Source organism: Nuphar pumila, chromosome 4 (genome assembly GCF_984573655.1).
Source record: "Nuphar pumila chromosome 4, dmNupPumi1.hap1.1, whole genome shotgun sequence".
In the NCBI taxonomy this organism is placed as follows: domain Eukaryota; kingdom Viridiplantae; phylum Streptophyta; class Magnoliopsida; order Nymphaeales; family Nymphaeaceae; genus Nuphar; species Nuphar pumila.
The window spans coordinates 13730386-13802474 of NC_143252.1; the positions used below are offsets into that span (position 1 = coordinate 13730386).

The 72089-nt window shown below is 37.9% G+C and overlaps 2 protein-coding genes across 2 annotated transcripts in view; both read right to left on the reverse strand.

Moving 5' to 3' along the window:
- LOC149839437 (uncharacterized) overlaps positions 1 to 6096 on the reverse strand; it is a 7756-nt gene extending 1660 nt beyond the window's left edge. Inside the window, exons 1-4 of the mRNA XM_090004868.1 lie at positions 5604 to 6096; positions 5287 to 5427; positions 4791 to 4919; positions 2494 to 2948 (exon numbers count right to left, since the gene is read on the reverse strand). Of these exons, the coding sequence (XP_089860994.1) occupies positions 2494 to 2948; positions 4791 to 4919; positions 5287 to 5427; positions 5604 to 6096 (1218 nt within the window). The remainder of the gene's footprint in view (positions 1 to 2493; positions 2949 to 4790; positions 4920 to 5286; positions 5428 to 5603) is intronic.
- A 15602-nt stretch (positions 6097 to 21698) lies between these two features.
- Positions 21699 to 47485, reverse strand: LOC149839438 (ubiquitin-activating enzyme E1 1-like). Its single transcript, XM_090002549.1, has 7 exons — positions 47272 to 47485; positions 46764 to 47041; positions 45200 to 45417; positions 24295 to 25092; positions 23059 to 23927; positions 22542 to 22980; positions 21699 to 22460 (listed from the first exon to the last, which is right to left on the reverse strand). The coding sequence occupies exons 2-7, from the start codon at positions 47026 to 47028 to the stop codon at positions 21867 to 21869; spliced, it is 3183 nt and encodes a 1060-aa protein (XP_089858675.1). The 5' UTR covers positions 47029 to 47041; positions 47272 to 47485; the 3' UTR covers positions 21699 to 21866.
- Between the last annotated feature and the right edge of the window lie 24604 nt (positions 47486 to 72089).

The following is a 72089-nucleotide window of genomic DNA, read 5'->3' on the forward strand; positions in this document are numbered from 1 at the left end:
GCATAAGGATTCCCTTAGAAAAAATTGTAATATTTTAAACTTTTTGATGTTTTTTGTTCATCTTGCCATGACCCTCCAAATGTGATCAAAATGTTTGGGGTCAGTCAAGAATGGTGTTTGCATCAAGTTATTCTAACCTGTACGTAAGCTTTTGTAGGGGTTGAAAAACTAATGGCTTATAATTTATCAAATTTTCAACCCTCATAAAATCATGTTTTTATGTTTAAAATATATCGATCCAGGAATAGATTGCTATTGTTTTAACCATGCTGAACACATCCATGGGTTCCCATTTGATCAAAACAAACAGCCACTATGAGTTTCAACTAAAGGGTTCCTTATCTACAAGGGTACTATATATATATATATATATATATATATATATATATATATATATATATATATATATATATATATATATATAAAGAGATATTTGTAATTCATCCTAACAGTTCTGACCAGCTTTATGAGGAGAGCATTTGCTACCATCTCGGTTGGTGGGTAAGGAAGCCCTAGTTAGAACTCATAGAGAATGATGGTTTTGAGTTTGCCTTATAAAGAGGGGATGATGATGGAAAAACTCTTATTTTAACCCAGGGCAAGCCACCTTGCTCTAGTGTCGCTACACGAGCCTCCATGTAAGAATTCCAATCTATCATCGCTACCTTTACGGGTTTCATAATGTGTTGGTAAATGTCTTACTGACAAAAGGCAAAAGGTATATCGCGGAAACATAAAAAACATAAAATCACTACTTTTTGGAAAAAGTTATCTCTTACCATTGGTTCAAAAAGCAAGTTTCAACTAGTGAACCGCCAAAATACAAGGCATGGTTAGGTGATAGGCTCCGCCCACACAAAACTTAGAAAATCACTAACACGTTGAGAACACAAACACCAAAAATTGTTTTGCGAGCAGCGATTTTTTATCCAAAACACAAAACACAAAAAATCACCATATCCACTTCGATTTTCTTTCTTTTGTGTGGCCCAATTAATTACTTTACAAAGTTGATGCAAATAGGTTGCCTGATTCCCAAGAATATATGCTATGGTTTACACCTATGCTACTTTAATCTATGCTAAACTAGGGTTCAATAAATAATAAACAGAAAATAAAAAATACTCATAATTCATTTCATCTTTGAATAAAAGCCATTAGAAAAAATAGCAAAACCCTAATCTAATTTAGATCTAAGATAGATATGAATCCTAACTAAAATCTAACAAAACATAAACAGAATTCATAAATGGATCTTGGATCCAGGTTCATCTTGCTTCTGTCCTACATAAAAAAATACTCGGGCCAGATCACTGGATCCACTCCACTAAACTACTGGCAAAGAAAGGTGAATAGATCCATTGATTGGGTTGTGTTCAGCACCAACCATTGGATGCCATTAAGAGAGTCAATAGGTCGGATCTGGTTCGGATATCGATCCAGGCAAGCCCAAACCGAGATCTGAGTTTGTGGTGCGGGTACCAGCTCCAGCCCCGGGTCTGGTCTGGGTCAAACCCGACCATTGACACCCCTAGATGCCATGTATGTCTGCCCCCAACTTTTAGGATAAGGGTCCCACATCTCCACCCCCTTTTGAAAAGGCCAGACACATTATATGTGTTCAGCCTGATCACAGAACCAAGCCTTTCAAAAGGGGCTTTTGTGTTTTTTTCCTCCCCTCTTAGGCGGCACTCATTTTATGCCCTGAAATTCCAAGTGGTATCAAAAATCCAGATTGGAGGGGTTCCTCATTTTAAACCCAATCAGACTTCACTAGAAAACAATCGGCATGCATACCAACTCATGGAATTTCTTGAAATTTTGGGAGTAGGACTGCAAACAAGATGAGCTGCTATCTTGGCAATGCTAGTGTTGGGGTCATAAAAAGCTAGTTTCAACTCTAAGCTCAGCAAGCCAAACACTAACAACGCACGAGCAATGCAAGTGTTTGGCTTGCAAGCAATAAGTTTAGAGTTCAGACCCTGTTGCCTTATACTGGTATGAGACAATATTTTTATTTTGTAAATTAACATGACAGTTTGAGTTTGGATCATTAAGGGAAGAGTCCAAATTCCGTTATTCTCATTTTTTAAAATGATATATATATATATATAGGGGAATGAAAACCTCCCTAGTGAAATCCGTCTCAAACCTACCAAATTATATATATATATATATATATTTATATATATATATATATATATATATATATATATATATATATATATATATATATATATATATATATATATATATATATATATATATATAACCAGCTCCAGTTGAGGCCCTAGGGAAAGACTCCAAATGTGGCCCACAAGAATGACATGAGCTTGAACAACACCTTATGTTTGGTTGAGAATGATAAAGAAGTTAAAGCATGGCTTTTGCTTGGGTTCTGTTAGTACCAGCACTGAATATCCTACATTAGTAATCATTTCAAGGAGAAGGAAAGTGCACATTAATAGAAAGATAAGGGGAACATTGTTTTACCTTGAACCACTCGTATTCCCAATGCATTGGGAAGTATGTGCCTGGCTTGTCCCAGTTTTGATCTTCGTTGAAACGTCCAGCATGGTGCAGAACGGTGTTCCCGCTCTTGTCCACTCTTGCTGCCAATCTTTGCATGAAGATGGGAGTATTTTTCAAGAGACGGAAGATGCCTTCTTGGCGATTCTTTATTGCTAGGTGCAGCAAGTTCTCTCCTAAATCATTCATATAGTCTATTTCACGAGGATACTTGAATAGTATTCTCTCCACAACTAATGCCATACCATGAGTTGTGGCCATTGACAATGGTGTTTCCATTTCTTCAATGACTTCACCAGTTGTGCCACTTTTTCTTCCAAGTCCTTTATACATATGATAATTGTCAACCAAAATATCCACCAGATGCTGTAAGGACCACAGTGGACTATGGCCAGTGAGCCTCCTATAAAATCCTTGTTCTGCAAATAATAATAATAATAATAATTAGGAAAAGAGGGAATTTTTTCATCCAAATGCCTTTAAAATTTCAGAGATAAAAATAATTTGTTGATTGTCGTTTATGGGGCTACACAGTAATACTCGTTTTGATGCAGCACTAACTCAAAGTTGAGATCTTCGAAGTTCCCACATATATATTTCAAGCATCACACCTTAATGAAATTCCATTAACCTAAGGATTCGTAAGTGGGGGTTCTTCATTAGGAGGATGTTCCAAGCATCAACAATTTGTAACCTAGAATTGTCCATTGGATTATGGCACGTGGCAATGTGTGTGCATGCATGCATATGCATGTTCTAGCTAAAATGGGTTAATATTACTAACAATGTCACATTCATTCCTACGGTCAACGTTCCTTGAAGTTATAATCTTATGTGGACATGACTTGGTGCCCTTAAAAATACTGTTTGATAATTAATATATATATATATATATGTAGAGAGAGAGAGAGAGAATGGGTAGCTGTCAAGCCTTTTTTCCCTACTGTTAGCCTATCGTGAGAGAAAGGGTGTTTTTAGATTGTTTTTCGCAACTCTGACCATGAAAATGACATTTGGATCATGTTTTTTATAAAAAAAGATGACTTTCTAAACCCTAAATATTTATAAAAAATTTAGACTGTTGATTCTTAAATCTTATAAAAACCTACCTAGCTACGTGTTTCAGAATCAGATGATCCAAGAGTCCATTCCTATAAAATAAAACATGTAAAACACATTTATGTAGTCAGATTTACGCAGGGGCGTAGCTAGGATTCATGTGAGGGGGGGGGGTAACAGGGGTGTAGCAAAAAAAAAATTTTTTTTGAGATAAAATAAAAAATGGCTACAATTATTAATAAAAATGTATTTGATATGGACAAATCAAACTATTTGCTGCAGTCAGGGCTGGGCTAGGACTGGGCTGGGTCAGGACTGGGCTACAAAAATGGATAAAAATCTATTTCACATGGAATCAGGGCTAGGCTAGGACGGCTTAAAAAAAAAATTAACTGGGCCGGGAGGCAGGACTGGGCCTTCCCCCGCTCCGCCTATGGATTTAAGGAAAACATAGAAAAAACTCTGGTAGGCTCAGAGTAAGCCACATAAGTATTAGGCAGCTACCACCATATATATATATATATATATATATATATATATATATATATATATATATATATATATATATAGAGAGAGAGAGAGAGAGAGAGAGAGAGGATGCTTTAGATATTCAAAATAATCATGAATGGAAGGTCATATTTAAATTGCAGTAGTACTGTTGTACTTAATTTGGTAGTGCACTGTGTAGTTTTATATATTAAAAAAATAAATAAATAAGGCTATTTGTGTGTAGGCATGCACAAGAGCCGAGCCAGGGCTGTTCAAAATGTTTACTCTTTGCAACATGAATTAAAAGATGGTAGCATCTACATGCTCAATGGAATTTCCCATCAGATGAAATGAACAATTTTGTTCTATAAATTACAAGAAATAAGGAATTAATGCAAAAGAAAGATAGCATAACCGAGGATTGTAAATTTCCTTCACAAAAAGAGGAAAAGGTAGCAGACAATCGAAAGATACTAATACGAATAATGCCTGGAGATTAAAAAATCAATATTGTGCCCAATAAATAAGTGTTTCGGACCAATATACATGAAGGGCAGCTAATGTATATCACTGCTCGCTGTTTTTTTTTTCAGACGCAGCAAGCGATATCTCATCACTTGCTGCAACCTTGTACTTCTCATTTCTTATATTTACGATATATAACTTCTTTTTCTCTAAAAAAAAAAAGCGTAGCGTATGTTTGATTAACGTACTCGTGTGTTCACATCCAAATCGAAAGATGCTGCTGTCTCTGGTCCTTGACCGCAAGCCACTTTCTGTGTCAACCTTGCTACAGCCATAATCTTGTAGCAGTTTTCTCCAACGAGAATGAGAACGAATACCTGAAGCATCCAACATAACAACACGCAATATTCATAAAAAGTGCTGCAACAATAGTCCTGCTGCCCCTACCTTTTTTTTCTTTTGTTTTTGAAGCAGAAGACCTTACTTTAGTCATGAAACTGAAAAGCAAAAAAGCAAAGACGAGAAGCACAATAGGGCCTCTGTAATAAATAAAAGCTTTGAAGGTCACCACCTAATACACCATGATTATGATATCCTCTACTTTAATCACATAATTAAGCTAAGATGTCATTTGTGTATTTAATATAACTAAATGCATTTACTAGTAGCAAGAAGAAACTTGTGGTGTTATATATATATATATATATATATATATATATATATATGGATTGTATTAGTATATACCCTTGGCCTCTGCTTGGTGGACAAGGGACTGTGTATCAGTCTTCGATGGTAAACTTGCAATCAGATGCAGTGCAGTCATTCCATTTTTGTCTTGGTAGTAGAGGATATGTGGATATAATTCAGCCACCTTCAGTGCAGTACCTGCGTTGAATCATGTAAGTTGTCTAGTGGTCAGCAAGGATATAGGTCCAGTGTAAGTGAGTCAAGGCATAACAACGACGACAATGATGATGATGATGATGATGATGATGATGGGAGGCTTAATTTTCAACTCATTAACAACTGCAATATATGTAAAAAAAGATTGTGTTTCAAACCGAAGAAGAGGCCATGGATGGACGCATGAAGGATTGTGTTGCCATCTTGTCGTTGCAGTAGCGTGCTACTACAAGAACTCTTGACATGAGAATGGAGAAAGGTGAGCATTTCTGTGTTTCCTAGTGCTGCTGCTGCATAGAGGGGAGTCTCTCCCAGACTGTTGCAATGTGTGATGAGGCTGTTTTTCTTCTCAATGATCATCTTTACCATGTCCTTCTTGCCACTCTGAACGGCTTCATGCAGGATGGTGTTGTCCATCTCACTGTTTCCTATCTCCAATATGCTCGCAGCAGTGTCTGGAGTCATGTCAAGCATCTCTGCCAACAATTTCTTCTGGCTGCTCCATACGGCTAAATGGAGCAGAGTGCCTCCTAACACGAAAGTTGGCTTTCTTCTCCACAAATCTTCCTCATACATTCTCTTAATTTGTAACCAGTCATGTGCCATCACGGCTATGAGTGCAGCATCATTGCTATGAGGAGCTGCTCTCATGGTTTAATATTGAAGTAATAACCAAGGGATCCTGCAGCTAGAACCACTCACAAACTAATTGGTGCACCTGCCATCCTTTTAATGATTTTGAAATGGAATTTCTTTGCATTCAAGGCTTACTTTGGTGACAAACGTGTGACCTTAGCCTACTGTTCCGACGTTGCTTTGAAAAATGGAAAGCATCAACCGCTGTGCAGACCTTTAATGGGCTCAATGTGGCCTAACTGAGAAGTCTTTGAAGGCGCAGTCTGCCGTGTGCAGCTCGGATATTTTCCCTTTATCATGGAATACATAATTGGTCTATGGAAAATGATTGGTTGGCTTAAAAGTCTTCGGCAGAAAACATTCTGCCGTACTCTTTCTTTTTAGTTTTCTATGCTACATACGCTTTACTTTTTCCGTTTTTTACTAACTTTTATCAGGTGTTCAATGGGCCATACACGCATGGCTGAAGTACGATGCCTTGATGGACGTGTATAATAATCAAGACTTGTCTTAATCGTATTATACTTCCAGTTGGCCCAAAATCTCTTCCTCTCTCAAGATTCTCTCACGTCACGTGTAGGGGTGTCAAGGGGGGAGGGTTTACCCTAACCAAACCCTATAGGGTCCGGTATGATGACAAATAAGAAGACTTGATTAAGACCCGGGTCCAGACCCGAAGCTTCGATTAATACATGGACTCGGGTATAGTTTGTAAAATGTTATACCAAATTTGGGCCGGACCCGAGTTTCAATTAAGACACGCTTTTCAATGTAAATATGATAAAAAAATATTATTTTGCCGGGTCTGGTTCATGTAGTTCTTATTGGGTCCAGGTATGCTTTCTCTTACGGTCAATTCCATTATACTCAGGTCTGGACCGATACCATTCCCAAAAATGTAGACCAGATCTGATTTCACTTTGGTCTGAACCAAACCTTGACACCTCTACTCATGTGCATACTAATTAGGGGTGGCAATCGGGTCGGGTTGGCGGGTCGACCCGGCAGGTTGGTGGGTCAGCATACCTAAACCTGAACCCGACCCGTTTATTAAGCGGGTCGGCTGTGGCAAACACGAACCTGACCCGTTTATTAAACGGGTAACCCAACACGACCCGCCAACCCGTGTAATAAACAGGTTGGGTCGGGTAAACGGGTTGGCGAGTTAGCAGGCGGGTTGGTGGGTTGGGTTGGCGAGTTGGCGGGTCGGGTTGGCGAGTTAACGGGCGGGTTGGCGGGTCCGCCTAACCCGTTTATTAAACGGGTCAGGCGGGTTGGCATACCCCTAACACAAACCCGACCCTTTTAATAAATGTGTTAGGTGGGTCAACCCGTTTATTAAACGGGTTAGTTTAAGCCCAATTTGAACCCGCCTAAGAGGCAGGTTGGCGGGTCGGGTCAGGTTTTGCCACCCCTAATACTAATCAAGACCATTAGGGCTCAAATCTCTCTCTCTCTCATTATCTTAGGGCACGATGGGAAGCAAGAAACATTTTCACTGAAAAAAAAATTACAAAATTTTTTATATGACAACTTTTGTAAATGAAAAATTTTCACTTGTTTGTGTAGCATGAGAAAAACAAAATAAAATAGGTTAGAAAGATGAATCAGCCCCTCAGAGAGAGAGAGAGAGAGGGTCGATCAACCATCTCAACTACGAATTATCTAGGAAAAACAGAAAATAAGTTTTAAAAATTACAATAAAAAAAGAAAAATTATATAAAAATGCTAAAAAATTGACTAGAAATAAGAAATAACTGAAATAAAATGTAAATAACACTTTCTTGAATCCGATTCAAGTCTCCTAAACCCCTAGATTTTCCCTCCATTTATAGATAGAAAAATTCTAATCTTGATAAACCCAACTTTCATTCTTGATAAAATCTATCTAAGGCAGTTTCCTAAATCTATTTAACTTCCTATTGAATATAGATCCAGCATTTGGATCTTCACCTCGATTCGATCGAGGAACAATCTTATTTGGTTTCAGATTTGACAAGCGAAACCCGGGGAGTGGTGTTGATCAAAAACATGGTTTACAACTCCTGGCAACAGTCTTCATCGTTGATCAGTAAAGTCATATGGTCGCCTGACAATTCATAGCATCAAACTGTAGCGACTAACTTACATCATCGTTGCTTGCCTACTTGCCTAGTAGACCAATTTGAGCAAAGGTTATTCTTAATTTGTAGCAGTCACCGCCGTTGGCAAGAGCATCATGTGGACAGAGTACCACTAGAAGACCGAAACTCGCAGGTCTGGCCAGTCAAACCCCCAGAGCTCTATCGATCATCTACCTAACACCTCCCCCCCAACCACCACCTACTCCACTATCATTCTCTCTCTCACCACCATTCGTCCCTCCTCTTTCCCCGTCTTCCTCGTTCCCTTTGTATCTAGCCACCCATCAGAAGGGTCAAGCCACCACCACCACCACCAACGTCGCTCTCTAGGTTTCGCTTGTCGAATCTGAAACCAAACAGAATCGTTCCTCGATTGAATCGAAGTGAAGATCTTGCTTTGATAGCAATTGATGTAAATTGAATGGCCGATTTACAAGAAAATTCTACCAAACTACGAATTATCTAGGAAAAACAGAAAATAAGTCTAGGAATTGCAAGAAATAAAGGAAAATTATAGAAAATTGACTAGAAATAAGAAATACTTGAAATAAAGTGTAAATAACACCTTTTCGAATCCAATTCAAGTATCCTAAACCCCTAGATTTTCTTTCGATTTATAGATGAAAATTTTGAATCTTGATAAATCCAAGTCTCAATCTTTTTTTTTTTTTGAAAGGCAAGCTGGGGTTAGGCATGACCCCTACGAGTTATACATCTATACCGTTGGGTTTTGAACCTCGTACGACCCAACACAAGGTGATGTGCACTAGCTGCTCCTACCAGACAATCAAAGCCCTCTGGGGTAAAGCCTATCTAAGACAATTTTCTAAATCTATTTAACTTTCTATTGAATATGGATCAATCATTTGGACCCAATATCCAAATACAAACTAGACAAAATCCAAATCTAAAATGGATCCTAATGGACCCTTGTGTACCGGATTCTTTTGCTCCACTCCTGGGATGAAATGTGTTGTAGGTGGATGGTTGCCCTAATAAAAAATCACACCTTCTAGAAAAACTTTTCTTTCAAAAATTTTCTCATTTAGAATGGTTGAAAAAAAGTTTCCATTTTTTCTTTCCTACTTGCATTTTTTCAAACATGCCCTTAGCATACACACTCGTATCTATTTTCAAGTGTATAGCGTCATGCGTGTTACTGCCAGAACCAATTATCTTGGCTTAGATAATGTAATCTTACACACTCGTATCTATTTTCAAGCATATGGAACCTCATGCATGTTATATAGTGTCACAAGAATAACAACTGGGACGTGGTCTATCATTCGAATATACATCTATATTTGCTTAAGATGAAGAGATATATTCCCAAGTAGTCAAATAGATATGGAAATAAATCTGCCTAAAGGGTAGTTCAATACTAGATATAACGAAATAGACAAGCTATGACGCAACAATGGATATATCGCGGATATATTGCTTTTTTTTAGAAGGCAACAATGGATATATCTCAAATCGCCTACATTAGACCCCCATGACAGCCACAGAGTGGTTTTATTTTATCTGCATCTAGAGTTCAATGGAACTTGATATTCCTATTTGCATCATATCAATATGTGAGATAGTCCATTCAATTCTAGTTCAGAATCAATTGGATCTCACGCAGTTCCATCACCCATTAATGAAATCCATTATTATGTAATGCATTAAGGTGGCGATTAACTTTCGCGTGACCTAACGTCTCTCTCTCTCTCTCTCTCTCTCTCTCTCTCTCTTTATATATATATAACGTTAAACTAGTTGTGATTAACATTACCTACATTCAACCATATTCAAGTGACTAAAACACCCTTAAAATGGTATTTTAAAAAATGGGTAAGAGGTTCCATTATATGGAAGGGTTGGACTTAAGTTTTGAATGGTTTCAATGATCAGTTTTAAATGAGATGGTTAAAATTAAAATCTGTTGCGAGTGGTCATACTCTTTTTTGGCAAGAGCCTTGGAATGAAAATCAAGGTTGTTAAATGTGATGAGGCGAAGCGAGGCGTTGAGCCTCCGCTTCGTACACCTCTCACAACATGAGACTCTCAAGTATCCGTGGTATTATCTAAAATATCATAAAAATATGTGGCATCACACTCAACGCCTCGCACTAGTGAAACATTTCATCATTATTATGGTGAACATGGCTGCTTCTAACCCAGAAATCCCAGATTTGGGTTAGAAACTTTTTATATTTACTTTAAGCGCATCACAGCAATGCCTTAGTACCTTGAGTGTGCGGCCTCACCTCTGAGGCATACGCTTCAGGTACTGAGGCGTACGCAACACTCATGAAAATTTCAACATAAGAGACTTGTACCCTCTTGTTTATGAGCTTTCTCGTGCCAAATATGGTAAGGTGCATGACTTTTGGTCAACCTCCACATGAACATGGAAAATAGTGTGGTGTAGAGATCCTTCAAAATCGATTTTTCAGTAATGGTGTGCTCTCATGGACTCCCTTCATGGATCTTCCTTTCACATCGGGCGATCTTTTGGTCTCTCTCTTGGCTTCTCAAGCATGCTTTGTGAGAAGTTGACCTTCCACCTAGGGCCTCTCTCATGGGTTGGATGATCACCCAAGACGCATTTAACACGGATGTTAGACTCACGAGACAGGGCTTTGTGCGCAGAAGAGTCCACAATCCACCTATTTTGGAGTTGTTTCTTTCGTACTTTATTGTACTGCTCTTGGAATGATCTCTTTAGGGATTGAGATGGCTTAACATTCCTTAGAAAGGTTGTCATAGCATCCCACGTCAAATCAAAGGGTGCTCGCTGGACGTTTCTTTAACGTGCATGGGTTCTCACGGCTTGGTAGGTGATTTGGTTAGAGAGAAATAAATGTATATTTCGTGGAAAAGTGATTGATTTTGAGGGCATTTTATATCACCTGTGTTGAGAAATCGGTGCTCGGATTAGGCTCAAATGGCCCAACATTTATACGGACTGGGTTGGGGGTCGTCGGATGGTTCTACCATGATTATTGATGCTCTGACCTCCTTTTTTTCCCATGGACGACAAAGGCGGAGCTGGGGGGAGGTTGTAGCCCAGTCATGCCTCGGAAGTCGGGTCAGACCTGACCCGGATCCGAAACCCAGTAGGGTTTTAAATGGGGGGTTCTTTTTAAGAAATGCATAGCTCCTCCTGTAATGCCGGACCTAAGCCCCCTTCGTTAGAGGCCCCGCTCGACCCCGGTGGAACCTCACCCCCAAGGTACTCTCTCTCTCTCTCTCTCTCTCTCTCTCTCTCTCTCTCTCTCTCTCTCTCTCTCTCTCATCGACGCCATCACCTCCACAGGCCCTGCCCTACTACACCACGCTGCTCTCTGCTACACCACCCGGTAGAGACTCAAAGTGTTTCTTTAAATGCCTCTCAGAGATGTGGTTACATGGTGTACGCCATAGGTCATGGCAAGTTAGGGGTGTGGATTGGGAAACATAAACTTTTGATTCTGCAAATGTCTTATGATTTGTTACTGACATGAGAGAGAGAGATGAATAGAATTCAAACCAGCATACTTTTTCAGGTATACAAAAAAAAAAATTGGATGAAAGTTTTCAACATAGCAACATCTTTTGTTTGTTTCCAAAATATCTTGTGGTTATCTCGTATAAATTAGTGGAAAAGGACGTAGTCATTATTAAAAAGTGTTATTTTTTTAAGCATTTGTTTTGGTTTATGTTTGTATGTGAAGACATGGATCGGATTCATCATGTTTAAAGAGTGTATACTTCTTAAATTCTTAACTGTTTTTTTTATTACTTTTGATGATCTCATATTGTTTTTGAAATATTTGATTTTGATTTTTGTTTCATTTGGGAATTTTGACATCTGGGAGCTCAACAATTGCTTTTCTTCCCCCCGCCCCTTAAACCCCTTCTGGTTTGAAATTTGTTGGGCTTAACATTCCCAATTTTAAGATTTTGATTTCCCCACAAACTTTGTAGCCTTTTTGGGTTTTGCTTGTGTGTGAAAACTTAGGTTAGTTTGTATGGTGTGGAAATAATATTGTTTCTGCTGCAACAGAGCCATTTTCGTGGGCTGAGAGAGGCTCCACATGGGACCGTTTGCTTAGGTGCCAAACCTTCTAGATACAGTTTGAATTTCAAATCCCACAACCATATTGATCAAATTATAGTGGAAGTGAAATAGAAATCAGTCGCTCAGAACAATTTCATATATTTCGAAAAGAAAGGTTCATGGTAGATTATTTTTAGAATTTACACAACATTTTTCACATGTGAATTTTGATTTTTTTGTAATATTTTATTGAACAAACTAATTGTACACAACATGCAGTCTGCTTAGCAATAATTGTCAGCCACTAATCAATTACAAGGTTGTTATATGTCACACTATATATTGTGCATTGTGAGATTTTTTAGTGTATGAAGTAAAACAGGTTGCTCTTCTAGAAATTGATTGTCTAATATCTTTGATTTAACGACCACAATATTACATTTTGATTTTGTAAACTACCCACTGCCATTTTTTTGTTCAAGTGGTGCTTTCTTGATTTTCTTTGAACAGGAAGATATACTAATTCTCTAAAATAAATAATCTTGAATATTTTTTTTTTGGACATTACAATATCTTAATGGTGCACCTCTAACCCTAGTCTTTCTAGTAATTGATTGGCTTTTCATTATTGATGGGAATCTGTCTATCTGGTTTTGGTTTGATTTGTACTTTTGAATTATAGTTATTTTCCTGTTAAACTAGTGTTTTATGTGACAAATATCCTAGCTGTGATATTTCATTGACATTACCATTGTCATTCATTTATTGTACTTGTTACAAAAGTGTTTATTTGATCAATGCAAACATTTTCGGATGTGTTTGTTTGGTGCTTATTGCAGGGCGAAGCAAGTGGGTCAAATCTGCAAATCTGTTGTCATTTGCTTCTCTCTCTTCAAATTTGTATGCCTGGCTGGTGGCGCTCTGCTGGAGGTAAACATTCAATGTTGCTGGCGCACTCGTCTTTTTGCATACAGCTCACACATCACAGATGCCAAGCAGGCCTACCAATGTTGCCGGAGGCTTGCCTGATTTCATCTGTTGCTTCCCTTCCTGTTCTCTGCACTATTTTCCCTCCTGTTGTGACCAACAGGTTGTCTCAAGTGGTATGGGATATTTGGTATGCCCGTTTCTGCAGCGGTGCCTTTAGCTTTTTATGTATCTGTATTTTTATTCTTCAAAACTTTTTCTTTGCAGCTTAATTATCCTGTCCACTGGTTGTACTGTTCTATTATCCAAATGTTGTCTCATCGTTCGGTTCACCATTTATTGTTTCAATAGTTCTTTCAAAAAACAAATGTTATCCTTATACATATATATACTTATACAGAGAAAAAGAGTAACATGTATCGTCAAACACATAAAGTGTTTCGCACTCCAGAGATTTAATGACGGTCTTGACCGCCAATAAATCTTTAACCACTGCTAATGCTAATTGTCATTTTTTGAAAAAAAAAAACCGTGCGTTATTACGCTGCGCATTTTTTCTTTTTTTCGTAAAAAGGACCTCTAGCACGGTTCTGACACTAATTGTCATTTTTCTACCCAGAGATTTAGCGGCAGTCAAGACGGCCTCTAAATCTCTTGAGTGCAAAAAAAATGAGAAAGCATCGTTGTTTGATAACGCACGATCAAGGGCGACGCTTCATCCGACATCATCATCAGACCAATCTTTCTCATTAATGATGGCTAGCTTTGCTGAAAAATGAATGTAAGTACGAACAAAAACCTAAATTTTGTTGGGTCTTTGAAAACCACACGTGTGTAGATGCCCTGAATCAAAATGACAAAAACTTAAAAATCACAAGAAAACCATTCCAAAAGGCATATTGTATGATAATATCTTTTGTGCATGATTTTACAATGCACGAATAGTTGTGCATTGTAACACTTCTCGTATATAAGTGTTTCCAACAAAGAAAACTTTGTTATGTACAAAGCAAGTATGCTTGCCGCTAATTTGTGGTTGTTCTTGCCTTGAGCGATTAAAATCGATTGGCATCAATGGATGCTTGGAGAATCCCAGTTCTGGTGGACGACCTGCCTTTTTGAGTCCTTGATGGAGGTGATTTAATATCTCTGAAGATGTGTGCTTAATTCATGAGAAAGAAAGCACCTTATGAACGCATAGTAGTGAGAGACACTTTACTCACAAAGGAAGGGATGGAGAGCAGTTTGAGTAATCCCTTTTCATGTAAATATCTTACTCACACAAAGAAAGCACCTTATGATCTAGGGTTGCATTTTTACATGTAAATATCTTCTTTTTTTCTTATTTTTTACAGATCCAATATTACCACCTCCTCGAATCTAATTCATATATGAATCTGAATTCATATCTATTGTTTGAATTTTGGGTCCAAATTAAGAATAAAATAAAAGATTCATTTTGGGTGTTTTTGGACATTTGCGATTGGTTGGGGTTTTTCTATGCATGTTGTTTGTCGTGTCCACAACCCATACTTTGACCACCAGCATTTTTACCACATTTGGCAAAACACTTTTGTGAAGATTTCTTTTTATTTAGACAATTAACCTTGCGGAATAACAAGTTAGCAACAAAATAGATTCAAACGCCTAAAAATACAAACTTTACAAATTGAAAAGTTAAACACTTGAGAAACATTATTTTTTATTTTTTTATATGTAGAAGGAAACTCCGCCTGTTTAGTTATACACTGCCGGTCCCAAGCCCGGATAAAGGAGGAGGGTTGCGCTAGGCCAGTGACAGCTAGCATAAAAACTTATTCACACCCTATGAATATGAACCAATATGAGAATTTTGTTGGGGCATTTCCTACTGAACGACGCGTTGTACTCTATAGGCTCGGAGGCAGTGATAAATGAGCAAGGGTTGCTAGGACATTGCCCAGAAGCAACGCGTCACACCGGCGCCCAGGTGTGGTGTCAAATAGGCAAGGGTTCTCTCACTTTATTAGACGGGTGGGGGTAAAGAAGATAGTTCAAGACCATAAAATAAGGTTAGCCACTTGAAACATAGGGTCTTTAACTGGTAAGTTGGTAGAGTTAGTAGATGTTATGTGTAGGAGAAAGATAGATATTTTATGTCTACAAGAGACCAAATGGGTAGGTGAGAAAGCAAAAGTGATAGAACCTTAGGGATATAAGATTTGGTATACAGGAATAAATAGGAATAGGAACGGAGTAGGGATTGTTATTAGTCGTGAGTTTATAGATAATGTAGTTGAGGTCCGTAGGAAGGGTGATAGGACTTTACTTATTAAATTAGTATTAGTTACGGATATAATTAATATTATTAGTGTTTATGCACCTCAAGTAGGTTTAGATGATTACATTAAGCATCAATTTTGAGAAGATTTAGATAAAGTAGTACAAGGGATATCTTATGAAGACAAGTTTTTCATCGATGGTGACCTTAATGGACATGTAGGCATTAATAGGGATGGATTTGAGAGTATCCATGGAGGGTATGGTATAGGAGAAAGAAACGAAAGTGAAGAAAGGATTTTAGATTTTGGTTTGTCCTATGATATGATCTTAGCAAACACTTGGTTTAGGAAGAGGGAGTCTCACCTAATAACATTTAAAAGTAGGGTTAATACGAGTCAAATAGATTTTTTCTTACTTAGAAAGAGAGATAAGGGTTGTTACATCGATTGTAAGGTTATATCGGAAGAAAGTGTAGCTACACAACATAGAGTCTTAATTTTAGATCTTAGAATTAGAAAATGCCGCAAAAGGGATAGACATAGAATAAATCCTAGAATTAAGTGGTGGGCACTGAAAGGATCTAAACAAGGAATGTTTGTAAGGCAGGTAGTTAAGAAAGTTGATTGGTGTCTCGAGGAGGATTCAGAATCAATGTGAAATAAGATAGCGGGTGGCATGAGAAAGGTGGCTAAGGAGGTATTGGGTGAGTCTAAAGGCGGCGCATCGCTAGGTAAGGATACGTCATGGTGGAAGGAGGATGTCAAATTAGCTATTAAGGTTAAAAGAGAGTTTATAGAAATCTAAGTAAGAGTCGTGATAATGAGAATTTGGAGAAGTATATGATAGCAAAGAAGGAAGCTAAAAAAGTAGTTTGAAACGCGAGGGATAAGGTATATAAGGAGGTTTATGACAAGTTGGATACCAAAGAGGGTGAGAAGGATATTTATAAGCTTGCAAATATGAGAGATAGGAAATCGAGAGATCTGGGTATGGTTAGATGTATCAAAGATGAAACGCAAAGGGTTTTAGTTAAAGATGAGGAGATTAAGGAGAGATGAAAAGATTATTTTGATAAGCTATTTAATGGAATTCATGCTTAGGATCTTGGAGACTTCTTCATTCCTTTTCATGAGATGAATCGAGACTTCATGTGCAAGATTCAAAAGAAAGAAATTGCAGAGGCTTTGAAGAAAATAAAATCAAGAATGGCAGTTGGCCCAGATGGTATACCTATCGAGGCTTGAAAATGCTTGGGTGAGAAAGGTTTAAAATGGTTGACAAATTATTTTAACAAGATTTGGCGGACAAATAAGATGCCTAATGAGTGGAGAAAGAGTACTTTGGTGCCTTTATATAAGAATAAGAGTGATATACAAGATTGCACAAACTATCGTGATATAAAACTCATGAGTCATACTATGAAACTTTGAGAGAGGGTGATTGAGTATAGCTTGAGGAAGGTTGTCATGATATCGGAGAATTAATTTGGTTTTATGCATGAAAGATCAACTATGGAAGCTATACATCTTTTTAGACAACTTATTGAGAGATATAGAGAGAGGAACAAAGATTTGCATATGGTTTTTATTGATTTGGAGAAGGCATACGATAAAGTACCTAGGGATGTTCTCTGGTGGACAATGATGAAGAAAGGTGTTTCTCTCAACTACATTAGTATAATTAAAGATATGTACGAAGGAGTAGTAACCAATGCCCGCACTTGTGGAGGGGTGACAACCAATTTTCCTATAACGGTTGGGTTACATCAAGGATCTGCATTAAGCCATTTCCTATTTGCTATAGTGATGAATGAGCTTACGAGATCAATTCAAGAAAATGTGTCGTGGTGTATGTTGTTTGTTGATGATATTGTTTTGATTGATGAGTCTAGAGCTGGGGTTAATGCTAAGTTAGAATTATGGAGGCAGACATTGGAAGCAAGAGGTTTTAAGTTGAGTAAGAGTAAGACAGAATATATGGAATGTCATTTTAGTAAGAAACGAAGTAGTGATGGGAGTGTAGTAAAGCTTGGTGAGCAAGAAATACTGGTGGATGACTGTTTCAAATATTTGGGATCTATCATTCAAAAGTATGAAGAAATTGATGAAGATGTAAATCATAGCATAAAGGTTGGGTGGATGAAATGGAAAAGTGCAACTGGAGTGTTGTGCGATCATAGAATGCCATTGCGGTTGAAGAAAAAGTTTTATAGGATGACAATTAGGCCCGCTTTACTATATGGTACAGAATGTTGGGCTGCCAAGAGACATCATATTCAAAAAATGAGTGTAACTGAGATGTGTATCCTTAGATGGATGTGTGAAAATGCAATAAAAGATAATATTCAAAACGAGAAGATACGTAAGAAGGTAGGCGTTGCATCCATTGAAAATAAAATGAGAAATAATTGTTTACGGTGGTTTAAACATATATTCGGCGAAGGCCTAATGATGCTCCAGTTAGAAGGATGAAAAAATGAGAAAATATATTAGTTAAAAGAGGTCGGGGTAGGCCTAAGAAGACTTGGATTTAGATGATAGGAAAGGATATAAATGCTTTGAACCTCACTGAAGACATGACATTGGATAGAAATGATTGGAGGAGAAGAATTCATGTGGAAGACCCAGAATGATTCCCTTTTTTGGTTTATATCGCCGACCCCAATTGTTTTGGGATGAAGGCGTAGTTGTTGTTGTTATATGTAGAGGGGGCGGCTAGTATCGATTGTAACCTGAGCTAGAGTTGGGGAAGGTGGTTGTAAAACTGGTCTTCCTAAATCTATATTGTTTCCAACGGTAGGTGGGGTGTTTCCAACGGCAGATGGGGTGGTGAAGACTTTTATTCTATATCCATATGACTACCTTCATCCTCCTCGTCTTCCTCGTCATCGTCCTCCTCATTCTTATCTTCCTCTTCCTCGTTCTCCTACTAATTTATATTATCCTCCCCATGACCCCCCACCCCCCTCAGACATGCTGCCTCGTGAATCATGGTTTGGGAGTGAAGGAGGCTGGTTTCCTTGGGTGGGCCTTCATGAAATGGTTGTTGATTTTCTTTTTTCTGCCCATAGTGAAATGTTGAAAAAACTTTGGCACATGTCCAGTAATTCACAGTAAGAGAAATTGAGAGGGAAAATTTGAAACATACCTTAATCGATAATGAGGTATTTCTCACCAATGACATGTCCAAGATGCTTAAAAATATCATCTTTCCAAAATTTATTCTTAAGACCAACTCAAACCCACGTAGGACGGTAAATGATAGAGACAAATTTCTCCACTTGATCCCTGAATAAGAACATGATCTCATTGATCATTAACAATGAATGCTTCACTTCCTCCGTGTCATCCATGTATTCAAATGAGAGATGTTGTGGTTGTCCTTATGCAAATCAAAGTTCACCAGCCCCGGACAGTTGAATCCTTTGCTCAATCCTTTAAGGAGCTTCTACTCTAGGAATATGGTCGGTGAATGGCCAACTAATCAAGAATTGAAAATTCATCCTCCACTCGAAACGGTACTGAGACGAGATGTTGATCACCGCACAGTCACCCCAAGCATATGACTGACTTAGCAAATGGCAAAATCTTTGTGATAAGTTGTTAGATCTTGACCTTGAGTCCAAGGGGGTTGGGATGGAATCCATTGTTGAGGAAACACACAGGATGACTAACTGACGAAGGATTCAGGGAGAACAATAGAGGAAGGAGAACCAAAGAGTGTTCAAGTAAATGAAGCACTCCATAATCTGTTCTACCTCTTGATAAAGTGTTTTGCCAGAACACGGCTGAAATAGGAAGAAATATGAGACTAGACTTCCAGTCCTATCATGGTACTTCTTCCTAATGCTGCCAAAATACTCGTGAAGATCATACGACCGTGAGCAATACATTAAAAAGGAATAGGAGGGAGGGAGGGAAGATTATGGGAGAGGGAATACAATCTTGAGCAAATTGGCACATAACCTGAGATTCGCTCAAATATCATGTGAATGATCGACATACTTAAATTAAAGAATGAGATCAGCCCAAACAAAAGGAGATTTACAATTACTTTGCGCGTACGTACCTACTGACATTTACACTAATAATTTAGAAAGAAGAGGCTCACAAGTACTACCACATTATCTGCTCAACATCTAACATCAGTTGAAACAATTATGAATCTCTTAGGAAAGTACACTAAATAAACACTGACCGACATACTCTACTTGAAAAATGAGATCATGCTTACTTGTAAAGGAGATTCAGAGTTGCACTAATACCTTACGAATATGAGGCTCGCAAGTACTAACACAGTATCTTTGCAACATCTAATATCAGCTGAAACAAGTTGTGAATATCATAAGAGAGATGCACACTAAATATATGCTGCCAGACATCCACTAGTATTCCTCGTAAAAGTGTGAATCCACTTTGGGTAGGAGATACACTGTATTTTTCTGTGAATGCCACAATTTTGAGCAAAACACTTGCAATGGGTACAATTGTTCAACAAAAGTCAAAAAATCAGCATTTTGGCAAATTAGTAGCTATTTGCGAGAACCGGCCAAATTTTGTGAACAGAACGGTCATTTTTCAAAAAAAAAAACACATGGCAAGTAATTAAAATTAGTGTGGCTGCCTAGTGATATGTCAGGAGATGGGTGCAATCACATAGGTAGGGGTGTCAATGGGTCGGATTTGGTTCAGACCCAGGTGGGACCAAACTCATATTTGATTTAAGTTAATGGTACGGGGACTGGACTAGGGTCCAATCAGAACTACCGTAAGAAAAAACTTACCTGGACCCTATAAGTACTACATGAACCAGACCCAGACCATACAAGGTAAAATAATATATTTTGTCTTTTTTACATAGAAAAGCTGTAGATCTTTGTCGGAAACGGGTCTGGTATGAAATTTCATAAACCATACCCAGCTCCATATATTAATCGGATCCTTTGAATCCCAGCTCCATATATTAATCGGATCCTTTGAATCTGACCTGGATTCTAATCAGACCTCCTTGTTTATCATCAAACCTTGACCCTATAGGGTTTGCTACATGTTGGGTTCAGGTTAAACCCAACCCGTTGACACGCCTACACATAGCGCATCATGTTTTCAGGATTAGAACACGAAAGTAAAATCTTAATATGCATTTGACTTGGACTTGTTTGCTCAATCAGGTTTTCCTTTGGAACCAAATCGATCTCAGATATGATTTGGATCTAAATTCATGCAATTGTATTTGTAAATTGTACCTGGTCCATACAATTATATCTAATCTGTACCTGAACTTATTTGATTTCAGTCTTACTTTTGTACGCAAAATCATTTCATATCAAACCCATTTCAACTGGTTGTGTATAGTATGTATCAAAATCGACCCAACTGGTTGTGCCCAAATCTGATGAGCACCCAAAAACTATTTAGTAGGTGATTTATCACGCCATTAATATTAATAGGGTTTCTTTTATGATAAATAAGTTTCTTATCAAAGAAAAACAAAACCTAATAAAACTCAATTTTTTTCATCTCTAAATTTTTGCATGCTCTTTTAACGCCTTTTCAAATTTACCACTTATGGTGAAATCTGTTAACATATAATATTAGAGGATATTTAACTTTATTAAAAAGAGTCCTTTTAATATCTGAGTCTTTTATTTCCGAATCTATTAACTCCATACAGGTCCTCCATATTTCTTTGTGCTTAATCCAATATATATCCAAATCCATTAACCCATATGGAACTGCAATCTTGTTCCGATCTAACTCAACATTTAGTTAAAAACGAGCTTATTTAAAATCCAATCTGTTTATACTTTACCAAATTTATCCCTATGGATCCACAAGTAAAGTTGTACTTGGACCAAACTTGAAACTAAACTGGATCAAGTTTAGATAAATGAGGGGAATGTAGATTGGGACAAGGCCCATAAATAACTAAATTTATATCCAAACCTGTCGATCATACAGATCTACAATCTTAGTGATATCCAAGTTGAATCTTAATTCGGGTCAAATTGTGTCAGGCTTAAGTCCAATTTTTACATCCCATCAAACATAAGGTCCCCTTGAGAACCAACCCGTTTATAATAATTAAGCAGGGCATACCTAAATCCATTCGCCCATAGGGTCCACAAGTTATGTTGTCCCCAAGTCTAGCGCTGGACTTTAATTAAATGTTTCAGCTTGAGTTTAATTTGTAGAGCCGATTCAAACTGGGTTTGTTCCAGAATCAAATAGCATCATTTATATGAGAGAGAGAGAGAGAGCATGGTTAAGAGGGTCGCGAGCAGAGAAACCAAGACTTTATGCCAATGATGAAGAAAATACAAAAAACATCTCATTAACAACTCTTTGGTCGTCATTAAAAAAGTGATAACAGTATAAATTGAATCAAGGAAACTAAGTGTTTTGCTCTTTCCACACGGTGGACTATTTGCACCTAATTCTAAAGTTTTACCTGAAGTATATAGACACCAATGGGATGTCAATGTCATTTTCTTCCTCGTCTTCACAGGCCACCACAATGTCAAAATGGCGACGGTTGGGTGGCACCTCCAACTTGGCAATCTCCCTAGCCAAGTCCACAACCTTCCGGTCCATCCGCTCCCTGTGCCTGGGAAATATGCTGTTGTAAAGCAGACTCTGCCCGCATGAAATGCTATACGCAGTCAACCCTTTGGTACGGAACCATCGCAGTAGCTCCCTCAAGGTCAGGTTCTCCTTTACCATCCAGCGGTCCCACACAGTCCAGCTCAGATCCTGATGCTTAATCACCTTCGGCGGAACCGGCTCCGCCATGGTAAACAGAGGCAGCGCCAAGTTGGCAAACGTGTTCCTGTAATCGTCTAGCTTATGACCACCCAATACCTTGTACAACTCCAAGCACACCAACCCGGTAGCCATTGCAGTAGTTGTAGCGATCGCCGGAATGATTCTTCCTGCTATGAACTTGGCCTTCAGCTTGTCAACTTCAGGGATGCCATAGTTTCTCGCACGCATGTTAGCGAGTCCCGAAATCAAGTCGATGTGGTAATTGGTATCATCATCCTGCAAAGATATATATGAAAAAACTAAGAATAGACAAAAACTAAAAACAAAAAGTTTTGCTCGAGTTGAACAGTTAAAAACCTTTTCAAACAGTATCGGGCTCATTCTGAACCCTGGTGATAGCACAGAAACATGCTCAGAGAGTTTCAGTATTAGACCATCGATTATAGCAGCATCATCAATGGAGGCTGTGGTGAGAGTGGTGGCCTTTTCATCAGTCACAATCTTCAGATCTTTGTTGGGATGAAACTCTGCGACTATCACACTGTTGATTGCAGCAGCCAATTCACTGCTATCAGGGCTTTTAGCCCAAGCTGGTACATTTATCCCAAATGTTTCAGCTCGCAGGATGGAGGCAGCCATGATGAAGTGACGGTGATCACGGTCCTCAACCGAAAATTCCAGTGGCTTAGGGAAGCGCTTAGGGGCAGACCAGAATGGAGCCCCAGTACTAGTGGCAGCATCTTCTGGGAAGGTGAAAGTCAGCTGCTTTACACGATTTGAAAAGTAATCCTCAAACCTGACAAACACCTACCAGTTAGATAGAGGCACACACATTACTACAAACGGGGGAAAAAAAGAAATGTAAAAAGATTACTTCAGTCGTGCCCATGCAACACAGTCTTGGAAAGTTTGACAACGTTCAGTGCTGAGACATTCAATAACACGCTCCAAAAGCTCCCTAGCCTGCGCATCTCCTGCTGACCTCATAGCAGCTTTGTATTCAGTTGGGTTGGAGAGGAAGGAGTTTACTTCAGTTGGAGTTTTCTCAAGCAATCCTTCAAACTCAGATCGAGCCCAGGTTAGGCAGTGATCAATGTTGTGCGGGAAGGAGTGCACAGTGCACATAGGTGCTTGTTTCTCAGGAGGATCCCTGGAAGCCCCGTAGTTTTCTGCAAGGTGAGGGATCACCATCTGTGTATTACACTTGGTTCCCAGAGTTCCTGACTCCAGAAGTGGCTTCTGATAATATAAGCACCTGGAATCAATGTAAAGCCTAGCATTCACATTATCCAGTGCATTGAAGACAACATCCAAACTCTCCCAAAATGCGTCATCAAACACATTTTCAGTATCAGGACTAGCACGGTTCTGCAGAGCCTCCACCCGAAGAGAAGGGTTAATCAACACAGCAGCTGCTGCAGCAACAGTTGATTTTGCTTGGCCAATGTTCCAATCCCTGAAGAGAAACTGCCTGCTGAGGTTACTCTTCTCAATAACGTCATCATCTGTAACAACAAGCATGCCTTGAGTGCCACAGGAGACCCCCATCAGGCCTAAATTTTTCAAAAATTCACATCCCAGTGCACCAGCTCCAACCAAAAACACTTTGGCTTCCTCGAGCTTTTTCTGCAGCTTGGAACCGAAGACCGATATTTGTGGATCATAACGGCTATTCAATGGCATCAAATCACCAGGCTCCAGCGGTTCGGCAGGGAGTGACTCAAGCGAGTCAAAGTAAAAGAACTGAGAGAAGTCCACCAAACGCATTAGATAGAAGTCTAAACAATAGCCTATGGAAAAAAAAAGTTGTCTAACAAATAACTGACAAGGATAAAAAAAAAGGTACATAAAGATTATTGACCAATACCAACTGACACTAGATGGAGAGACTCAAGGATCACAACAGGAGAATCTGAGTCAATAGTCCAAAGACAGACATGGGACTCTGGCTCGAGAACATAGCCTTCTGTTGATATTAAGTATAGCATATTTGCTTTATTCCCCAACACACACACATCAAAAAAAAAAGAACTAGCATATTTGAGTTCTACAAAACATTCAAAGACATGTAAAGAATCATTTCCTTGAATAACTTTGTTATGGAACCTACCTGGAACAAGGGATGAAACTTTGCAGAGCAAGCTTTTACAACTTCTTGTCCAACAATACCACCAAACATAGCAGCCATAGGACTCAGCACTGCCCTTGATCCATTAGCAAAATGTCGAAGAACATTCTCATCGATCTCTCCCAATTTAGCATCACCCACTAACTCTTCATTCATTGCAGTAACCATGGCTATCAGCCTCTGAGCATCCTCGTCTGATCCAGCAGCAGGGAATCGCCCCAACTTAGAGATAAATTTGTCAAGAGCTTGAAATGCCAAATGCAGCAGAGGTGGTCTGAAGGACTTTGCAAAGTCACTAAGAAGAAAATAGCCAGGGTCTTTGAGTGCAACCTTTAGAGGTTTGAAATTCATGTTCTTAGGTTGCTTAACTTGGGTTACTATGCCACCTTTCTCATATTCACCAAACTTTGTGGTGTCTTCTTCTAGGAAAAATGAAAATGGTCTTGTGTTTTTAATCTTTCTAGGTTTTCCATCATTCAGCTCAATCATGCCCTTGACTTCAGAAAACATAACCAAATCTCCATCTTGAAACTCAAGCCGTTCATCATCAACAAATGAAACAAGTGCAGGATTATCATTAGTGATGGAAGCTATGATGCCCGTGTGTGGTTCCTCACCATCAACATCTAAAACTGTGAATTCAGGTCCAAAATCACAAAATGTGCTTCCAAACAAACCTCGTATATCAGATTTAATGAAAGCAATTGGAGGCTGATGATTATGACAATAATCATCAAATTCAATTGCTTTATCCAGGCTGATATTAGTAAAAACTACAGCCTGCAGTGAAGAAAGAAAACAGAGTGAGTGTTGCTGTGCATAATACAGGATTTGTGCTTAAGGAAACTATATATTCAAGATCAACAATAATATAACATATAAAACCTCTCAAAACAAAAAGAAGCAGGCCACAGAATCGAAGTACATGAAAGAAAGAAATCTGAAGAGAATTCCTTTTATGATGGTTGTAAGATGGAAAATGAGCAAGAATCAACTACTGGCACAAAATTCAACCCCGTACTATGAAAACATATAAGCATATTTAAAAGATTTTTCAATACACAAGGACCAAGAATAGGATGTATTGGCACTTAAAAGGGGACGAAAAGTAATTATTTCATTTTTTGTTTTAAAGACCTCTTGAGGCCCGACTCCCTCATTTGTATAGAGGTCATTACAGAGATATCCACGCACTTTAAGACTCGTAAGAGCGATTTGAGGCCGATCTGCGCCCAAGGGAGAGGGATTTTGCAAAATCATCAGGAGTGCATTTCCACCATTTTTTCACTAAAGGAAGTGGCTTAAGGTAAAAAAAAAACTTAGTTTTTGCTACTTATTAAGCCTTTTTTTTTTTTAAAGATGACATCAAATGATTTGGTATAGCAATGGGGCACTCGAATAATAAGTGAAAACCAGTTGAAAATTGAGTGCAACTATTGCCATACTGTTATTTTGGGTGGTATCGCTCGATTGAAGCATCATTTAGCTAGAATACATCTCAATGTTGTGGTCTGCACGTCAAGGACTCTATCGAATACCGTGAAATGGCAATGCAAGCAATTAATTACTGGTTTGAGAAAAAAAAAACAAGAAAAAAGATGAGTAAGGTACAAATTGAGGTATGTGCAGCCCTGTGGGTGTAACGACCCCAACTCAAACCCCTTGAAAATGCGAATTTTTTTTTAAAATCATTGCGAAAATCTTCTCAGAAACTCGGGGCCTTTACAGTTCCACTCCCAATTGGATAAAACAATCAACCACAACAGAACTTACATTTATCATCCCAAATCACAGCAACTCATTATTTATTAATCATGAAAGAAAGAGTATCTAACATTAATTGCAAAGGACATATCAGAGTTATTTTAATGACATAAAAGTAAATAAAGAAAAAGACTGAGTCACAATGTCCCTCTGTGAACTGTTCAGCAAAAACGTGACACCCGTAACTCTACCAGAAGTCAGTCGCTTCACTGATCACCTGCAGCTGCGAAAAACCATAGAACTAGGGTGTCAGAACCGAAATCCTGAGCACAGGTACTTCTAATAAAACACTTCTAATAAAACAAGTGAGCTAAAGAACACATATAAGATTTCATGCAATAGTTCAGAGGAATACAATTATGACATTTGCGTAATTCAATTTAGCATTCATGAAACAAAGAACATTTATTAAGTATGAAAGAACATAAATCAATCACAGGGATCACAATTTTAGTAAGCTAACATTTAACATGCATTAGAAATTAAACATCATGCATCCACCAACATATAACAATTAAGGAAACAGGTAAAATATGCATGTTCTAATGCACAGCAGGAATATGCATGATTTATGTGCAATACATGAACACTTTATTATCTTTCATTAAAGTTTTCATTTTCATATACATGCCCTATTAAATACATACCATTTAAGTTCCTCTTTTTAATTATCGTTGTCCGCGGATACGCCAAATGGGTAAAATTTTCCGAGGTTAAGTAAGGTTCCCAGGGTAACTTAACACACAAGTTATATTTTATTACTGAGTTCCAAACTTAGCCCTCGACCGAATCGCCTTCGGAACATTAGACCTCTACATCTAATGTCGGGACAGCAGGAGCCCTCCACGCCTACAAGTGTCATTTTTTTGGTATACCAAAACAACAGTTGTATCGAATACACCACACCCAGGTAAAGTGGCGGACTCTCCCTAAAACTGTGGCCAGGAGAAAGAACCGCAATATCAGGTTTAGGGGTAATCATTAGTGCACACGGACCACTACTAAATTGTTATTTTGCATGTGCACGATAACCCAAGGTTGCTCATCACATGAGCGATGCTGGAGCATTGGCCATTGTATGCAGTTCTCTCTCTCTCTATCTATCTATCTATATATATATTGTCACAGGGCTCGCTAAACTGGGTGTCACACCCACGTCGACGCGGGTGCAGGTGCGGGTGCGGATACAGCACCCGGTGTGTCGAATATAACCCTGGGTGCGGTCAACCTACACCCAGGGTTATATTTGTTCAAATCAAACTCGATCAACTTTGACCAAGTCCATTTTGGACCATTAAAAATTCAAGAAAAAAGAAAGAAAGAGAAGAAGGAAGAAGAAAAAGAGAGGAAGAGGAGAAGAAGACGAAAGAGGAAGAGAAGGAGAAGGGGAAGAGAGAGAGAGAGCATACCAGTGAGCAGCTACTGTTAAAATATATGTAATCTATATATATAGTCTAATATACCCAATAGCGGTATTTTCGTCATTTCACAAGTACCCAATAGGGGTACTTGTTATTTTCCTCTTTTTTTTATTTATTTTTTGCACTTTCTTTTTTCTTTTTTATTTTATTTTTTACCCACATAAGGGGCCCCACCATTGAGTCGATGGGGCCCCCAACGGTCACATTTGTGACCGTTGGGAGCTCCCAACGACTCCATGGAGAGCCCCCTTTTGTGGCTCTTCTTTTAAGGCCATAAGGCCACCCCTCACTCTCCTTCTTTTTGTATATATAGAGGTGAACCCCTCTTGTATTCTTTACTCTTGAGAGCTCTCTCTCTTTTCAGAAAGAGACATTTATATTTTTATGTTGTGTTGTCCCTTTGTGGATTTGGGTGTCATCTCTTTTGGTTGTCCATTAGTGGACATTGTAAGCGCTTATAGCACTCTTTGTTTTTCCGCATATCTCATTACGTGGTATCAGAACCTTGTGTATGCTCTTGATTCTTAATATAGCTAGTTAAGTAGTTATAAATTGTTTATTTTGTATCTCTCTTTGTTTGTCTTCTTGTGAGAGATTAAATGGAAGGGAAACAAAAGATTGAACTCTCCTTCAAGCTTAATGGCTCCAACTACATGATGTGGGCCGTCGTCATGGAGAACAACCTCAAGGGTAAAAAGCTTTGGGGATACGTTATGGGCACCATTCCGGAACCACAACTCCAACTCACCAAGATGGATGGTGATCAAGAAAAAGCTCTTGAAGGAAATGCCCGCATAAAGGCCATTGAAGATCACCAATCTAAAGTAGAAGATTGGGAAAGTAAGCATGCAAAGATTCTTGCTTGGTTCATGAACAATGTGGAGCTCAAAATTTATGCCAACATTGCTAAATTTCGGATGGCTAATGAAGCATGGTTCTGTATGAAAGGTATGTTTACTCAAAAAGACCTTGCTCGTCAATTTTTCCTCCAAGAAAAAATCCAGACTATCAAGCAAGGAGAAATGAGTGTAAGGGATTACTTTAGCACTCTTGGACCCTTATGGGATGAACTGTTTTTACTAGAATCAAAGTGGGTTTCTGTAATAAAATGGTGGTCTTCAACAAATGCACAAATAACTCACAAACAAGTGTCTATTGGAGACACTACAAGCATGACCCTTGAAAGGGTATAAAGGGAAGAACACTTGAAAAATAAATAATACTTTATTCATGAACAAAATGCTTAAGAAGCATGGTTCTTTACATTGAAGGGGTTCACCCCTATATATACAAAAAAATGGGAGAGAGAGGAGAGCTCATTTTGAGCTCTCCAAAAAGAGACGTTGGATTCCAACGTCTCTTAATATAGCTGTTGGACTACAGTCCAACAACATTTATTATTATAGCTGTTGGACTATAGTCCAACAGCATTTATTATAGCTGTTGGACTACAGTCCAACAGCTACTTGCACAGTCAAGTTCCAACAGAAACTTGACTGGATCAAAATATCTAGTTTCTATTGAACTAGATGCTAAAAAAGAAAATAAAAAATAGAAAAATAAAATAATAAAAGAAAATATAATAATATTAAATAATATATATATATTGCAGTTTACATTTTAACAGTTTCGAGTGTAGATGTAGAACTAAAAAGAGAACAAATGGAAAAAAAACACTTTTTTCAATTTCTACATGGGCTTAGGCCCGAATATGAACAAGTTAGATCTTCCCTTCTTCATAGATCTAAGCCTCTTCCCTTGGAAGATGCCATAGCCAAAATATGCCAAGAAGAAACTCGTCTTGGCATGATTAAAGGTGGAGATGACGTTTTGGCCGTGTCTAAACCCGGCAACCATGTGAAAGCCTATAAGCCTCCACACTTTGGGAGGCAAAATAACTATAATGGCAACTATAGAAAAGCCATTTGCCATCATTGCCAAGAACCGGGTCATATAAGACCTAATTGCCCTAAGCTAAATGAAACACCTAAGAATAAGGTTGACTCCGTTGAAGAAGCTACTCAAAAGAAAGAGGAAACTATCAAAAGGAAGGAGTCTTTTTCGCTTGCTCAACTATCGGAAGCACTACAAATTCTACTCAAATCACCATCAACCTCGGGTGCCGCCATAGCTTCTTCCTCTCCTCCAGGTATGTCTTCTTGGATCCTTGATTTTAGAGCTTCCTTTCATATGACCCCTCTTGAAAATGGGTTTTCCGATTTGTGTAATAACTCTAAAAACTCCTACGTTTCAACCGATGATGGTACATCTTTACAAGTAAAAAGATTTGGAACTTTAAATTTTTCCAAAGATTTCTTTGTGCCAAACGTAAGAGTGGTACCTCAACTTAATTTAAATCTCCTCTCTATTGCTCAAATATGTGATCATGGATGTGAAATCTCCTTCTCAACTAAAGATTGCTCTATACAGAATCTTCGGTCCGAGAAGCAGATTGGGCAAGGCCATAAGAGGGGAGATCTGTATTACATGAGCAACTTGAAACTTCCCACTAACTCTTTTTGTAACCATGTCCAAGATAAAAATATTGAAACTTGGCATCAAAGACTTGAACATCCAAGTTTCTCAAAAATGTACTACTTTCCTTTTGGAAAGAAATTTTGTAATGAGAAACATTTTGTTTGCAAGAATTGTATTTTTGGCAAAATGAAATCCACTCATTTTCCAAATCGAACTTTTGTATCCAAAAAACCTTTTGAGTTAGTCCATTCAGACGTTTGGGGCCCTTCTCCGATCATATCTAAAGAAGGATACTCCTATTATGTTACTTTCATTGATGACTACACTAGATATATGTGGATCTACTTTCTCAATTTAAAATCCGAAGTCTTTGACTTCTCCAAGAAATTTCATATGATAGTCAAAAATCAATTTTCAAGTAATATCTCTACTCTTAGATCTGATTCGGGTGGAGAGTATGTATCAAATGAATTTCAAAATTATTTAGAAACAAATGGAATTTGTCATCAAAGATCGTGTCCTAGGACTCCTCAACAAAATGGTTTAGCCGAAAGAAAGCATAGACGCATCTTGGAAACCACTAGGACACTTCTTATCTCCAAAGAAATTCCAAAAAAAAATTTGGCTGAAGCCGCCTTAACCTCAACTTACTTGATAAATAGAATGATGTCTTCATCCTTACAAAATACATCTTCATATGAAAAACTATTTGAAAGAACACCCAATTTCAATAGATTAAGAATTTTTGGGTGTAAATGTTTTGTCCTTACACATAAAAGAGACAAATTATCTCCTAAAGCTATTGAATGTATTTTCTTAGGATATGGAGAAAATCAAAAAGGTTTTAGATGTTTTGACCTTAAAAATAACAAACTCTATGTATCCAAAGATGTAACATTTTTGGAAAATGAAAATGGTTTTGAGAAAACTAAAGATATTGATGAAAGCGAATATGCTTTCTTATTTGATCTTCTCTCTCAAGAAGATGAGACTCCTCAAGAAGAGGAAATCTCTAATGATTTGTTGAATGATCTAGAGGATATTCCTCTTAACAATGTTGAAAATGAAAGTGATAGACCCATCCAAACTTATGTTAGGCGTGGTCAACAAGCTCCAATGAGTGCCTTAGAAAAAATCTCTCAAGATTCTAACTTAGAAGAAACCTCTTTAAGGAGATCCGACCGAATCTCCAATCCTCCTAATAGGTTTGTTTAATATGAGTCTCTAACTCCAAGGTATAGAGCGTGTCTAATTGCGTTACACTCATTTCATGAACCTTTACATTATAATGAAGCCAAAAACATTCCACAATGGGTTGAAGTCATGAACTTAGAACTTAGTGCCCTTGAAAAGGCAAAAACTTGGGAAATAACTTCATTACCTACTGGAAAGAAATCGATTGGATGCAGATGGGTCTTCAAAATTAAAACTTAAAGTAATGGTTCATTAGAACGTTATAAAGCCCGATTGGTAGCAAAAAGATACGTTCAAGAATACGGTATAGACTATGAAGAAACTTTCGCACCCGTAGCTAGGATGACTAGTGTTAGGACTCTTATTGTCGTTGCGTCAATTAAAAAATGGCCTATTTATCAATTAGATGTTAAGAATGCACTCCTAAATGGAGGTTTACATGGATCATCTACCGAGAGTATGTATTGGTAAAAATAAAATTATCAAACTTAAAAAGGCATTATATGGTTTAAAGCAAGCCCCAAAGGCTTGGCATGATAGATTTAGCGATGTAATGACAAGTTTGAATTTTCGTTCATGCTATACTGACACTACTTTGTTTGTGAAAAGTGCAGGGCCTTCCGTAGTTATTCTACTATTTTATGTTGATGATAAGATCATCACTGGAAGTGATTAGCAAGGAATTAATGATATTAAGAAAGTTTTAAAAGAAAATTTTGACATGTCTGACCTTGGTTTCTTAAGATATTTTTTAGAAATTGAAGTAGCGTACTCTCCACGGGGGTACATTCTCTCTCAGATGAAACTTGCTGCTGACAATTGTGCCTCCCTTTTGTGATACATTCCTAGACCTCTCCCAGTCCTTGGTCAGGACAGTGGTTGACTCGATCGCATCGGCCAAAGTAGGAGGCTGACTTGTCAGGACACGAGTCTGTAACCCGTCTTTTAGTCCGTACACAAACTTCGCCGCCCTCGCTTTCTCATTCTTGAAGAGGGTCGGGCAGTACCTCTTGAGATTCCGAAACTTGGTAGTGTAATCTACCAAACCATAGTTCCCTAAGTCAAATCAAGAAACTCCTGTTGCATCTGTTCCTCGGTGTATGCGGGGAAATACGTGTCCAAAAACTCCTCCCTGAATGTCTCCCAGTGGATCTCGTCTCAATCGGCGAACTTCACCCTTCACAGGGTGTCCCACCACTTCTTGGCATCGCCTTTCAGACAGTATGTGCCAAAAGGTGTCTTTCTGTTCTCAGGGACAGGTAAGACGTCGAACGCTCGCTCCATTTCTTCGACACAGCTCTCGGCAGCCTCTGTGTCTGCCTTTCCTGAAAAAGTTGGTGGATCCAACTTCAGGAACCTTTCAAAGGAAACGCCACCCGCGTTTGGAACAATATCGACATGAAGATCACGAGCGGCTGCTTGTGCAGCTACCTGGGCAGCCTGTGCCGCCTGTATAGCCTGAGCTGCTTGCACCGCCTGTGTTGTCTGTGCCGCCTGAGCCGTCATGGTCTCGGTCAGGGTGTGAATGGCCTCCATCATAAAGTCCCTCTGTTCCTACCAGTTCGCGGGAGCAGCAGTAGAGGACGAAGCACCTCTGCGGGTATAATGCCACATCTACAACGCACATCCTTTCCACAAATTAGACTATTACTTATCCTACCCCCTTAAGGTTGATCACGAACAATAATCGTTCACGTAATCACACCAAGACTTATTAAACTATAATTGCAATCAATCGCACAGAATTCACATATTTTAAGTAAAAGTATTAAATAGTTATACCAGTGAAGAAGACTGCTCTAGAGGATGAGTCACACTTGTCGACGCTTTAGGACAGGGCTCATATACCAAAATAAAAATTTAATACTCAAAAGATGACAAAATTGCAAGTCTTTGTGGTGGGCTCTGATACCAAACCTGTAACGACCCCAATCCATACCCTTTGAAAATGCAGAATATTTTTTTTTCAATGCAGAAACCTTCCCAGAGATCTGGGGTCCTCACAGTTCCAATTCTCATTGGATAGCCCAACCACCACAAACGAACTTACAATTGTCATCCATAATCAACCAACTAAAACTCTTTTATTAATGAACCAATAAGAGTCTCATACACAACTCAAAAGTGAAGTAACAACTGCAGAAATTAAACAGAACTAAAAGAAGCAAAAATAGAGTCACTCTGTCTCCTGCTGAAACTGACAAGCGCAAGTATGACTCTCATCCATCACCAGTAGTCAGTCCAACCTCACTGTTCACCATATTCTGTGAAAAACCAACAAAGTAGGTTGTCAGAACCAGGGTTACAGGAAGCGCCTAGCTAAAAGGGAAAGCGCGAAACGTCGCGCTTCCGAAGCGTGGGGGGAAGTGTCCCCCTTTTTTAGGAAGCGTGCTTCCCTTTAATGGGGGACGCGCTTCCATTTAATGGGACGCTTTCCCCTCGCTTCCCCCACGCTTCCCCCTCGCTTCCCCTGTTTTTTTTATTTTTTGTATTTTTTATTTTTATTTTTTCGCTTCCCCCTCGCTTCCGAGACACTTCCTAGGTCGCTTCCGAGACGCTTCCTAGGTCGCTTCCGAGACACTTCCCGAATCGCTCCTAAGTGGTCTCACGCTTCCCCGCTTCCTAAAATTTTGAAAGTGCCTCGCTTCTCGCTCCCGCTTCCCGTATCGCTTCTCGCTTCCGCTTCCTCAAATGGTAACCATGGTCAGAACCGAAATTCTGAGCACAGCTACTTCTAAAGAAACCAGGTGAGACAAAGAACATGGATAAGATTTCATGCAATGATTTGAGTGAGTGCAGATATAAAATTTGCAGTATTCAAATATCCATACCTACCAACAATTACATATGCTCACCAGTCAAGAACAGTAAAGCAGTACCATATATCAAGAACTAAATAACCAAACCTTGCAGCATGATTTCAAGAAGTAAATCATATACTACCACCAAATCATGTCATGATATAGAGAATGATTCATACATGCATGATCTAATACATAACAGGAAAATGCATAGTTTCTTCTGTTATCTTTCATTTAAGTTCCATCTTTCCATATGCATGCCCTATTAAATGCACGCAGCTTTAAGTTCCTCTTTGTAATTACTGTTGCCCGCGGATACACCAAACGGGTACAATCCCCGAGGTCAAGTAGGTTCCTAGGGTAGCTTAGCACACAATTTGTATTTTATTACTGGGTTCCAACTTCGCCCTCGACCGAATCACCTTCGGAACATTAAACCTCCACATCTAATGTCGGGGACACAAGGGACACCCCACGCCCACAAGTGTCACTTCCTTGGTACCATAAACAACAGTTGTGTCAAACACACCACTCCCGGGTAAAGTGACGGACTCTCCCTAAAACCGTGGTCAGGTGAAGAAACCTCAATATCGGGTTCAGGGGACCAACTTACAGCACACGGAGTTTTTGTATCCTCACAGTCTCCCCAAGACCGGATTTCTAAGATTCTCATACTCCAGATGAGATATCCCAGAATATATATTACACTGTTCTTATTCATTATATTTTTTTTATTAAAGTTAATTCTTCAAGTTTGCAACACCATATGCAAAAGTAAAGTGAAAACCAGCATCCTCCCTTGCGGGGACCCTTACGAAACTCCAGCCTGTATAATCAACTAGAACAGTGTAGTAATGTGTCAAACCATCTTATGTGGTTCAAATGATGCAGTTAAAAACATATGTGCAAGGAAACCAACCCACGGCTCTCGAGGCCGATGATGGTCCATTTAGGCCATCATATGCAAAAATCATAATAACTTGCAATGTATGCAATAATACCAACATAATTCCAAATGCACATTCATTCATACCATTTTAACAATGTGCATGAGCTTCCACAGCCATATCATGTGTGACCATTCATGTGTAAGTGCTTTCATGTAATCACTTAACACACATGCATTCATCCATAGTTTCATAAGTATATGAGAATATTTATGCATGATTATACATGCCAATAGACTTCAATCCCATATACGAACATGCACTTGAAACCAAATCATATATGCATGATAATTAAACATGTCACATCACATAGATACATGAAACCTTCCATTCATAGCATGAGTTATCATCCACACACATGCACATAAACCGGATCTAGAAATTGATATTTCAGGGCTGCACGCATTCACATCATGTATGCACCTCCACCAAACAAACTTTGCAATCATATTAACAGAACAACACATTCAAGAGAAGGTATATCAAATATTCATAAGTAGGAAAAAGTAAGCAATCTGGTGTAACCTAATACAAAAACCAATAGTCAATGTTACTTTAATCAAGTGAAGTCAAATCCTACTGTTTCTAGAAAATCAGAGCGGTGAAAGCAATTCATAATGGTGCAATAAAAATCAATATGGTGGAAGCAAGTCACACTGTTGCAATACAGCTAAACTATGTCAAATCAAAAGATAACAGGGTACGCTAGTATGATAGGGTAGGAAAGTCATAATATCACCGAGTATACGATTTCTAGTAACTGTTCAGCATACACTAAGGTATTCAATTGACACAAATTGTTCAGCACATACTAGTGTAGTCCAGTAACACTAACTGATATTCATTTTAGTAGGTATACTCCTAATGATCACTAAATTTTGAAGGTATACTCCTAATGATCACTAAATTTTGAACCTAACACTATACATGATTAAGTTACAGGTGGTCATTCCTGTGTATTAAGAGTTTACAAACCATTAAGAAATTGCATAAATAAGGAGTACAAGTTCAAATGTGCAGATTCAATGTTTTTCATATTAAACCTATATTTGGCATATATGTACATTAGAGCTCTTTGTGCTATGAAAACAGAATGTGAAACCTACACCAAGCAACAAGGAACTTGTCGTTCATACGGTCTTGCACAAACCTGGGGTATGGCCAAGATTCCCTTCTGACTATGTTTCACAAATGAAGAAGACAGTTACAAGATAAAAATGTTTTCTGCAAACAATATGGTATACTCGCCACTTTTCTGGAATAGGCAATAAAATCCCAGACACAGTTCATCTTGTGCACTTACTGACTCCTACAACTAGCACGCTTTATCGTCCATCTTGCAATCCCATAATCATGTGCATACCAATGGGGAAAGTATATCCGCACTTCAGCAAACATGCAATGCCAATATGCAGAAGCATCAACATGGATATAAGTGTCCATAGTATACAAGCATCCTTGTCTTGCCTGCACAATGAAATAGCACTCGAGTACCACACCACAACCAGACACACCAAAAAAAATATACAGCACGGTACACGAGAAATGCATGGCACGTCAACCCATAGCACAATCGAAACCCCTCGCCCTTGTCCCGAAATCCAGCAAAGACAAAACACCACTCAAAAAAAAAAGATCTGAAACCCCCAAATCATAGATTTGGGGTTTTAGGTGTAGGGTTGACATAAACCCCAAATCCTACCCTCAAACCCCCACATGGAATCAAACCCCTCTTCGATCCCTCACCCCGATTCCAAGAAGACCCATACCTTTTTTGGAGCTTTTCCGACGATCGGAGGCTGTCGTGGCGGGAGTATCGAGCTGGCTGGAGTCGCCCCTTACTGTTGCCGTGACAGGGAGACTCGACTGCTGTTAGCCGCAGGTTTTCCAGCGACCTCCACCTCTCCGATGCACACCCAACTCGAGAGAGAGAGAGAGAGAGACGGGAAGAAAGAAAGAGAGAGATACTGAGTGAAGAGGGAGAGCTCAAGAGAAGAGGGTGCAGCCCTCCCTCCACTCCTCCTTTTTATCGGCCCCAAGCCCCCCTCCCTTGCCGAGGGGTGTGGGGTCGGTTACGCCCTGCGTAACCCCCCCTGCCCCCCCCCCCCCTTTCTGTTTTCGACTCCAGAATTATCGGGCAACCCTTATCGGGTTGCCCCTTTATTTTAAAAAGGTTGCTACAGGGCGCGGCTCGGGTCCGGACCCGAGACCCGTAACCCGACCCCCAAACTATATGGATCCCCAAGTTGGATCCAAATGGATCCAACTGTGGATCCTCAGATAAATTTTTAAAAATTTAAAATTTTATTTATTTATTGTTATTATTATTGTTAAATCGTGATTTATATCATTTATACCTAATTACCCCTTTATGGGTCCTAGATCCGAAATGTGGATCTAGGCCCAATTTGCATATTTTGAAATATTTTGTAACATAAACAAAGAAAACTTTTGGTAGCAAAATTTTCGGGTTTTACAATGTGCACTCAATGAATGCATGCAATTGACATGAATATGTGTATTGAATGAAAGCATGCACTTAACACTAATGTGTGAACTCATGCACGTGCATTATGAATATTGTTGTTTCATGCACATTTCGAAATTGGCATACATGATTGTGCATTGAGAGGCATGTGAAAAGAATGCATAATGGCATGTTATGATTTTTGCACGTGATGCATCGATGATCAAAATGGATCATTATAGGCTTGGTGAGCCTCGAGCTTGGATTGCTCCTTCTTTACTTGTTTCTAATGTATCGCAAAAGTCACATTGATATTGTTTCACTATATTGAATGTTCTATGTTTTTCGCGGGCTGTGGTCCCGTGATGAGCCTCGCATTTGGATATGTGAACTTGTGTTATTAATTTGGCACTCTGAATTGCAAATTAATAGAATGGTTATTAATAAAAAAAAAAAAAAAAGAACAATGTAATATATGTTCTGAGATATCTCGTCGTTAGAATGAGACTCTTAGAGTTATGGTTTTGAGAAACCGTGAGAATACAAAAACTCAGTGTGCATTGTTGTTACCCTTAAACCCGATATTGAAGTTCTTTCTTTTGACCATGTAGAATATGTCACTTTACCCGGGGGTGGTGTGTAAACACAGTTGCTGTTTTGGTATACCAAGAAAGTAGCATTTGTAAATGTAGAGGTATCTAGTGTCCTGACATTAAATGTAGAGGTCTAATGTTCTGAAGGTTGATTCGGTCGAAGGCTAAGTTTAGAACCCAATAATAAAATACAACTTGTGTGTTAAGTTACTCAAGAAACCCTACTTGACCTCGAGAATTTTACTTGTTTGGTGTATCCGCGGGCAACGATAATAAAAAGATGAACTTAAATTGTATGCATCTAATAGGGACATGCATACGTAAAGAATACTCTGATAAAATACAATAATTTATTCATGCATGTGCAAAGAAATCATACATATTTCTACTATACATTAGATCATGCATATTTACTTGTTCCCTAGTGTGTGCTTTCTATTGCATGACAACATATCTTTAATGCATAATTAATGTTTCCCATTGATAGTAATTATTCTCTTTTATTTATCACTTTATCTTTGTTGCTTAAATTATAAATTTATTATAATTGCATCCCTCTAATTTATTACATGAATCTTATTTGTATTTCTTATGCTTACTTGTTTCATTAGAAGGATTCATACATAGAATTCATTAGATTTCTAACACCCCTACTTTTGTATTTTCGCAACTTTAGATGTCCAGTGAGGCGACTTGTTCATGAGAGGAGCTACAAGGGAATTACATGATTGTTTGACAAACTCTCTTGAACAACGTGACTCTTTTCTTTTCATTTAATCTTTATGCACTCTGATATTTTGCAATTATCTCACGACTATTATTTCTAAATTAATAAAGTTGGCTTGTTATGGTTTGGACGACGGGTGTACAATCCCTTGTGGTTCTTTAAGTTTCCTAGTTGTGTTGGCACTGTTAAGGCCCCGGGTCTCTATAAAGATTTTCGCAATAGTTTAAAAAAAAATCCGCACTTTTCCTTGGGTATGAGTTTGATTCTAATTTGCTTTGAGACTGCAATTTCACGAAATATGTATTTAAACTAGCTTTCTTGAATGTCTAATATTTTTGAAAAATGATCGAATGTATACATAACAGAGATGTTTGTGGGTAGCATCACTGCAAACCCTCACGAGACCTCACTCATCCACTGGGATAACCCAGGGGTTTAAAGGGTGTGTTGCATATGTTAAATGCAACTATGATTCCTACGAAAGTGAGTTAGGCTGACGATGTGTTACATATTAGTTTTTGCATTTAGGTCATTGATTTGCATGCATTATTTTGCTTTTGCTTAGTTTTAGGAATAGAGTTTGCTCGAGGACTATCAAACGATAATTATGGGGGAATTTGATCATGCATATTTTACTCATATTTTTATATACTTTTATACATGATCTTGTGCATACTCAATGTTTAAATGCCCATGTTTAGTTGATTCTAATGTGTTTTCATGCAGGAAAGCTTTGTTTCGAATTTCATCGGAAATCAGAGTTAAAATGAGGAATTTGGAGCAATTTAATGGCTTTGGGATTGAATCTCGAAAAACGGATTGAGTAAGATTTTAAACTCAAGATTTAACCCACCTATGCTTTAGAAATAGTTTAGTTTCTAACATGGTTTTTAGAAATAATGTTTTAGTTGAGGCATTTTGAAAATTATTTAAATTAGGAGTTTTGTTTAGAAAATTTCTAAAAGTTCCCTTCTAAGCTCTCATTATAAAAAAGAGTTTAAGAGGAGAGAGGGACGTTTTTCCCTCTTGGGATTCACGCCCCTCTCTCCGCTTACCTCTTCTCTTTTTCCCAGTCATCCCCCCCCCTTCTTCTCTTTCCTCTTCCCTCTTCTTCTCTTTCCTCTTTCTTCTTCTCTTTCTTCTTCATGCTTTATTCTTCTTCTTCTTCTATCTCTTCCCTTCCCCCTCCACCAACCAGCTGGTTTGGGTTCTTCTCATGGTTGAAGATCAACTCTGGAGGTGTGTGACAAGCCACAACGTAGAGGAAAGGCCGCTCTTCTTCTCCCCAATCCGTCGGAGGCGAACCACGCAGTGAGTCTCGTCTCCATTCTTTCTTTAGTTTAGGTTTGCATGTATATAGATTAGGGTTTTTTTTTAATTTATTTCAGCATTAAAGTTTGATTTTTATTTTTGTAAAAATCTGATCTTTAAAACCAGCAGCTAGGGCAGCCGGTCGGCCCAACCCAAGCTGCCGGCCATACCCGTGTAGCGTGTAGTCACAAACGGTCGGCCAGACCTGTTTGCGTGAATTTTTTTAGTTAGTTGTAGAGATTGATTGTTAGTTTTGTTTTGTTTTTTCTATTAGGTTAGCATTTTAATTAGTGATACACATGTTAGGATAACGTTTTTGCAAAAACTTCATGCAAGTTTGAAATTAAAAATCTGGTTTGTGCATAAACCTGAAACCGAGTTTCACGTGTTCTATGAAATCCGATTTTTTTGCAAAACTGTGACTTATTCTTTTCCCAATTAAAGTCGTTTCTTTTCTTAAATTTAGTCGTAGCAATATGTTATGTTTAGATCCATTTCAATTATTGTTTTAGTGGGACTAACCGTAACTAGAAAAGATAGTCTAGTTTGCATTTTTGTGTTGGTTTTGAGTTTTGCAGGTGGGTCGTGAGCTTATTGATTTTAGATGGAATGCGGCAGCGGTAGACATATCAAGGTCGTACATACAAGGACAACAAAAGCTAGTTTGCGAGCAGACAAAGAGCTGCTATTTTTATTTTTTTTAGGGCATTAGGCCAATTACTTATTCTAGGTTGTATTAGTTTTGTTTTTTGCTCGAACATTTGTAATAGGATTAATTGCGCATTTGTCTATTTTTGAGGCAACAAGGAGTGTGTTTTGTTTGGAGTACAAGGTTTTAACTCATTCCTTGAGTTCGGCCCGACTTCACCACTAGTGTGAGCCAGTTATTTGTAATTTGGTGCACGTTTTACACAAGTTGCACCACTACATTAAGATCTGATTGGATCCTTGTGTGCATATATTTTCAAAAATGGCAACATCCATAAGCTGCATTTAATTCAATTTGACAAATGTGGATGAATCCCCAACAAACAGCAATGTCCTCCACAAAAGGTAAAAATAGCAACGGTCTAGGTGGCATTTAGTGCAACATGACATTCTTCAAAACAGATGCAATGCAACTTGCAAAACGTGTAAATATTTTTGAAAAACAACAATGTCCCCAAGAAGGTAAGTGGCAGCCATGCGTGAAAGGGTTGTGAGCTGCAATAAACGTAGTCAAGATACCATATTCGTAGGATTTGGCCATGTGTTCATTGCAATAAATTTGGGTTTGCATATTGGATACTAGAGCTCATAAGAAATTTTAGTCAGACTCAGATCGGAGTCAAAATTGATCTTAAGAGTTAAGACATGGACTCTGTTTCGGTTGGGGTAATTTCACATCCAATTTGAATCCAAATAAACTTAATAAAGAAAATATGATTAATTGGGTTTGGTATAACCAACATCCGGATCGAATCCAACCTGTTTATATTCCTACCTGCCACCTATCAAAACATTCCTGAAGGAGATCTGTATGTGGAAAATATCTGAAAAACTTACATTTCGATAGTATCAAAAACATATCACATTTGCTATGCATACCAATCTTCGCAATATATCCACAACGCAATTCCTGAGGATATTATAAGATGTCTATAAATCTCGGGAAAATACAGCCATTAAAAAATAAAAATATGAAAATTAGTACAAACCATAGTCACCTGTATCGTTAAAGGTAATTTCTCAGCAAAGGTATTTCTCGGAGAGATTTTCAAATGTTGATAAATCTAGGGAATATCTCGGGAGTTTACAAAATTGAAAAAATATAAATAACAAAAAAACTAAGAAAATAATAAGTTTTGCATTATTTTTCTTCCACAAATATAAAGAAACATGTTTTAAAGGTTTTAAAATATAAAAGAAAAAAAAAATAGAAAATACAAACTTAAAATAAATTTTTAAAAAAAAAGTGTTTTTCCCAAAAATATGGAGACAATGTCGCAACATTTTGTCTTCTGACGATATTTCGAAAATATAGCGAGATATTACCTTTAATATTGGCGATCTTAAAATATCGGTATTTCTCGTGATATTTTAAAAATATCGCCAATATTAGTGATAGTGGTACAACAATAAGAAAATAATAGGTTTTCACATTTTTTCTAAAAAATTAAAAAATAAAATAATTAGAAAATATTAGAAAATAAAGATTAATAAAATTACATTTAAAGTATGGAGAAATAATAAAATATATAAAACAATGAATATATGGCCATCACATTGCAATATACATATACATATATTGCTAGTATTTTGAATATATTATGATAACTTCCTATCAGTGTTGTGAAAAGCGTTGAGGCGTAGCGAGGCGCTCCACCAAAATCTGAGGCGAGGCGTAAAGAGTAAGGCTCAAAGTTTTTTTTTTTAAACTTAAAAAAACTATAAAAAATATCTAAAATTATAAAAAAATAAAAAAATCTTTATTGATGAAGCAACAACCAACAGGAAATAAAAAATCTCAAATAAATACTGAAAAAAAATATGAGATTAACATGTAAAAGTAGCATTAATGCAACAACTTAATCTATGTAAGTATCTAAAAAATAAAACATGGGCATTCATTAAATTAAAAATTGTTTCACTTCCTACAGTTGCATGCTTTCTTGAATTAAAAAAAATAGAAAAATTTAAAAAAAAGATAAGCATCGTACATCTGTGCATGAACTGCAGCATAGAATATCAGTAAGCATCCTTGTGGACAAAAAACAAACGAATTATTCTTTTCTAAAAAGAATCAAAACTGCCCTGGAACTTAACACATAGATCACTTTCTGTCAATGTGCTTAATACAGAAATTCAAAACTGTCATTAGGCTTAATACATCTATATCCTGTCATGGAACTTAACATAAATAAATTTCTGTCAATATCCTTAATACAAAAATTCATCAAAACCGAAAACATGCAATCAATCAAATAAATCTAAGTTGAAAAATGAAATCCTATGTAATCAACATAGAACACTTTGTTTGCTGGGACCCAAGAATGCCAAAAATAAGAATGCACGAGAACTGTTTGTTGAAGTGTGCTACTCTTGGTTCTTTCTTATACCAGGTCTTTCTGACCCAATTTAAACAAATTAAAATATTATGAACTGTATTTTGCAGCTGCTGTTACTTCAGAAATAAGTCTGACACATTAGAGGAAGCTGAGAGAGCAATGTTGGAGACATATTGTGAGAGAGCAAATGTAAAAGATGGGCAAACAATTTTGGATATTGGGTGTGGCTGGGGATCTCTTTCTATATACATTGCTCAGAAATACAATAATACCCATGTCACAGGAATTTGTAATTCTGAATTGATGCAGGCCTTCATTTGGTATGGTGTTACTGAAGCCAGGAAAGGCAGATAGTTGAATGAACACTGGTCACCTCCCCAATAGACAGAGGTGGACTAGGCATCACCAGGTTAGATGTCTTGAATAGAGCCCTGCTGGCAGACTGGGGCTGGGTGTGATGCACTGAAAACAAGATCTGGCATTGGGTGGTTTCCAAAGATGCCTTATTAAGTGCTGAGACTTCCCCTAGAGCTCGCATGTTTTCATTGTTGGTCTCTCTTGACAACCCAGTTTAACCTTAAAAAGAGAGATTCATGTGGCCAGCAAATGCATTATGTGTGAACACGAGGAAGAAGACTATGCAGAGATCCTACCTTAACCGGCGTTTGGGGCTGTTGTTGTTGCGAGAAGGAGGTCGTCGGCGACGGTGGTCCTGTTGTCGTGCACGAAAACGAGAGGGAGATGGGAGGTAGAGGGAGATAGGAGGTGAGAAAAAAATAAAAACACATAAAAGGGGTCGGTAGGGCTTTGTTTAAGCCCTATTTTTTTGGTCGAATGAGGGTTTTGACCCTCATTTGACCAAATAAATCGAGGCGTGTGCGCCTCAGTCCGAGGCGCGCCTTGCCTCAAGGCGTGCGCCTCAAGGCCTATGAGGCGCACGCCTCAAGGCCTATGAGGCGCACGCCTCAAGGCCTATGAGGCGCACGCCTCAAGGGTATTGCGCCTTATGCCTGCGCCTCAATGCACAAAGCCCCTCGCCTTGAGGCGAGGCGCGCTTTTTGCGCCTTGAGGCGCATTTTTAATAACACTGCTTCCTATTAACAAGATTTTGAATACATAGCGACAATGACATGGTCTATTTGGAAATTTGTGACAATGAGTTTTTCAAACAAACGTATTGGCAATTTTTCTCCTAGGAAAAAAGTTTTTCCCAAGCAAATGTTTCACATCCAAAACCAAGCTTAAAGCCCAATACATCCCACATAATTTTTCCTATCCAATATTTTTTCATGCTTCATCCCATGTCAAAAAACATGGAAAGATTTATTATAGGATCATCCTTACTATAGAAAATATTCATAGTAACACATTTGTTTTTTTATTAAAAAATCTCACTTCCAAACATGCCCTAAAAGCTTAATGACGCAATGAATCAAGCTCCAAAGTACTGAACTGAAAAGTTCCCTCGATAACCAACGTAATAAGAAAAAAAAGAAAGAAAAACACTACCACATCCAATACATATTGAGAATATTGGATTTGTTCAATATTGATGTAGATTGGGAATGTTTTGGGCCCTGCATCACATATCAAGTCAAATGCATTCTATTTTATAATAAAAAATCAGCCAAACATATCAGACATGATTCACAATGTGCTATCTACAATTTTTCATGAATAAAATCAAGCTAAAGTGACGAAAACACAAATCATGCACATGAAATGGATTGGAGCAACTAAATGAGCACCTAATTCTCAACAAGCGAGGAAAAGAATTCTAACTTCATAACAGTGCCTCTCCACACAATCACAATTCACAAGTTGACATAAATCTCAAAACACTATAAAGCCACAAAACATTAACCATATCGTATCCATACAACTTTCTGTATTAATTAAATCCATAAACCGACAAAGGAGCTCTTAAAGAAACTAAATATCCAGAAACATAAAAATGTCAGCAGGAGAATCTCATGGCTTATTACAACCAGCACTCAAAGAAACAACTACAGGCCACAAGAAACTTTGAATAAGTAAACCATCGATGAATGGATAACGTGATGTGTGTGTGTGTGTGTGTATATATATATATATATATATATCATTTAGCTTTTCCAAGAGATGAAGGAGAACTTGCCTGAAAACGGGAGAGCTGCTCTTTAGAGATCTTTGAAGTCAAAGTAGATATAACTACAGAGCTGTTCAGCTCCTGAAGCTTCAGCACAGAGGCCAGTGCACGATTCTTGCCAATATCTTCCTCAGAGAAAAGAAAGTTGCTAGATAAGTCCCACAACTCAACTGATCCTTCGTCATGCAAAGTGACAGACTTCACACCAGCTAGTATAAGGTTCTTTGCTGCACCAACAAAGAAACCAAATAAGAACCCCTGAATATAAATTTTCAGGCAATGACGTAAATGGCACTATTTTTTATTACAAATACCATAACTGATCGCAAACTAAAAAATATAACAAACATGACCAATTTATTGTTTTCTTGACAGTTTTGCCCTTTTGTTTGGTCAAAATCATGGCGCTTCAATTTTTCAGGAGACAACTTACATGGAACCTGATTTTTTTCAAGTGACACTTACATGGTCTCTACTTTTTTCAGGCGACGACTTAGACAAGTGGTTTGATCAAGGCGTCTAACTTTGTAGGTGACAAAAGGGTAACACCATCAAGAAAAAAATTAAGTGGCCAGATTTGTTATATTTTGAGTAGTGAATCGGCCATGTTTGACATATTTCTCTAGTCTCGGCCAAAACACCTACTGGTGACAGAAGTGACTGCCGTCTACGTCATTGCTAGTAAACTGTTTTGATCAAATAAACATGAATAGAAGGGGAACAAAGAAACACATGGGCGAACACACGCACTCTTGCATGCACATACCCGTGTGCACACAAGTTACTACAATCACGGAATGATGTTCGGCCAAAAATAAGCACTAAACCAATTCTTAAATTTCTTCATCTCAAGGACATTCTTTGTAAAAAAATGAAGCAAAGATATTCAATTGCAGTGAAACTAGAAACCGATCCCAAAGATTTCTGTCTGTGGATTACATAAACTACAGAATTCATAGCCCATATAGAACAAAGAAAAGTGCTGCCTTAGTATCGGTTAGCATTGTCCTACCCTCATTTTTGTTCATGAAACATACATTTGCAAGAATCAAAGAAAAAATCTTGATCGTGTGGAATCAGCAAAATACCAATGCTAGCTGGCGATTTTTCATGAATGTCAGTAGTTTCAACCAAAATTTCCTTAAAAAAATCACTCAATCACAGAATATATGAAGGAAAGACAAAAAAGATTGATCAACCATAATTCAGGAAATTGAGATAGGACTAGATAAAATGTAACGCGTACATGCACGATTAATAGTTGGGTCAATTTAGGGGAATCTGATCAATTAATTTCCCTAAAGAAACCACTCAATCATAGAATATATCAAGGAAAGGCACAAAAAGATTGATCAGCCATAATTCCGAAAATTGAGACGATAAATGCTTCTATCCATTTAGGGAGATCTGGTCAACCTTTCATATAAACATAATTTTCCACAATTAGCATCAAGAGAATGAAAATGAGCATCACCAACTCCGACAACCTTCGGTGGGTTACACCACGAAGATCAGGCACAGAAACACAAAACTTTAAGCAAGAAAGGTCGGCGATGAGGTATTCAGGACGCACCCACTTCGGTGCCGAGGCCCTGCATCCCCGAGATGAGGACGTTCGATGCGGCGAGCCTCCGCATCGTCTCCCTCCCGTAGACGGCGAGCTGCCTGCTGTGCAGATCCTCGTCGATATCGGGTGGGTTCCCGTCGTCGCAGGCCATCGTCTCCAGAACGTTGTTGTTGTTGTTATTCCCCGTGGCGATTAAGCAGTCGATGCGCGGCTTCTTCAGCAAGCTTTCCGTTTCGACGTCGTCTCCGCCAGCCCTCCTCTTAGGAAGCATATAGTGCAATAAACTGCTCAAAATCCCACCACGGGACGAGGTCACCAACACTATTCCCACAAAAAAAATCAACCCTAAACCCAATCTCCCCAAGACGTTCTCAACACAGGGATCCCTGAAAAAACGTAAGGGTCGGTCTACATGGACCTAGAGGGAGATGTACGCCGCAGCTTTCGGCCATTAATTTAGGGTTCAAGATAAAGGGGAAGAGAAAATTTGGAGGAATAAAGATGCAGGGCCTACCGAAGATTGCTTTGACAGATGGTGCGGGAAAGGAATCAGATTCCGCGGCCGGAGGAAGTGGCCGGATATCGGCTCTATTGGTGGCGATGGTGGACGGAGGCGGTGGTGCTCCTATTGTTTTGGTGGAGCATCTCTTCAAACCAGAGTGAGCTTAAAACTCATTAACCAGAGAGTGGGAGAGAATGGAAGGCCACGTAAGTAGGAAATGAAATATGGGGGAGAAGGTAGGGGGGCTTGTCTTGTGAATTTATATGAAAAATGAACTTGGGGAAGCAACTGGAGGAGGGAGGAACTAGGAAAGTAGAGTTTATAACAAGATGCTTGGTTAACTAGGGTTGGTCGGACTTTGTTGGACTTGTTTGGGTCCTTATAGGGGTGTGAATGGGTTGGGTTTGACCCGCACCCGACCCATATGAAACCCTATAGGGTCAGGTAATAAATAAGAATATCTTACTAGAATTTGGGTCCAACTTGAAAGGTCTGATTAGTATATGGAACCTGGTATGGCTTGAGAAAATTTATATGAGACCTAGGTCCGAACCGAGTTTTGAGTTAGATCCATGGGTTTTCAATATAAAAATAAATTAAAAATTATTATTTTATAGGGTATGAACTGTGGTTCATTTAATCCTTATAAAACCTGGGTATGGTTTTTCATATGATGGACCCAGTCTGACCCAGGTTCGGACCCGCTACTCGAACCTCAAAGTCAGATCCGAGTTTAAACCCAGCAGGTCTAAGGTTACTATGCCTAAAAGGGCTTAGCTCGTTTGGTGGGGGCAACTTGTGAACAGCACTAAATTGACACATGGTCATGAGTTTTATGCTCCCTCTCCGCGTGTGTTATCTTGCCCCCTGGCTGTGGCTCCCTCTCCGCTGCTCTGCCTCTGTCGCAACCTCGAGGCGTGTGTTTTATGCCCAAGATGATGATGCTCTGATGGTGAGTGTTTCATCCATATTTCTAGGGTTTTGTTGTTGTCGAATGTTTGTTATATGCCCTCTATTAGTAATCTTTTGGCAAAATTTATTTATTTATTTATTTTTGTTTTCCTTTGGTATGTAATTCTTCTAATGAATCTGACCACCATGTTCGTGATAGAAGGTATTTGTGTAATTTAGTAGGGGTGTATTTTTAATCTTCTGGTTGTCGACTCTTGATATTTAGAGGATTTTCTCTGTAGTTTTTGGTATTAACATTTTGATAAATTCTTTTTTTGTAGCTTCCTTGATATACAGTTTGTGCTTATAGGAATGTTGATTAATGATTAGTTTTTGCAGTGTAATTGTTAAGTTTTGTTGTGGAATAATATAGTTTTGTTGTTACTGAGATTAGTGGTGTGTGTGTTTTATGTTTTGCATTTTTGGCATTTTTAGTGCAATTGGTAGACATAGCTAGGGAAATTTATTGTTTGCAGATTTTAAGGTTTATCATTTGTTGATTTTTTGCATCTTCAACATTTTCCAATAGTTACCATTCATGCCAACATCTTTGACAGTTTGCTGAGATTGGGTTTTCATTTAGTTTTGCTTTTCTTCAAGTTCTTCACAGTCAAGCCCTTTCTTTATTACCCTTTGAGTGACAACCACATACAGTGGGGGTGAGTAAGTTAAGTTCCTCAGTCTAGCAGCTTTGGGAAATAAAGTTGGAGTTTCTCCATCTGATTCTGTCATCATGGGCTTACTCAAGTATATTTGATCAATGTTGATCTTGTAAATTGTCTGCAAATCACAGAGTACAATGAATATGAATTCAGAACATAGAAAATTATCAAGAAAAAATCTGGAAACAAAATAATTCCAAATTGCAGTGCTTAATTTGCAGCTTAGAAAGTCATCAAATATCAAAATTAGAATACAACAAATACATAGAGGACTTTAGGAAACAGGTGTGTTGGGGCAACCAGAATTTATCTCATTTGAAGAAATGATGTAACTTCATAGTTGTCTCATTGGCAATAAACTAGTCAAGCAAAAAGTAAGAACTAATTGGAATATTCCTCAAATCTGCAAACATGATTACCTTCTCTTCTGTTCCCCCTGAAAGCAGAAAGGGAAGCTTTTGCTTTTAAATGGAGATGAAACAATAAAAGCAATCTCCTATCCTCTACTCTCAACTTACCACATCACAAAGAAAGTAACCGATAGCCTGAAATTATCACATTAAACATGGTTATATATTTTTCCTTTTTAATACTTGAATTTGGTTAGAACTTTTAATTTTAAGGGTTTTTTGTTTCAATTAGCATAAATGAGAATCTAAGTCACAGGGATTCGGCCAACTGGGTGCCGCACCCGCGTCGATGCGATGCAACGCGGGTGCGCGTGCGAATGCCGCACCCGGTGTAGTCAATCGGACCTTGGGTGTGGTCAATGCACCCAGGGTCATTTGTGTCTAATTTTTGGACAAAAATATGCCCGATGAAAAGGGCTAAAGGGAGGAGGATTAGGACTTTTTTTTGTCCTAATCCGCCCAAGTTTTCTTCCTGAAGCCGACGCCCACGCCTTCATCGATGCTGATGCTGACTCCTTCCGACCGCTCCTCAGTTATCAGGTACATCTCTCTCTCTCTCTCTCTCTCTCTCTCTCTCTCTCTCTCTCTCTCTCTCTCTCTCTCTCTCTCTTTCTCACTCTTATTTTCAATAATGTTATTTGGGGGGTTCTGGACATTCCAAAAAAAATTTAATAATGTTATTTGGGGCTTTTGGGCTTTCGAAATTTCTCGATGAATTGATGATGCTATATCATGTAATCGCGCGTGCATGAAAGAGGTTGAACTCTGCATTTGCTAATGGTGTGATTTGATTTTTTTATGACTGATTTATGTGATTTTGTTGTTGGATGTCGGGTTGTTAACATTGATCGTTAAGTAGAAAAAAAATTATATATATACAATCTGTTTAGACGTTTTCCTTGAAATAAAACATTTTTTATTAGATTCCTGTAAGTGTTATCATTTTCCTAGTACTTGGCATCAAACTGATTCTATGTGGAGTTTAGTTTTGACGTCCTCTAATGTTTGACAGTGATCCTATATCCTTCCTAGTGAATGGTTTGATTTAAAAAGAATAGTTTTTTATGCAAATATGATTATTGTTCTTTCAATCCTGTTGAGACACATATTTAAAATTTTGTTCGTCCATTCTCTGTCATTTGAATGCAATATCGAAAGATTTTTTATTGTGAATATGCTTAGAAGATACTGCAATAGTGCATGTTTCATTTTATGTTTTTATATTATTGTTGCAGATATGTAGTCTTGAATGTGCATTATAAATTCAGAATGAATGTGAATTTGTCTAACTGATTCACATTTTTTGATATTAGCCTTGGTAATGTCTGTTAAAACTAACTTTTATTGCTTTGAAGTTTGCACTTAATGTGGTTTTTACTCTTTTCTATTTCTCACATATCTTTGTTTTTAGTTGTAGTATATTATATAATTTACTTCTTTTCTGCTTTACTTATTTAATTGTTTTTATAATTGTGGTGTTGGTTTTTATGATGTAGAATAGAATTGTAGATTGTTAATTTGATTTATTGCATGCATGATGATGAATTGATTTGATGATATTGTGATTAATTGTTTTTTATTTTATTAGTATTAATGTTGTTAAGTGTTAAAACTTAAAAATTATATATATATATATATATAATATTTATTTATTTATTTTGCGGCACCCCGCACCCATGTGACATAGATGAGAATGTTTAAAGTACAAGTAAATTATAAAAAAACAAATGAAATGTTTATCTTTTGTCAATTAATCTCATGAATCTCTGATTGAGCTAAACATCTAGAATTGATATTACATTCTTTAATATTCAAAAACGTCAAAATCTATTAAACTTGTGCAAAAACTCTATAACAATATCATCAATCCTTGTCTTGAGAGTCTTATTTTTTAGCACTCAAATAATAACCTACCTAACATTCAGCCTCCAATCACACAAAGCAGGTGTTGCAATCTGCAAATTCTCCTTCTAGCAATTCCATTCTTATTTTAATTCTCATTTGGTCAAACATGCTAACCAAGTTTCAAAGAGATTCTTTCATGATTTTTGACCGAACTCTTATTGATTAATACTTGATGCCAATATCAAAATATGTGGAGCCTCCTTTGTCTCGTAGAGTTGTCACAAAATTTTGGCTGTACGAGTTTGCAATCATATTGATTACATATTATATTTTACATCGGAATTTTGTAATTCAAATTTTTAATGAGAACAAAGATAGTTAATATCTACCTTTAATAAACCCATTAAGCAAAATTCACATGAAAAAAAGGAAAAATTGATTAAAAATCTGATATATTTTTATTATTTTAAAAATATTAATTAAATTTATTTTTTAACATGTTACCAAATCTCAATATATATATTTATATTTATATATTTAGATTTTAATGAATCCATATTTGTTTTCATTTTTCTTGATAGTTTTTAGTTTATTTATGTCTCTCTCTCTCTATCTGCATTTAATGCCTGAAGTTTTTTATTTTATTTTAATATCTAAATTGAGGGCCGGCTAATAGCTCTCTCTCTTTGCATTTAATGCCTGGCGCTTTTTGGTCAATAGACTTGATACTGAAGTGTAAGTCAGGATTCTTCACTCATTTTCATCCCGATTCTCACAATCCGCCGATTTCACGCAATAATCGGCACGATGAAATCGTCTCAATTGAGAACCGCGAGTCTTCGCCGATTTATACCATTCAGCGCCTGACGGCTACACTGGCACCCACTGAGCCAGCGCTATGGGAAGGCTTCCAGCCAGTGTCCGGCCTGAGGGTCCGGGCCGATGTTGGCCGGAGTGGTTACTGCTGGGGTCACTACCGGTGGCTGCAAAAAGAGGGAGCCAGAGGATGGCTTTACGTCACCGTTACGGGTTTTGATTTTAACCTTCATCTTCGTTTCATGTTGTCCATCCTCGGTTCAAACGCGGGACGAAGCCTCATTTCTCCTCGGTCTATTGTCATCTCTAAAAGGATTGAAGACGGGGCGGGGCGGGGCAAGGTGAGGCAAGTGTGGATCGAGGTGGGGGAAAGCATAAGTCCATCCTCGCATGAGTTTTGATTTTAACCTCTAACCTCGGTTCAAACGGAGCAAGGCAGGGCCCCGTTTTCCCCGGTCTACTGCCATCCTTAACCACCGTGGCCTCGAACTGGCTCCCAAGGTTACTGCTGGAGATGGTTCTGGCCCCGTGCTGCTTGCGGGTGGCTGCCGACGATTCCCTCGGCGATGGCAGACGGGCGGGTTACGTTTGGCCCGGGTGCACCAATGTGAGAGGTGTGAGCCATTGGAGAAGGATGACGGTGACATTCGAATCTGTCGCCAATGGCAATTGATTGATACTTTGATTCGACGTGCAGACATTGGAAGTCGTTGATCGGCGGCACCCTCAGCTTTGATAGGTCCGGAGAGCTTAATGTCATGTCACGATCAACATTTTCTCTTGAAGTTGAAACTTCATGTTAAATATTGAATCTGTTTGTTCTCTCAAATCGGTCTGAGCTAACGGATCGAGGCGGACCATCTTCTTTTACTCTGCTAGTATCTTTTCTCCAACTTCGTAATAAGGTGATGAGAGTAGAGTAACCTTAAGGTCTGATACCAATTTAATGCAATGAATAAGAAGATCGATACTGAACTCTACAAAAATCGATATCCTAACTAAAAACATAACGGTCTACAAAAACAAGAATTACAAAAAAAATAACTAAAAACTATTATAAATTTACTAATATCATCAATAATCATTCTTTAAGCCCCCCTTTTCCTCTCTATAATGAATATATAACAAACAGTAAAGAAAACCTTAAAAACCCCAATTCTATTATGGATCCGAGATAAATCCAAAACTCAATTAAGATCTATACATGATTTAAAAAAACTAATATTTAATTAGAATAATTAAAGAAAAATAAAAATTAAGATGGATCCAAATGGACCCTAAGAACTCAATAGTCTCTTGCCCATGCTCTTGCATCACTAATTAAAATGGTTATTGAGATAAAAAAAAGATCATAATTATATGCCAACACAAAATAACTAAACCAAATTTATCTTTTTACGCTATTTGATTTTGTAGAAGAAAGTTGCAAAAAACAGAAATAGGTAAGTTATCTTGTCCAACTTTCACCCAAAGAGAGAGAGAGAGAGAAAGAGAGATTATTGTAAAAACATGAAAGACAACATTATTTGGGAAAATGTTAGGAATATTTTCCAAAAAAAAAGTTTTTTATGAGCTGAAACAATTGTAAGTTCTCATTATATTTTCTAAAATTATATATATATATATGTGTGTGTGTGTGTGTGTGTGTGTGTGTGTGTGACTTTAAACATAACACTTTATTGTAATAATGTATTATCTAAAAAATTTAAAAACCACTATGAACAAACCAAAAGATTTGCAAGTTTCAAAGATAATTACAAATAAATACAAGTATCCATGTCCAAAAGTCACAATTGAATTAGTTTTGTAGTTCACATCAACTAAAGTAGGGTTGTATTTATTATATTCAACAGAAGGAAGAGGTCCGCAAAGCTCTCTTCCTCGGGATGCAAACACGCCCAAAGAAACCCCCTAGTTGAAACTCATAGGTAGGGATTGTTTTGACCAAATTTGACTTCATGAATGTGTTATGGTCAAAATAATAGGAAGAAAAAATTTGGTCATGTTTTTTTAATTATGTATTTCAAATTTGATTCGTATTATTTTGACCATAACACATTCATGAAGTCAAATTAGGTCAAAACCCAAATGTGTTATGGGCATATTTTTTTAACACAAAAATATAATTTTTTGAGGGTTAAAAATTTGTTACAATGTAGGCCATTTATTTTTTAACTCCCATAAAATCTGACATAAAGGTTGGGAAAACATGATCAAGGGTGTAACCCCTCGAAATCTCGGACTTGTAAATTTAAGAAAAAATTTAAAACTTTGCCATCAATCATTTTTCAAAGTTTAAAATGGTAATTCTGCAGAAAACAGTGTTTGAAAGAACAAGTCAACAAACCTTGGGTGTATTACAGGCAAACTTTTTTTTACACAATGGATTTGTATCTCTATACATTCATTGAAACTACATAGATTCAAAACAAGGTTTTTGATAAATAAAGTTTACATAAAAAGATGTATTACAAAAGAAATCCTTATACAAAATTGCAAAACGTGTTCAGGAGCGAAACAATAGAGAGAGTGGGTTCTTAATATCATCATGTCATCGCGACATCGCCTGCCGCATCAACCTAATCATCACTTGTATCCCATAAAATATGTTAGACTTCTGAAATTCTGAGATGTGCATATATATCAAATGTCAGAACAAGACTAACATATGCGTTATTTCACAACGTGTAGCCTTAGAATAAGTAAAAATGAGCATGGTAAACTTGTTTTGATAATTATTGACCTGTGGGTACGCACAAAATAAAATGTAGAAATAACTGAGATTGTCCGAGGGTTTATTATTTTATGTATTTTGATACTTCAGACAACTAGTTGAGTTCGCTCCTAAGGGGACGGTCTAATGAACAAGAGAGAATTCTCTAGAGGTCCGATGACCGGAAACACTGAGTCATTGTTACTCGAGGAGCATAGTTATTAACAACTTGTTCATCAAATTTTATGTATCATCTTATCCTCTCCCTTGATAGAATCAAAGGATGAATGAGTATGTCAGGTTTTATTTTAACCGACGACCCATTCTACATGCTCTAATCTTTCAAACCAAATTGAGCATCTTTCCTGTGAAGGCGATCATTTCATTTATGTGATTTCACTTAGCCAGGTGATATATCACACATTGAGATTATAATAAACTTCTAATTCATTCATCGTCATACTAACATGTCGTGCATGTCTCATTGTACCAAATACGATCGGGACAATGTAGGTTTTTCTCAAAAGGAAAGCCCAACCACAATGATATCTCGTGCCTTAGGTCAGGACCAGTTTGGAAAGGACTTTAGAGGAACATTCCAATATTAGATGGTTTGTCCGATAAGTATGAACGTGACATCATTGATCTAAGTATGCAAGAGAGTCTTGCCATAAACTTAAGGTAAGCTATGTATAAAATTGTTGGATGTTGTGAATATGCAACCATAAAATATCTGGGTTTTTATTTTCAAGACATTAGAGAAAATGTGAGCTTGAAATTTCACTTGGGGATTCTTTCAATAAAATCGAATTACGGTAAAGACACGCAAATCTGCGTCTTTAAATGCATATATGCTAACATAATTTAGAGCAGGCAGGAGTGCGCAAAACTATGTTCCTCGTTAAAAACATAAGTTTTTGCACATTTTAGTGCGACAAAAAAGTAAATGACATAAAGCAGGGGCTAATGTGTAAAACCACACATTAAGCTAATTAAATTGCGTAAAGTAGTAGCATGTGCACATTACAACGCGACGATAAAATAAATCACATAAAGCAGGATCCGATGTGTGAAACCACACATTGAGCTAAATAAATTACAGAAAGTTGGAGCCTGTGTACATTATAACGTGACGATAAAGTAAATGGCATAAAGCAATGGCCGATGTATAAAACCACACATCGAGCTAAATAAAATGCAAAAAGCTGGAGTTTTTGCATATTACAGTATAACGATGAAGTAAATGACGTAATTTAAAATGGACACGAATACACAAAACTGCATTCTTGAGTTAAATGCATATATATATATATATATATATATATGTGTGTGTGTGTGTGTGTGTGTGTGTGTGTGTGTGTGTTAGAAGTGTTCCGACATTGTTCTCCCATGCAACTTTCCCCTACCTCGGAGATGGTTTCGATCTTTGACGATTCTGAGTGTAGGTTACGAAAATATGGAATCTTGTCCATCTTGTTGAACGATAAATGGTCTTTATTGTGTTGCGAATAGAATGATATAACAAACTTAATTTAATAGAATAAATGATGATTGTGTTGCAGGGGTTGAACTTGAACCCAATTCGAGTCAGCCAGACCGCAGGCTCGATGCAAACTAAGCTTAGCTCGATGATGCCTAACCAAGCAGGCCAAAGGAAGGGCAGGCAGGCCTGACCGATTGACTTGGTGAAACTGAGTTAAAATTCAGTGCACATGAGTTGGCTCGGTGTACTGGACCAACCCGAGTTGTGCTCAGGATAGCCAAGCTTTCTTCGGCTCGACCATGCTCGAGACAACAACAACACTAGGAGTTGTTTTTGTTCCAGCGCAACATGAAAGGGGACAGTGGGCTCGACTAATATGCTGAGTAGGGTCTGGCCGCCAAATGAAATGGGAGGGAGAGAGATATTTGGGGGTGGTCCCCCCCACACTCTCGTGGGGGGTTTAAATAAGGGGGAGAGAGGGGTTGTCAGCAACAGGGTTGACATCCCAGTTTGGATCCGGTTGGATCCAACCTGTATCTAGCCCATTTTATTTGGCTAAAAAGAGGGGGGTGGATTGGGTTGGGTCCATTTGGGCCCAATTCAATCAAATATGTATATATATATAACACTATTTATATTTGTTTTTGGATTGGGTTGGATCAAACTCTCTCTCTCTCTCTCTCTCTCTCTCTCTATATATATATATATATATATATATAATATGAGTGCGGGTTTGGATTTGGATCATAGAGGTCCAAATTTTCACAAAAATCTTATGTCATGGTAAATTGCAAGGGTTAAGGTTTGGATTGGATCCACATCTAGTCTTAATGCAATTCGGTTGAGTTCTTGGTTGGGTTGGGTCCGAATGAACCCAAACACTTAGTTATCTTATTTGTGACCCAGTTTGGGCCTCGATTGGATCCCCCGACGGGATCCAGATCTTGATGGTGTTGTCCAAGTGATGAAACCTGGCAAACATTAAAAAAATCATTGATAAACTTGGTTGATGAGTTTCTCAGATAAGTAACAGGAATAATCTCATATCATTTCTGAAAAACCCAAAAAAATTGCAGACTTTACAAATGGCCTATTTCTACTAAACCTAACATGTCGATCAATAGGAAGTTCTTTACCAATGAGGGTAGCATACATTTCTCATATATATATATATATATATATATATATATATATATATATATATATATATATATATATATATATATATATATATAGTAATGGGTCCGTGCTAAATGAAATATGCTAAATAAGTTTTCTAGGTTTTTTTTCATTTTTTTAAACCGTACAGATGTGATCTATGTAGTTGATTTTATAGGGATCAGCTCTTGAAGGGTTTGATTCCAACACATGGGTATGTTTTTATAATGTTGGCAAAATCAACGGTCCAAAATCTTTATAATTTTTTGAAGCTCCAAATATCATTTTTCATCGAGAACACATGATCCAAATGTGGATTCCTCGTAAATTGACCATGCCCAACACATTTATGAGGTCAGAACTGAAAAAAAACGATGGACTAACAGAAAAACCCATTTAGCATATTTCATTTGGCACATACCCATTACTATATATACGAGTAAGGAGCTCATTTTGCCCGGTTTAGCCCCTTCAAAAATCATAGTTTTTAGTATTTTTTTTCTCACATCTAACACCATAGATATGATCTATAGGTTTTGTTTAGTGGGAACCGGCTTTTGGATTTTCGGAATCTGATCTGTATATAGGTTTTTCTGGTGATCCAAAATAAATGGTTATCATGCATTAATTTTTTTTGGCTCATAAAAATATATTTTTTAATCGAAAATATATGATCAAAGAGTCGATTCCCACTAAATCGAGCATGATAAACACATATAGCTGTTCAGATATATCATAAAACACTTTAAACTATGGGCATGGGCACTAACCGGAACGAGAAAAGAGGTCATGAGAGAGAGAGAGACTATAAATGAAAAATGACCTATAGTTCTGAACAATGACTAAGCAGATGTTTTTGATAAAAATATAAGCACAGCCAGTGTGGTCCTTTGCATCTAGGCACGATGAGAAAAAAGATAGCTGGCTTTGTGTATTAACAGTCACGGGTACATCCAGTCACAAGGTGACTTGAAGCATGGTAGCTTTAGTCACCAGGCCAGGCATGATGAGTATTTGGTGGGAAGCATAAGGTGTTGGATTGCATAAGCTGCACATTAGACTGGCCTGCACATGCTCTTGAAGGGATGTGCATGCATGGACTGAGAGTGTTGTGTATAGGGATGTGTAGACTGGTGCAGGAGGATCATGTTCTTTGTAGGCAACATTGGGAATAAGTCAATGACCCTTGCGCATTGCAGCACGTTGTGTAAGGATTGTGGGTTACATGGGCTAGATGCCACTTGTATTGGCCAGGGGACAATTGTACTATACTCCTTGTAAATTGGTATGCACAGGGCCTGTATACAGAACCCATCGGATCCACCCATTTAGCATGTTTCATTTATCACGGGCATATATATATATATATATATATAGTAAGTAGAATATGAGAACTTAAACATGAGAAGCAGAGAAATATGGGCATTTTCAACACTTTTTTTGCAAATCCAACCATGTGGATGTGCTTGAATCAACCATTAGATCATTTATTTTTTATGACAAAAATATGATTTTTGAATGCTTGAATATTTATGAAGATTATGAGCCATTGATTTTAAAACCTTAAAAAAATCACATTTATGCATCAAAATCAGATGATTCAAGACCGGGTTCTTATAAATTCAAGCATGTCTATCACATCCATATGGTTAGGTTCAAGAGAAAATAATAAAAAAATCATGAAAATAGTGATTCACACATTAGTTCTCATATTTCAAGTTTTCATATTCTAGTGATTATATATATATATATATAATAAAGAACCCTGGTCCAAGCCCGTGTTTATAGCCAATAGCAAATTTGTAATGTATGTGCTTAATTTTTATATTTTAAGCATCATAAAATGCATTAATACTCCCTTTAGGGATGTTAATGGGTTGGATTTGGATTGGAAAGGGAAAACTTAAAACTGAATCCGGATTCAACTAGCTTGAAACTCGATATTTACACTTAATCGGATTTGGGTTTTAGTCGGATTTGGATTTTAATTAGATTTGGGTCGGGTTTCATTGCAAAATTCAATACCGAACCGGAATGCGATTTCGATTCAGATTTGGTTGGATGTCGGGTTACATCTGACCCATTGGCATCCCCACCCCCCTTCTCTGTCCATCCCTCATCTCTCTTCCCAACGGTTCAACTCCCCACTCCTTGGTTTGCCTTCTCTCTCTCTGGATTTCACTCGAGCTCTGTATTTAAGTGTGCTCATTAAGATTTTTATATTTCACCGTCGGAATTTATGTTGGAAACTGAAAGTGCATGAAGCTATGGATCATCAATGCTCCCTTTCTCCTATTTGATCTCTTTATTTTTCCAACACACCATTGAAGGTGCCATCCAACCCCCAAAGTAAGCTGTAGAGGCAAAAGATGGCATCAATCGACTCTCTGGGAAGGAGTAACTCAGATATTGACACGGTAATTCCTTTTTCACTTTCCCTATTGTTTTCCCCCTTTTCTCTTCTCTAGATTTGTATGTGCAGTACAGGAAGTATTTTGGATGCACCCATTTGCCCTAGAAAAGTGGGATAACTTAAAATCTCTATAGATTATACAGGCATGCCCTGGATTTCTGGATGAGTGGGTGCATCCAAGCACACATTCTCAGGCATCTCTGTTAAATGGACATGCTCTGCTGAAGTGTTTGAATGCCATGAGAAGCATTAACAATGGGTACGTGGTAGAGAAGAATGATGATAATTTAGTTTCTGAATTCTGAAAGAAAGATCTGACACGGAGATCATTTACTTTCATCACAGTTGTAAAATTCAATTTGGAGCAAGATTATATCACGGTGGTCATGGGTTTGAATCCCACTGGAGGGTTATCCGTTTGCTTGGCTACTGGATAATAATAAACACCTGAGAAATGTTCAAATTACTATATATGTTGATTTGAAGCTTTTCCTCTTCTTTTGTACAGTGCTTCGGGTAATGAAGGGTGTTGTCCTTCCCTTACCCATCTAAGAGCATGACTCTCACCCCGTGAAGTCCTTCGTGAACCATCAATTGGATCCACTTCTCCGGATTCCAATGCACAATCAGATTTGGATAATGAAACCCAAGACCCAAATCTTGAAATCCAACCCATCTCATCTTAAAGCCAAGAACAACGTTAGGGATGGCAGTGGACCGGGGCAGGGGTGGAGGACAAGGTCTCCACCCCCGCCCCTTCTCAAAATCCGGACCTCCATCCTCGCACTGGTTTGGATTTTGACCTCCATCCCTGTTTCATGTCCTCCATCCCCGATCCAAACAGGGCAAGGCATGGCGGGGCCCCGTTTTCCCTCAGTCCATTGCTATCCCGTAGAAGGATTAAGAACTGGGCAGGGCGGGGGAAAGCGTAAGTCCATCCCCCCACAAGTTTTGATTTTAACCTTCGTCCCCACCTCCATCCTCAGTCCAAACGGGATTAGGCGGGGCAGGGCCCTTTTCTTTGGTTCCACTGCCATCCCTAAACAATGTCAGTGTTCAGGTCACCACCAGCCTATCTCCAGGACTATGAGTACAATATCACACAATTCTCTTCAAATCAATCAGCTATTGAGAGTTCATGGTTCACGTTACCCTATTAGCCATTACCTTATATATGAGAAATTTTCAAATACCCATAAGGCCTTCCTTGCTGCCATTCTCCAAACACCTGAACCTAACTACCTCTTTGTCTCAAGCTATGGAACATAAGCATTGTCAAGAAGCCATGGCCGCAGAAATCGAGGCTCTTGTAGACAACCATATATGGATCATCACTTAAACTTCTGTAAGCAACCCATTGCTTGCAAATGGGTTTGCAAGGTGAAATACAAATCTGATGGTTCTATAAAAAAGTACAAAGCCCAATGTGGGTACACTCAGGTCGAGGGTTACGAGACTTATGCGCCTTGTGAAAAAATTGACTACCATGAGTTGTTTGTTAGTCGTTGCTGCCATTCATAATTAGCACGTTTTTCAACTTGATGTGAACAACACATTTCTCCACAATGATATCGACGAAGTTTTTATGAAAATTCTGCAGAGTTTTTCTCAAAAGGGGAGCAATTGGTGTGTAAGTTGAACAAATCCATATAATGGGTTAAAAAAATCCTTCGGGAATTGGGTATCAAGTTTTTAGTGCTGTTAAAAATATTGGATTTAACCAATCAAAGGTAGATTATACCTTATTTACCAAGATTACACAAGATTTGTACACCTTTGTCTTAGTGTACGTAGATAGGGGTGTCAATGGGTTGGGTTTACCCGAACCAAACCCTATAGGGTCTGGGTATGGTGATAAATAATAAGACCTGGGTTCGGACCCGAAGGTGCAATTAATACACGGACCTGGGTACTGTTTGTGAGATTTTATATCAGGCCCGAACCTGACCCGAGCTCCGATTAAGACCCACAAATTTTCAATGTAAAAATGATAAAAAATATGGTTTTACCAGGTATGGTTTGTGTCCGGTTCATGTAGTTTTTATCGGGTCCAGTTATGGTTTTTATCATAGTAAAAACTATTAAACTCGGGTTTGGACCCGATACCATACCCGGAAACCAGGTCTAAGTCTGCTACCACCTGGTTTCGAACCAAACCCGACCTATTGACACTCTTATTCAAAGATTTGAGAGTTCTCAAATACTTTCTTAGAATTGAAGTCACTTGATCCAAACATGGTATATTTTTGTCTCCAATGAAATATACTTTAGACATTCTCGATGACATTGGATATTTAAGAGACAAGCTGTCACATTTTCCCATGATACAACATTTGAAACTTGACAATGCCACAAGAGATATTCTATGGGATGCCAATCAATATAGATGGCTGGTTGGGCGACTCATTTATCTCACAATCACTTGCCTGAACATTACTTATCCTGTTCATGTTCTTAGTGAGTTTATGCATCAATCTTGAAATGCACATTTTCATGTAGCATTATGATTATTGAGGTATCTCAAGGGCACTCCCAGACGAGGCATCTTGTTGTTAGCATCCAATTTACTCCAACTTATTGGTATTGTGATTTGGATTGGGCTGCTTGCCCAAAGACCCGAACACATACTAATGTTTCTTGCTCGTCTGCAAATGCTGAATATCGGTCCATGGCCTCAACATGTTCCAAGTTTGTATGACTCATATACTTACTACGCGATCTTGGTATTCATAAGATGAAACCTGTGACTTTATATTGTATCAATGAATCTGCACTCCACCTTGGTACTAATCCAGGTTTTCAAGACGGGACTAAGCACATCTAGATTGATTGTCATATGGTATTCAAGATGTATTTCTACAAACCAAATACATCCCAACTGCCTTTCGAAATGCAGACATATTCACCAAATCACTGGGACGATATTACTTCCATCAGCTTAAATCTAAGCTGTGCAAGTATTTTACCTTGCATAGATGGAAATATAGAAAAATACAGTTTATCTTTCTCTCATATGGTCATCTCCTACACCATGAAATTTATCAATGTGTAGCTTCCAGATCATTTATCTGTCGGACCATCCAACACCTTAAAAAACAAACTTACATGCTTTTTTGGTTTATTCAAACCTGCAGATGATTTATTATTACTTATTCTTTAAAAACTATGCTTTGGATCAAATCAAATCAATTTAACAAGAATTCTAGATGTTTAGTTAATCAAGCTTTAGGTGTAATATGAACCATTGTTTTTTTTTTTGTTGAGATAAAAAACACATCTAAACATGAAAAATATTTAAATAATATTTTTTTTACTAAATAAAGCATAGAGATCACATCTATGAGTTTAGATTAAGCGGAAAATACATGCAATTTCTTAAAGGAGCCTAGGACAGTCTGAAAGATAAATAGTCTGGAAGCTACACATTGCTTCTCTCTCACTATATATATATATATATATATATATATATATATATACATTTGGTGATGTCACCATTACCTACAAAGGAGTTTTTTTTCTCATTTTTATTTATTTATTTGTTTTTGTATATCATGAAACTAACCTTGCATATGTGATCTACATATTTAGGACAGTGGAAATCAGAATACGTGTAGGAATGATTTTATGAGCCCTAAAAAATCAATGGCCTAGGATGTGATATTTTCTCAGCTCATAAAATCATATATTTTCATCAAAAAACACAATCCAACAGTTGATCTCTAGCATTTGGACCATGCTGAATCCATCTATGGGGTCCAATTGGGTCAGTATGGCCTGCACCTATGAGTTTCAGCTCATTTGGATGGTCAGGTTGCCTTGACCAAATCTTACCCTATATATATATATATATATATATATATATATATATATATATATATATATATATATATATATATATATGTGTGTGTGTGTGTGTGTGTGTGTGTGTGTGTGTGTGTGTGTTAATGGGGAATACATGAACCTGAGTGTGAACTAGGTATTTCCAATGATTTTTTTGCAAATTTAAGCTTACAAATGTATTTGGCTGTCCATTTGCTAGGATTCAACTATTGGATCATATATTTTCAATGAAAAATGAATCTTTTGGATGCTTGAATATTTATGCAAATCCTGAGACTTTGATTTTCAAGCCTAAAAAAATCTTACATATAGGTCGTGATTGGATGATACAAGAGCAGATGCCTATAAAACTAAGCATGTAGATCTTACCTGGATGATAAAATTTAAGAAAAAATAACCCATAAAAATCTTGATTCAAACTCTAGATCACATATTTTCAGTTAACATCTTATATATATATATATATATATATATATATATATATATATATATATATATATATATATATTAGGTGTAGCTGTCTACCACCTGTGTGGCATACCATCACCCAACAGAGTTTTTGATGGGTTTTTTTGTGTTATCATTAAATATTACCTTACATATGTGTTTTACATGCTTGATTTTTTAATAATCAACTCTTAAATCGTCAATTTGGATGGGCAGGTAGGTTTTATAAGGTTTAAGAAATCAACATTCTAAAATTTTCATAAATATTTCAAGGCTTAAAAATTATGTTTTTCATCAAAAAAACACGATCCAAATATAGTTTTCTAACAAATTGATCATGTTGAACACATCTTAAGGGTCAAATTTGTGAAAACCAAGTTTTAAAATCTCTCTCTCTCTCTCTCTCTCTCTATCTATCTATATATATATATATATATATATATATATATATATATATATATATATATATATATATATATATATATATATATATATATATTAGGGTCTCATTTTCTTTTGTTTCAATAAAAATGATCTTTACCAGCAGTTTCAACCTTTTAATCTTTAGTGGCGATTCAGCCACTGCTAATGGGTGTAAATGTTCAAGAGAGGCATACACGTCCATTCAAGGTTTGCCAAATAAGGAGTTGGCAGCTACCTCTTACAATATATATACCCATTTTCTGGCCTATCGCCAAAATATCGGGCCTTTGATGATTTTTTTCCATGTTTTTCTTAAATCTTACTATGCATGTGTTCTACCTGCTTGATTTTATAATAATTGACTGTTGGATTATCCAATTCCAACATGTGTACAAGTTTTTATAGTGTTTAAAAATTACTAGTCTAAGATTTTTATAAAATATTCATGTCTTAAAAATTGTTTTTTTATAAAAAAACATGATCCAAGTCATGTTTCTTAGCAAATCTATCATGCTGAACACATATGAAAGGTCAGATTTTACAAAAAATAACTTAAAAATCTTCATTTGCTCGTGGTAGGCTGGCAGTAGGCCAACATAGGAAGCTACCACACACACACACACATATATATATATATATAGAGAGAGAGAGAGAGAGATGGGTGTATCGACAGATACCCAAAAAGTTTGACAACCATTAGCGGTGGTCGCGAGCACTACTAAAGAGCCTTTTTTGCAGAATTTTTTTCTGCCATTGATCGTGCATGCGATCAGCGACAGACATTTGTCCAACCTCTTGTTTGATGATGGGTTGTTTGACATTACACCCATCTCTCTCTCTCTCTCTCTCTCTCTCTCTCTCTCTCTCTCTCTCTCTCTCTCTCTCTCTATATATATATATATATATATATATATATATATATATATATATATATATATATATATATATATATAAGAGTGTCACCGCCTACAGTAATCAGTGCCTATGCAATCGTACATAGGTTTTTATTTTTTTCATGTTTTTTCTCAAATCAAACCATATAAATATGCTTTACATGCTTGATTTTATAGCACTTAACTTTTGGATGGAATTTTGACACGTATAAGTTTTTATAAGGTTTGAAATCAATGGTAACAAATTTTCATAAATATTCAATGCTTAAAAAAATCATGTCTTTATCAAAAGCATGATCCAAGTGTCATTTCTTAGAAAATCAACTATTTCAAATACATATGAAATGTCAGGTTTGCTATAAAATTCCCTGAAACCCTTGTTCCACTTGCCATAGACACCCAACTTTTGTTAGCGCCTACTATATATAGGGACGAGAGTAACAGTGGACGAGCAAATCATCCACTGTTACATTGAACAAACATGCACAGCTGATCGAGCACGATCAATGGCACATGTAATTTTTTGCAAAAAATGCCCTTTAGCATCTATCGAGACCACCGCTAAGGGTTAATTTTTCACTGAGACCTTTAGTAGTAGTCTAGGACCACCTTTAAAACGGGTGTTTTTTTGTGACAATTGATGGTTCGACGGTTTTAAACCGTCCATTATTACTATATATATATACATGAAAGGGGGTATCATAGGACCCCCTTTATCTGGTGGAAAGAACGACATTTAATGGTGGTTTTTTATTGCTGTTAAATGTCTGGGCAGGAAAAAGAACTTTAGCAACGGTCATGAGCGCTGTTAAAGGTCTTTTTTCCTTTTAAATGCGTGCTGCTATCCGATGCAACATTGATCTATTTGTGGTTTGACGTTACACCCTACTCTCTCTATATATATTTGTGTGTGTGTGTGTGTGTGATGTTATCCCATGTTAATTTATGCAGTGTGGGCTTGCTTTGATCATTCAAATTTCTTCAAAGTAACATCAAGGGGCTTGACTCAGCCCCTTCAGGCCATAAACACTTAGCCAGTAGAAGGGATGAGACAACCGTTGCACACCGCCCAACCCAAAATCCAACTACTACTTTTTTAATTGCAGCGACTTAAATATACTTTATTGGAGCTGGAATTACCGTGATTGTTGTCCCCAAACTTGCTCTCTAGTGGATCCTCTTTCAGGGGTTTAGATTGTACTCATTCCAATTACCGGACTCAAAGAGCCTGATATTGGTATGTATTGTCACTACCTCTGCTGCCTTAGATGTGGTAGCCGTTTATTAGGCTTCCTCTCCAAAATCAAACCTTAATTCTCCATCACCCATCACTACTATGGTAGGCCACTATCCTATCATAGAAAGTTGATAGGGCAGAAATTCAAATGTAAAGTGTTTGATTCCGATTCTGATATTGAAAATGTTGATGTAAGAAGGAGAGCTGCTATGACCCCATTTGAGACAACAAATACCGAGCATCCGAAAGCTCACGTAGCAGCAAGGCAACCAACAACAACAACATGCAATAATGGCCTGCCAAACTGCCCGTCTAAGCCCTATGCAAGATACATAAGGCACATTCCAGTTGAGCTTATCATATGAGGTAGGGACCAGAGTTATCGGAAGCTTCTTAGGTATTTGGGAAGCTCGCTTTTCGAAAATGCGATTTGGAAGCGCGATACTCCTCGCTTCCGAAACTTGATGAAAACCTCGATTCTCCCACACTTTTTCTACGCTTTCTACAGGCTTCATCTATTCTTCATATATGTTCTCTTACTCAACTTTTCTTATTTTTTATGTATTTCTCTCACGCTTTCTACATGCTTTCGAATATAATCAGATCAAGTTTTGCTCGTGACCAATTCAAAACATTCTTCACCACGTCATGGGGCACCTTCTGTTATACAGTCATGTCATTTGGGCTTAAAAATGTTGGGGCAACTTATCAACGTGCAATGATAGTCATTTTTCATGATCAGATGCATAAGATTATGGATGCGTATGTCGATGATATCCTGGTCAAATCCAAGGAGAAAGAAGATCACATTGATGCTCTTAGTCAAGTCTTCAAGCGACTCATTTCGTTCAAGTTGAGACTCAATCCTCAGAAATATGTTTTTGGAGTAGAGTCAGCCAAGCTACTTGGTTTTATGGTTAGCAAAAGGGGAATAGTAGATCCCGCTAAAGCAAAGGCTATCATTGATATGCCACCTCTGACCAATATTAAAGAGTTGTGCAGTCTTCAGGGACGTATGTAGTCGATCCGACGATTTATATCCAATTTGGCCATGAGGTGTGAACCTTTCAATCATCTACTCATAAAATGAGTAAAGTTCGAATGGGGATCAGAATGTTAGCAGTCGTTCTAGTGCATTAAGAAGTATCTTCGTAATCCCTTCATCCTGAAGTCGTCAGAATTGGAAAAGCCTCTTTTATTATATGTTTCAGTCAATCAAACCGCTTGTGGCGGATTCTTGGCACAATATGAAGAAGGCAGTCGAGTAGAGCATGCCATTTACTATGTGAGCAAGACCTTTATTTATTATGAGAAAAAGTATTCTTAGATAGAGAAGACATGCCTAGCACTAGTTTGGATGTGTCAGAAATTGAGACATTACCTGTTAGCATCAGAAGTCAAGGTTCTCTCAAAGCTCAATCCTCTCAAATATATTCTTGAAAAACCGTTTATCAGTGGACGGATCGCCAAGTGGCAAGTTCTGTTGATGCAATATGACTTAGAATATGTCTCTTAGAAGTCAATCAAAAGCTAGGCCATCGTCGACCAACTAGCTGATTTTCCTTTGTCAGAAGATGTAAAGGTCGAGAATGATTTTCCTGATGAGCGCATCATAACATTCAACAATCTCTAGTGTGGAGTTTATTCTTCGATGGTTTCAAGAATATTGTTGGCATAGGGATCATGATCTTATTGTTTACACCTGAGAAGGAGATGATCATTTTCTCCCTCAAACTTGATTTTCAATGCACTCATAACATGGCCAAGTATGAAGCTTTAATACAAGGTCTGCGAATTCTGCAAACTTCAATGTTAAGATAGTGTATGCTTTCGGCGACTCACTACTTGTCGTCAGCCAAGTCAAAATCGATGGCAGGTAAAAGATCAGAAGCTACTTTCTTATCAGAAGATTGTTCTAGCTCTCATCGATAGCTTCGATGAATATCAACTTTTTCATATCAAAAGATAATTTAATCAAATAGCTGACAGCTTAGCCAACCTAGGCTTTATTATGTCTTTCAGAGACGGGGAATCCTGTCGCTCTTTCGAAATTAGCAGATTCGATCAGCCTGCCTTCATTCCAGTTATGCAAGTCAACCAGGCGGAGCAGAAGAAGAAGCTTTGGTACCAGGATATCAAGAATTTCATTGACACTGGTGAGTTTTCATCAGAATTGTCAAAGAGGGAGTAGAAAGTGATTCAACGCATGTCTGCTCGATATTTTATTCTTGTCGATGTTCTTTATCGTCATGACTTCAGTGCCGAGTATTTCAAATGCTTGGATAAAGACGAAGCCAAAGAAGTCATACGAGAAGCGCACGAAGGTATTTATGGTGGCCACGTCGGCTATCAGACCCTTGTTAAGCAAATTATTAGAGCAGGGTATTATTGGAAAACCATGCAACAAGACTGCTATCGTTTCATAAAAAAGTGTGTCCAATGTCAGATGTACGCACCTTTCATTCATGTGTCGGCCACATATTTACAATTAGGGATGGCAGTGGGGCGGGGGACAAGGTCTCCACCCCCACCCCGCCTCAAGATTAGAACCTCCATCCCCGTCTCCATCCCTGGCAGGGATGGATTTTAACCTCCATCCCCACCTTCATCCCCGTTTCATGTCCTCCATCCCCGGTTCAAACGGGGATGAGGCAGGGCGGGAGGGGATGAGGCGGGGATCGTGGTTGGGACGGGGCGGGGCGGGGCGGGGAAAAGGGTACATCCATCCCCGCCTCCATCTCTGAACGGGGATGGATTTTAACCTTCGTCCCCGCCTCCATCCCCGTTTCATACCCTTCATCCACGGTCCAAACGGGGCGAGGCAGGGCGGGGCCCTGCTTTCCTCCGGTTCACTGCCATCCCTATTTACAATCAGTCATATCTCCATGGTCATTTTCTATGTAGGCCTTCGATGTTGTAGGCCCAATTACTCCTGCTTCTAATAGTCATAAGTATTTTCTAGCCGCAACATAGTACTTCACCAAGTGGGTTGAGGCTATCACTCTACGTACAGTGGAAGGCCGACATGCGGTCTCGTTCATTCATAAGAATATTCTTTGTTGTTTTGGCATACCACATGATATTATTTCAGATAATGGTACCCATTTCAAGAATGAGAGAATGAAGATTTTTTGTTCAAAATTCAGAATTCATCATCATTTCTCAGCTCCTTACTATCTCCAAGAGAATGGTCAGGCGGAAGCTACAAATAAAATTTTGATTCACATTTTGGAAAGAACCGTTGAGACGGGTCGTGATTAGCACGAGAAAATCCATGATGCACTCTGGGCATATCAAACCACCATTCGGACCCCAACCAACGCAACTTCTTCAGAGCTTGTTTACGAAACTGAGGTGGTATTGCTTCTTCATGTCCAGAAGCCCGCTCTTAAGTTCGCATCATTACTAGAACTACCACTCGATCAGTATCAACACCAGATGTTGCTGCAGCTTGATCTACTCGATGAGAGAAGACTCAAGGTAGCAGAACACACTCAATCTTACTGTCAGAGGATAGTTAGGCAATATGTCAAGTCAGTCATCGAAAAAAGATTTTGAATTAACGATCTGGTCCTTAGATCAACGACTCATCTCAAGCATCGCCCATGCGACAAATGGTCACCAAACTGGGAAGGTCCCTATGTGGTCAAAGAAGCATTACCACGCAATTCATATCATATGATTAATGCAAATGGAGTAAAATTACCTGATCCTATCAATGTCCAACATCTGAAAAAATTCTACACTTAGAAAATTTTTATTCTACCTTTTGTATTATTCAACGAATTTCCTTCGATGATGATTAAAATTATTCTTTATCTGAACATCTTCCTCCCGAAATACACTAGGGCATCTTTTGTTATGAAACTTTTCTTTTATTTAGAATATCCTACATGCAGGCAGGATCAAAATCTTCCACCATTCATTTGCATTTATTATATCAATTTGCATCTATTTGCATTCACCTGCATTCATTTGCATTCGTTTGCATCCAATGGCGTTCATTTGCATCCATTTTATTACCCATTCAAGATAAGAGATAAATCCTGAGACCCCGGCAATGTCTAAATCATTGTAAGGCTGAAGATTGAAAAATCTCTCATCACAATCAATGGGTATTTTTTCAAAACCTAGTGCTCGTGCTACTACTTTGTTTTCAAAACCCAATGCTAGTACTTTGTTTTCAAAATCCAGTGCTGGTACTTTGTTTTCAAAACTCAGTGCTCATGCTGGTACTTTTTCAAAACCCATTGCTTGTGTTGGTACTTTGTTTTCAAAACCTAGTGCTCGTGCTAATACTTTGTTTTTAAAACCCAGTGCTTGTACTTTATTTTCAAAACTCAATGCTTGTGCTGATACTTTTTCAAAACCCAGTGCTCGTGCTGATACTTTGTTTTCAAAACCCAATGCTCGTGCTAGTACTTTGTTTTAAAACTTAGTGCTCATGCCGCTACTATGTCTTCAAAACCCAGTGCTGGTACTATGTCTTCAAAACCCAGTGCTGGTACTATGTTTTCAAAACCCAGTGTTCGTGCTGGTACTTTTTCAAAACCCAATGTTCGTGCTGGTGCTTCTTTAAAATCCGATTTTCATATTGGTCGCAATCCAAACACTAATCTTGCATCAGGGTTCAGGCTCAATGCCAACCTTCAGATCTGTGAGCCAAACGATTTTTATCAAACCCTCGGGTCACTCTAGTCAATCATTTTCAGGCTTTTAGGTCATCAATTTATATCAAGCAAACCTTTGGGTTATCAATTCTATCAAAGTTAGTCGCACTTTTTTGACCTTTGGGTCGCATCCGTCAATCATGGTCTTTCAAGATTCGACCTTTGTGTCGAATTCGTCTGCCAATTAGCTTAAAATCAATTATCAATCATTTCCCTTGTGAGGGACCCTTTTTTCAGGGAGAGTTCGAGGGAGCTCGCTCCTTTCACATGTCTTTATTGTTCGTTCGTTGAACCCCTTTTAGGGAGAGTTTGAAGGAACTCGTGCCTCATGAACAGTTTACAAAATAAGCTTTATTATCACACAAGGAACCCTTTTTCCAGGGAAAGTTTCGACGAAAACTCGTTCTCCTTATTACCTCCATTGTCTTTTGTTAGGCCATCCCGTCATCGAGGACCCTTTTTCCAGGGAGAGTGTGATGGACTCGCTCCTCTATGATGTCCTTCCCGACCTTTGTCATCGGCCAACTTTTCATAAGAGAAGCCTAAAGATAGGGAGTTTTGACGAAAACTTTATTTCTCTTTGAAAGTTCATTTTGCAAACACCTCTTCTTCAGAGAAGAGAGGAGTATCTTTTATTACCCGTTCAGGTAAGGGTCAAGTCCAGGTGTCTTCTTTGGGGAAAGGAGAGGAGAATCTAGTCACAGATATATCATTTAGACCTTAAGTGATTTCTTTCACCAAGGATTCCAAGAATATTTTATCAATTTGTCATGAAAAACAATTGTTGATCTTAAAATCTTTATTGCACAAAAGTTTACCTTATATTACCTTCAGTATTCCTTCCAAAAGGACAAAGCTTTTACGAAGAA

Coding starts and splice junctions, on each gene's coding strand:
- LOC149839438 (XM_090002549.1), bottom strand. CDS start 47,028: ATGCTTCCTAAGAGGAGGGCTGGCGGAGACGACGTCGAAACGGAAAGC. Junction 45,418..46,763: donor GGGCCTCGGCACCGAAGTGG/GTGCGTCCTGAA, acceptor TTGTTGGTGCAG/CAAAGAACCTTATACTAGCT. Junction 22,461..22,541: donor GCCCGATACTGTTTGAAAAG/GTTTTTAACTGT, acceptor ATATCTTTGCAG/GATGATGATACCAATTACCA.